Source organism: Sarcophilus harrisii, chromosome 4 (genome assembly GCF_902635505.1).
Source record: "Sarcophilus harrisii chromosome 4, mSarHar1.11, whole genome shotgun sequence".
In the NCBI taxonomy this organism is placed as follows: domain Eukaryota; kingdom Metazoa; phylum Chordata; class Mammalia; order Dasyuromorphia; family Dasyuridae; genus Sarcophilus; species Sarcophilus harrisii.
In genome coordinates, this window is record NC_045429.1 from 416,226,795 (window position 1) to 416,278,885 (window position 52,091).

Here is a 52,091-nt window from a genome sequence, read left to right on the forward strand (position 1 = left end):
TTTTAAGCTAAGGTATTTAAGCAGGACTCAGTTTGAAGCAAAGATCAGTGATTAAGGCTGGGGAAGAAATGAGGCAGAGAATGGGCTCTTTTACTTGGTCAAAATCTTTTCAGTATTGCTATTTACTTTTATTCTGACTCAATCAGGGTTCAAACAATAACCAAGTGGGGCTTGACCTGGAACTAGCCAGTGTAATTTGGGTTTAAGACATGGTCCTAACCCATAAACCCCAAGATATGTTGCAAGATTTCATTTAATCAAAATTTATACTCCTTTAGGCCGAACACTGGCAGGTAAAAGTATGATATCCCTATAAAGAGAGAAGGGAAGAGAATGAAGAGAGGAAACTGTGGTCATTTCTAGTTGGGTCCCCAGTTGGCCCAAGCTCCTCAGGTTTGTTTTTTGGTGTGTTAGTGTTTTGTTGGACACTATTGGAGTTAAGTGACTTGCCCAGGGTCACATAGCTAGGGAGTGTTAAATGTTTAAGTTCAGATTTAAACTCAGATCTTCCTGACTTCAGGGTTGGTGCTTTATCCACCTAGCTTGCCCATGAGGTTTTGTATAGCTCCAGAGTAAACCACAAAGGGATTTCAACTATAAGGAGGGACTACATTTCCAAGATTCATATTCATTTGAATTTATCCAATTTATGGCATGAATAAGACTTTATTAAAGGACAAATCAGACTTTGTTTATTAAAAAAATACTTTACAGGAAAAAAACCTCTATGCATTCCATTGTACTATTTTACAAAGAAATAGCTTAAACGATTTAACACGCTTAGACAGTCAGCTACAAAAAGAAATGCACTGTTAAAGGATTATTATTCACATAGATTTAGGTTTAGACTATTCATTAAAAACCTCTTTAAAACACTTTTTAATGTCAATAAACATACTAAGGCCGTACAATGCAAACAGTCCTCCAGGCAAATTATAATTTCATCTATATGCAAAGACCTCAGATAAATTAAAGCCACAGAAAAAAAAAAATCTTAGCTGCCGATCAAAATGGAGTTTTAGTCACAGAAAACACTATTACACGAAACTTTACAACATGTGATAGAAGTAGTACTAAAGTATTCCTTTAGAGAGAATTGAAAAGTGCTATATTAAGAGGAGGTATTCTCCTCAATTACATGCACAAGTGGATCCTAAAAAGTTTATGAACAATATGGAAGGCCATAATATTTATGGAGATACTTGCTCTTAAAGCAATGTAAATTTTAATCTGCAACATGAACTTTCAGAATAATAAAAGGTCCTGTTGGTACTGAAGAAAAACATTTAGCTTATGCCTTTCCTCTACCTACTATAGGACCGTTATGGCTGCAATCTGTGTTTATAAAAATAAAATTCAGCACAAATGTGAACTTGAAACTAGTGGTATGTGCCAGTGAAGGTTAAATTTTTTTTTAATTTTTTAAAAAAAATCCTTGTGGCATTATTAACAAAACAACTTATTGGAGACATGGACTAGATTTTTCTATAGGTGAGAATGCAAACAGACCTTTCAGTGGCCAAATGTGGAAGAAAATTTAAAGCCCACTGTTGTTATTGTCAAGAATGCATTCACCAAGTATGTGTTTGCAGAGTTTTGGGTCCTGTCCTAACACAAGGTAGCCTGTAAGTTATAAAACATTCTGTTTTAAAAGGAAAGAAAATCCAGAAGGATAGAAAAGGACTTAATAAGCAACATTTTCTCCAACCACTACTAAATTTGGATTGTAAACCTAACAATAGTGATTAAAATTCTTTACTAAAGTAAATATATATTCCCAAAGATAAAGTAGGGCTAGTTTTTCTTGTGTGCAATATTCTTTAGATGATATCACTCTGTTTCTAATTGTAGGAAGACCATTTTTTGATTAAGTAAAACAAATTCAGGGGCATTTGAACTGAGTTAAGTATTTAGATAAGCACCCTCAAATTCACAGTTAACTTAAAAATGGGTGTCTATTGGTTATTTGGGACACCTCCTTCCATACAAAACACTCTCTTCTCATACACCCATACATACACACCTACACCTCTGTAATGATAATCCATATAACTTCTACACTTGAATAATCACTAAATATCCTTTTTTAAAAAATTGTAAATAGTAATGGTCATGGAGAGATCATATACATGTAATCTTTCCCTTACATAGATTTACTCTTTAACTACATGAAGTTACACTTTAAAATATACTTGTGTTAAGTTGCACTTTCACTCCTAGCATATCACTTATGATTATAAAACTGGTGAGGAGGGGAAAGAGAAGGTTTAATGCATTTGTGGTGTTCTGTTTTGTTGTTTTAATGGATACCACAGAGCCAACCATCATACTGGTCAAAGGGTGCCTTAAAGTCAGTAGGGTTAAGAATATTAATTTATTAGGCCCTTTATAATAACAAGGACATTTCTGCCATCCCTCTGCTTCAAAAGAATTTTACATCTTATACCTATACTCTCTGCAAGAGATATAATCTCTAAAAGAGTTGGCACATTGGATTTATACAGAAGAGGAAGATCAGCTTAATTCTACTTAAAAGTTCAAAATTGCCATCACTATTTTACAAATCAAAGGACATGGAATTGCTCCATGCCTAAAACCACCAAAACCAAATAATTTAATTATTTAGAAAAGTTTCAATTGTTTATTTCACTAACCTAGGATACAACTTTGAAAGCAGTATGAAACTCAAGCTTGCCTGCTTTTATATTCATCAGTCTTAAAATCATGCTATTAAAATCTAATACTCACGTAGGACATTCAGGAGTTTCCAGATACATATTACAAGCTAATGGTTTTTCCCCCTTCCCATTCTACTGCAATTCTAAAATACAATGAATTTATTACTACATGATATAAAAGGCTTATACCTTTTTAAATGTTTATATTGGAGGTGAGGGTAAAATGTCTTAAACGATAAAAACGGAGTTTTGCTTTTGATTGTAAAGTCTTTGCAGATTTGCTGGTTCCTGAGTAAATATACACAGTGCTGGCTGTCAGGAGACAGTCTCCTTGTTTGTTAGCAATGACCAGCTTAGATGACAAATGGCATCTGCTGGATGGCAAGTAGGAGATGGGGGAGATGGGATCTTGGAAGACAAAAGTGAATGAAGAGGAATTGAAAAACAATATTCCTGTTAATAACCTTGCTCTTCATGATTTTTATAAATATCAAAACTGCACTGAAGCAAAATGTTGCCTGAGAAGAATTTTACTTTGTACAGCCTGGTAAAGCTCTATGAAATTCTTCTGGACAAAATTCAAAAAAAAAAAATTGATAAAAGCCAAAAAAACTCAGGGCAGATCTCTAAACTAGCCTTGATGAACTAGAATTTTTACCCTAGAATTTTTACCCAAGATTTAAAAACACCCCTGCATGAATCATATTACCTTTCATAAAAGGTTTCCACGCTAACACCTTATTTACACAGATTACTAAACATTCACCATCACTTCCAATTTGTAAATGGTTTAAATTGAAATGTTTCTCTATTTGTCTTCATTCTTTGTAACAAAGAATACATACATATACATATATATATATAAGGAATAATACAGATTCTAACCTAATCACTGCAGTATTTTCTGATGGTTACTTTTCTATCAGTTTAAACAGTGACCCCTATACTGTGCTAATATGCATATAACTACACAACAATATTGCACAAAGTAATATTTATATAACAGATTTAACCTATTTCAGAAACTTTTAGAGAAAATTCATAATTGATATTTCAAAAGATGCAGCTGAGTTTTCATGGTGACAGACATAATGAAGCTGCATCTTTTTTGCCTATGTTAACATAAGTTTTCCAAATCTCACCTATTCCAGAAAGGAAAAGAACCAAACTCCAAATTGCACCATAACCAAGTAAATATGCCAAGTCTGGTCTTTAGGTGGGGGAGACTCTTTCTTCTAATAAACAAAGGCCTATTGGCATTATTAAGAACTAAGAGAAAGTGAGATGCACATCACATTAACATTCGCAAATAACAAAATGTTGAGACTACGTAAACTAGATGAACTGTGCCCGTTTTAATAATAAAAATAAAAATAAAAGCATCCAGGCACTATTGCATCAGGCTACCTGAAAACTCTAGGGTGAAAAGTCTAGTGCAACTATTCCTAACTAGGAAATAGCAACACAACAACAGTGAATAAACTCAGGTATGCACCAGTTACAATTGTGAATTTAAGTGCATTAGTAATACTAGATTTTTATCATGAAGAGATTGAAGCCAGCTGACATCAAGCAGAGTCTTACCCAAAGTTGATGCTCAAAAATATGGCAGCCTCATCAGCAGAATGGAGAGCAGTTTCTAATTCTGAGACTACTGATGAGTTTAGGAAGCAAAGTATCCACACCAAAGGCGGAGGTGTTGGGCAGAGCATCCCAGTTATCATATCAACTCTACATTTTTAACTAGAACATCTTCTACAGTTGATCTTGAACTCTCGATTAATGAGCCAAAAATAATGACTAGGGATAACTTGTTTGTAGATTTACTGAAGTTCTCCTCTGGGCTTTCAAGAACAGATACAAAGAAGACCTTGTGATCATTCAAAGTGCTGTGCTTTCTCTTTCACTAAGAAATTGGAGAGTCACCTAAACATCCACAGAAGTCACTTGTTCTTTGTAGTTGGAACTTAAATGCCACACTTGCCAGGAAACAGGATGCAGGAACACCATCCTACAGCCAATGCCATCTTTACTGCAGAAATTGTACCTGTTCAATAAAGGACACAGGCACTAAGCTACAGATCTTACTTTATAAAAGGAGCAAATATGGCAAGAGACAAGATGAAACAAGGGAGTGATCAATTTACCAAATTAGAATCTGTAACTCCAGGGAGTTCCTATTTTGATTTGAAGAGCAACTGAACTGTTACCTCACACCTTAAACAGAAAGTAGCAGCAGACCCACTATTACATACTGTACTAACGGGATAAGATACAACTCTTAACTTTGCATAATCTGTGTAAAAAAGATATGCTTGACATTTTTGGAATGTCATTTCTCTTTATAGAATTATAGGCAAGATTTCTCCAATAAAACTTAACTTAAGCCAGTTATAAAACTATAACTTCACATCAAAATTTAAAAAAGTTAAAAAAATGTGTTTGAATATATACATATCACACAGGAGTGCTTGGATGATCCTGTGGATCATGTGGTTGGTCGGATTCCAGGCCGGGTTCCAGCTTTATAGTTGGAAGGAGCTGAGCCCCCTGATCTTGCTGTACAAGTCCCGATGGAGTTGAGAAAGATGAAGAGGCAGTTGTCAAAAGCTGCATCTCTGCACTTGTTCCTTCAGACTCAGTTTTTATACTCACACATTGAGAATTAGCTTCTGATTCTGATTTTCCAGTGATATCAAAATCTATGTTGGAATTACTTTCAGCATTCTGAGGGCCTTCCACAACAGGGTGGTACTGCTTAAGCCTTATGTGCCAGGCTAAACTGCATACCGCAGACACGGTTTTAAATTGATGGATGACATTCCTTGGGATGAAGTAGATATCATTATCACACAACTGGATTCTAGCATAACGAATGCCTTCTCGCCTCATTTGGTTTAGTTTAGCTTCATCCACCCACTGAACACACTAAACAAAGGAAAGAGAAGTTATAGTTTGGTGTTAATTTAAAAAAAAAAAAAAAAAACACATCTTTTAATACATTTTAAGGACTGTAAACTTAAGCCTCTTTGTAGGTAGATCAGGAGACCAAAGTGAAGAGGAGGGACTTATAAAACTCTTAATTAAGCCTAAACTTATACTTTTACCCGAAGGAGGGAATATCTTTTGAAAATCTCCAATATCAGGTCACACTGCCAACTTCATATAAGAAATAGACTTTACAGTACCTAATTGCACTTAGAAATACTCTCATTTAAGCCAGTGTTAGGAACCCTGTTGTAGAAGTGATGTTACCTAAAACAAACTAAAAAAGAGAGTGATGATTTTATGCAAAGGCCTAGATGTATTCAAATTGCAGTGAAATATTTGCTTTATTCCGGGAAGAATGCTCAGCTCTTTACATCTTTGACATAAGCCAAATGTGACTCTTCCTACCAACAATCAACAAATGACAATTCTTATTTTGCTTTTGTGTTTTCTGCCAAGGATAATGATTTTGGACTGGAAAGAATTAACAACAATAACAAAAGGTTAAGAGAAAGCTTACCACAAGTAAGCAAAAAGATAATATGGTTGAGTTATCAAATCCAACTAAGTGACATTTGAGACAACTACTGAATACCAGTAATGCTTCAAAAACTACAAAATAGAGGAGGATTCACTAGATTCAATAAGGAAAAATATTACCCCAAATTTTAAAGAAAAAAAGACTGAAATCTTTAACCAACAGGCCAACAAGCTTGACTTTGACTCATAGAAGAAATTTAAAATTCATTATGAAATAGAATCAGTGGAATCTAAAAAAAAAAAAGTGATCTAAAAATGCTAACAAACCAACAACAGTTCATGACACATTTAGCCTTATTTCTATTCTCAACAACATCCCCAGACTGCTAGATAAACAGAATGCTATAGCTACAAGATATATCTTGGTTTTTACGAGATACAAGCACGTACACACACGTGTACACACGTACACACACAGAGTATTGCATACAATTCTTGTGGAAAAGATAAAGAGATGTGGGCTAGACATTTAAATATTTGGAGAAATGCAACTAAAAGGAGATTCTCCACTGGTCTTCTCCGGGGATCTGTGTCTAGCTCTATCAATTTTAACATTTTCATCAATAACTTGGATAAAAGTATTAGATGGTTTACCAAACTTCAGATGACACAAAGCCAGGAGATCTAGTTATAATATTAGATGACAGAATCAGAATACAAAAGAAGCAGCTAGCATGTTAGGTCAAATATAGGAAGATGAAATTTAAGAGCTAAATGTAAAGGCATAATTATACTTGAGTTCAAAAAGTCAACTTCACAAGACAAGTAGGAAAGAAAAGGATATTAAAGAAAAAGATGGAAATTAATCTAAAAACAAAAGCTAGGGAGAGGGAGGGTATTGTGGACTGCAAATTCACTATGAATCACCCAATATGATATATCAGCCAAAATATCTAGTGCATTAAATGAACTGTCAGGCCTATTTTAGTCAGGATACACTTGAAATACTGTGTTCACTTTAAGAAGGGCTTTGAAAAGTGGAAGAACTGGAGGAAAGCAATCATGAGTGCTAAGAGCCTTGATATCATATGTATGAGAACTGAAGAAGCTAGAGATCCTAATAAGTCTGGAAGTCTAAATCTCTTAGGGCATAAATAGGAGATTATAGACAGATGTCTTCAAGTTACTTATAGGACAGGTCTAAGAATAGTGAATAGAATCTGCCAAATGACAGAGTTGGTTAGGTTCAATTCAAGAAAAAGTTTCAAAGAATCAGAACTATGTCAAAGTAGACTAAGCTTCCACAAAGGACATTACAAGACTTCAAAGACTGGTGCATCAGTTATTTATTAGCAAAGATTTAAGTCAGGCATGAGATGAACTCCAGCCTCCAGAGGTCCCTCTGAACTTAAGATTCTGTGATTAAACCATGTCAACATTCCGGTCATTCAAATACAACATAAAAAATGAAGTAAAGATGAGCTCTCCCCCGTTCTCTTGTTTCTGTTCAGTTTCTACTCTGATCCTTTTATGACACCCCACCCATCCCTTGTTATTCTGCCATGGTCTTTCAGTATAAGTAATTCCTTTTCACTGAAATGGCCTGACTTTACCATTCCTCAAAGAGTAGAAATTTATGTATTTGGAGCCAGTACATACAGATCCTCAACACACTTGACTTTCCTAGGTTTCCATCAACTATAGCCAGAGTTTTTATCATTTTTGATCTTTGTTTTTTTTTTTTTTTGGAGGGGGGGGGGGGAGACGGGACGGGATATATTTAATCACTATTTTTAGCTCTTTTCTCCTAGAGTATACCATATTCAGAGAGTTTATTTTCAATCATTCTTAACTAGTCTCTTTCCCTGTAAACCAGAAGAAATTACTTCTATGATTTTCCCTACTAGCTTTTAGAAATGGTTATTTCAATTAAAAAAAAAAAAAAATCAATCAATAAAAAAGCAAATTCAGTACCTGTGACACTGGAGGTTCATGAAGATCTAACTGAAGTCTCTGTACAACATCAGTAAAGTCCTCAGCATGAAAACAAATCACATCTTTGGTTATTCGAGGTTGGTTACTCCTAAAATGGACAAGTAAACATGGAGAAGTATGTCACAAAGAGAATTTGGCAAGTCATTTCAACTATAACTATGTCTCCAAAAGAACAAGTATTCATTTGCGTCCTTTAAAACTTAAAAAAGACAAGAAAAACATCTCAGGCTTTCGTGTGCCATAATCATTTCAATTCAACATGTACTCATCAAGAGGTTACAAACAAGACACTGTGCTCCAGGACTCAAGATAGAAAAGAAAACATGCCCAACCCCACCACCATCATCCTTAAGGGGCTTAATGGTGGGAACACTAAATCTCATTTAAGTCTTTGGGGGAAAAAAAATTCGTGGCAAAACAAAACATTGAAATAAGAAAAAACAAAAATGTATGCACAACAGAAATTGAGGTATCCTTCAGTAACTGTATACCAACCATTCTGAATTTGAGTTTCCCCCTTTTCTAGAGGGAATAACACAAACAACTGGAGCTGCACGCTATGACTTACCATTCACTAAACTGTACAGCTTTCAAAACCCCCACAGCAGCCGTACTCTGCCAGTCAAACCCCTGACCCACATGATCAGCATGGGCTCTCGTTCTATCTTCAAAGAGAACCTCTCTGGGCTCACTGGTCCGAGGCAGGTACTGGAGGTTTTTAATTTCATTCATTGATCTACAATTAATATGATCATGGAGCAACAGGGTTAGAGAAGAGAGAAACAACATTATATCGATAGCGACAACTCATATCTAATGTATTACTCTAACAAAGCACTTTCCTCATAGCAACCTTCTGAGGTTGGTATTATGGTATTCCCACTTTATTCCCATTTTACAGAGGAAGAAATTAAGACTCAGGGAGTTTGAGATTAAGGCTTGTCCACAATTATATTCAGTACGTATCTGAATGTTAATGCATATCAAATTCAAAATCCAGTGTTCATTTCACTGGACCATTTTCTGGACAGTGAAACCTTCTGCAATTCTAACAAGCAGCTTCTGACGACCATTAAAATATCTGTTAAAATAAATTTTAAAAAATTTATAGATGATTTTAGGGTTTGGCAGGGAGCTTTTCTTGAAATAACTTCAAAGGGTTGCTAGCATTAAATATTAGGTCTGCTTTTGCATATAGAAAATAGAGGTTCCAAGATACTAAGTAATTAGTCATGGTTATAAACCTAAAAGTAAATGACTTACTTAGTCACTCAGTCAGCATTTATTAAGCACCTACTATGAGTCAAGGCACTATGCTAGATGCTGGAGAGATAGAAGAAAAGGCAAAAGACAGACTTTGGTATAAAAGAGCTAAGAATCTGAAGTACTTATTGTATTTAAATATTCATAATTTTGACTCCCTCCAATCCTCATTCTTACTATCTCAGAATATTCCACTAGTTTCATGACTCCAAAGATCATACTCTCAGAGAGCATCTGGCACGCTACTTTTTTTTTTTTTTTTTAAAGAAAACATGCAAAGTAGGCGAAAAGCTATCTGGTACATTCACCAAAAAGAAAATTCAGGGGAAAAAAATTCACTCAAATCCTTTTATTTTTTCCATCATAACTATCAATTTAATCTTAAGTATATTTATATTTATGAAGTGATCTGGTTAATTCAAATGTTTCAGTTAATAAAGGCTATCTATCATATACAGAACAACCAGATTATCAAATGTGGATCAAGATCACATACTATTCTATTACAAGATTTGGTTTGTCACAAGCCATTCTGCATAAGTGATATAGTTAGGTCCTATCTCATAATACCATACTGCATAGGCTCACTTGGAAAAAGTAATAATAATAATCCTTAGAAACATAAACAGGAAAAAGCATAATTAAATTTATGCATTTTTGGAAGGGGAACAAAATGTTTACCGGCGTCTTTTGAAGGGTGACTTTGGCATATCTGCTGTAGGGATCATCTGTTCTCCAGGTCTCACCCACATTATGGGGCCATCATCACTCTGAGACCTACACTGGAGTCGGAGACTGGAGAGTGTGCCCCAGGGCAAAGTCATCTAAAAATAAGATAAGTCAATACAGAGATTTAAAATAAAAAAGATTTACAATTTAATAAAAAGCAAGGTCTTATAAGAAATAAATACCATGTCATTCAGTGGATCTAAGAAAATAATTTTAATTAAAAATTCAATGCCAATATCTTTTCAGTATATTTATAGAGGTCAATCATATAGATGTTTGTTTGGTTTTTTAAGTCAGTCAAATTGAATTGCCTTAGGGGTATGTGTGTGTGTGTGTGTATTTCAAATAGGTAATCTGAACTAAAAATTAACAATCTGGATTAACACTCACTTTCAGAAATGGTGATTCTTCTAACATATCAAGGAATTCTGGGAAATAATCACCAACTTCTTCATCTACTGCTCCAACAAGACTTATCTGCCGCATAGGACCTGCGCGGTAGGTTCCACAGCAGTATGTCCTGTTGACCTGAGATTAAGCAGAGGGAAAAAAATTAGGACTAAAGCACACTATTCTGCAATAGAAGGAGCAGGGTATCATTTCCAAATTTGCTATTTCTTCTACATGCTAAACAGTCACTTGTCAGCACCTTGGATAAAGGAAGGCAATAGTTATAAAAACATTTCTACCCAACTACCACAAGTGGCAAATTATATACACAAGTAAGGCCTAATTAAATCAATGTCCAATTAAACTAAGTCTATTTCTTTATTATTAACTAAGCCAGCACACTAAAGATTGGCTATATGCCACATATAAAGCTTGTGATATGTGACAAATCAAAAAATTTTAATATCTCAAACTAGTGTCAGTATTTCAAAATACTTCAGATTGCCACCCACCCAAAACAATCTTTGAAGTCGATATATAAAAAAGGCATTTTAACATACAAAGATAAAAGAGGGATTCATCTAATAATAAAATTAGCAGGGATAGTGTATGTATATATACATATATAGCTTATATACATAGCATATACATACTTCCTTAAGCAGTTTTCTTTACCATTCTTTTATATAGAAATAACTATTCTTTTTTCTTGTTGACCCGATCAAATAGTAAATACTTAAATATTTTCAACAAACTAGCTATACATCTGATCTTTTCCTACTTCAAACCAAATATTGTGGTCTCTACCGGAAGATGATCTCCACAAATAAGGTCCTTGTCTAGGATGGATCATCATTACAGATCTAAATCCTCTCTGTTCTTAAGTGCTGCCTAGAAAGGTGTTACCTCTGGCTACATGGTCTTTTCCATTTCTGTACTCCTAGAGTACTCAAGGGTTGGTGGGAATATGCATTTAATCTCCTTAATGAGCTAAGTTTTCTTGAAGTCTTATACTTTAGTCTCCTCCCGCTCAAATAATATATAGCACAGTGCTATAAAAAGGACTCAAACAAATTTTAAAAATTTATTTGGCATTACACTAACATTATTCTTTAACCTCATGGTTATCAAACTATTTTTAAAATTCAATGGAACTTTATAGTAAAGTATTTACAGCTTTAAAAAATATCCACTATACCAAATGAGTTTGATTTTTAAAGATATTTCTCAATTGAACAAAAGCCCAAAATTACTAACAAAACAATTTATTCAGTAGAGAGGGAAAAAGTTGTGATGGGTAATTTGTTCATTATCACTTATTATTTTATAAACACAAGATATCAGAAGAAAATGAGAAAGATCTTAAGTATACATTTGGTGGCCTCTTTAATGACAAAATTGAGGGAGGATGGGACAAGAATCATATAGAATAGGCAACCAGGCTTTAATCTACAAATTAATATTCAGATTAATGAGGTCACAGATCTATTTAAGATGTTTCACAATAACTTAAATTTTCTCCTTTATTTACATTAACCAGCTGTGCATGGGATTATTGTAGTTTATCACATTCTGATTTCAAGAATTTTGTTTTTAAATTTATAAATCTGCCAACATCTTTGCTATTATACCAAAACCACAAAAGATTTGGTTACTTAAATATTTGGTTAAACACATACTGTTTTATCAATATCACTAGAAATACACCTAAATTGGAGACTGCTACAGTTAGATTCATGGCTTTTGATCGTTTTTTTGTTTTCATAACTAGATTTGGTACGCTAAATTCAAAGATATTTGTTTCATCAGTTTTGGCTGGCTTCCTTTCTTTAATTATACCTAATGGACACTAATATAAAAATATTTTTAGTTTAAAAAGGTCCGGAAAAACATAATTAGTTATCAATTATTTTATATGGTTTATTATTACTTCTTTAAACTAGATAAAAATCATTTCAGTAGGTACACGTTACTGGGCACGATCAATAACAAATCCAGATCAATATGATGCCAACTTTTAGTTATACAATCTAATAATTTCTGAATAGGCACACCTTGCAAGAAACTGAAAAACAAAACAAAACAAAACAAAACCCAGAAAATTAGTGATCTTTTGTCATGTTTGTCTATCATCATTAATTACCCTGTTTTTTCTTTGAAACAAATTTGGACAGCTTCCTGATCCTTGGGGTTCTAAAATAGAACTTAAGTATTGTAGTCATTTTCTAGTTTCCCAAGGGTAGGGAGCAAGTCTTATGTGTCAGGCATAGAGGAATGTATGGGTTCAAAACTTCAGAGTTCTTAAGATTTTAAAAATGACTCAACTTGGCAGGTACAAAACAGGTCTGCAACTGTTATCACCTTCATAAAATAAGTTGGGCAGAAGTTTTTTTCATCCTAACAGCAGGATGCAAGAAAACAATAATTTCACTTGAGATCATTATCTATACTTTCTCTAATTTTAAAAAAGCTAAATATATAAGATCATGATATGTACAAAATGCTATTATAATGGGGATGGAGGAAATAGCTCCCAAACTTTACACTAAATCTGACACATTTAATGATATATACAATCATCATATAGTAATTTGGAATAGGAGTAGTATTTTTTTATATCCCTAAAGCAAATTTTTCATTTCTATTAAAATTAAATAATTCTTAAATTTTTACTATCTGCAACTTGCCTCAAGCCATACACTTCAATGATTAGATTCTCAAAGGTGATACAGAAATCAAACCCCAGCAGATTCTATGGTAATGAAAAGACTTCAAGTATGACCTTGGTGAAACTCTATTTGCTACATAAGGACCCATTTAGCTAAATAATTAAAAAAAAAAAAAAAAAGGCTCACAATCACTAAAGTGATCAAAAGCTCAGTTGGGTTACAGGAATCTATAAAACATACAAAATAGTATTGTATGAGTCGCCTCAGTCTACTTTGGTAGATCAGCGGCACAAGGGCAGAAAAGGGGATAGGTAACTATATATTACTTAGGTAATTACCTAGATAAAACAATTTATAATTTTAGGTCACCTAGAACATTAACTTACATATCAAGATAAAGAAACTGGAAGATAAAAGGAAGCTAAATGGAAAGAAGGACTATATATTCTCAATTAAGAGTTAACTAAAGGAACTGGAGAGGTATGCTTTATTTATTGTATCTTTGTATTACAAGTAACAATTTCATAGGACATTTAGTTATCACTTATTCAAGGATGGTAACTGAAGCTTATAAACAAAGATCTTGCTGCAAGAGGATGTATTGGAAAAATGGATAATCCCAAATATCACAAACGATTGCCTTTATTATAGTTACTGATGTGAAAGATGTAATAAGATATACAAGTATCTTCGAACCATTTGCTAACAGAAAAGGTCAAAAATCAACATAAAATTTGAAGAAAGGATGAAAATGAAATAGAATAACTATTAAGATCGCAAGACAGAGAGAGCAGCCAATGTCAACATTTATTTGTAACACATAAAGAGGAAGATGGCAAAATAAATTATTCACAGCATCACCTCAAAACAAGAAATAGTTAAGGCAAAAACATACTGAAAAGCTTAGCATGAGATTCAACTAAGTCTTATCATTCAAAGAATAGTCACAGCTGCAACTAGAGAGGCAAAAACCAAAACTGCATAATTATTCATCTGTTTTCCTCATCAATGACACTGGAGCCACAAACTTTTGGAACTTAAAAAAACAGCACCTAATGTGCTATATGTGAATGAAGAAATAGTACTTTAAAAGAGAAACTGGACCAGATAGATACAGAATGAGAGCTGTGCTAGTAGTGACGCTCTTTAAGGGATTCGACTATTACTTCACAAAATCATAGAGATGATATCAAAAAGACACAATAATAACAACAAAAAACCAGGGCACATCAACAATGAACTATGTCTACGTTCTTATCTCAATCGAAACTATATACCTTCTGTTCAAATAATTTGAAGGTATTGGGTCTAAGCCCAACTTCCACCTCCCACTCTCAAACAGAGCAAGAAATCAGCCAAAGAAAATAAAAGGAAGAGAAACCAAAAAGAACAGGAAAGAGGGGCCCACATTAACTACGTCTCATCACTCTTTCCCAACTGGGTACTCTAATATTCCCACTGCACAATCTATACAATGGAGACAGAACAAAAGGTTAGAAAAAGCACAACAGGTGTAATGGATCCCCACCAAGAGTCTCCCAATCTGTGTCACTATTTTTTAAACACTTGTCAATGATTCAACAAGTTTCCTCCATTTCTTAGCAAATGGAAGTTTGTTAGCCTAAAGTCAATGATTTGGGCAAGAGAGCAATATTATGAAAGGGAGCAAGTACAGATATTGCTCCAATAACAGCTATATATATTCGCGCACTCCTTATAAGGTCAAAATAAAATGGCTTGCATCCAACAATAACCATTTTATAATACTGAATATATTACCCTCAAAGAGGGGAAAATGATTTTTAAAAGAATCAATAATTTCCAAACATTTGTGCTAATCAGGATGCTTGCTACAAGTCACTCAAAAAAAAGGTCTAGCGGGTGAGAGGAAGAAAGAAATCACATGAACTTCTCTCATATTTACAACTGAGAAAGAAAAAAAATTTAAAACATCAAAGATGGCAAAAAAAAAAAAAAAAAGAAGCCAAGATGCCTGAGGCTCTACTCCTTTTCCCTCAAAAACAACTTGAAATCAAGCTTCTGAACAGATTCTGGAGCAACAGAATCTACAAAGAGACAGAATGAAACAATTTTCCAGCTCAACATAGCTTGGAAGGAGTTTAAGAAAGGTCATGCTCATTTAGGTGAAAGGGGAACACAATCCAGCACGGTGTCCAGGCAAGTCAGTGGGAGGATCATCGCCACAGCTCAGACCAGCAACTGGAAGCTCTCATACCTGTCTCAATAAGCCAGTAACATGGCAGACCAGTGGGGCATCCTTCAGTCCTAAGGCAAAAGGCAAAGTGCCAGCTCGGAAACCAGGCAACGGCCACCAGGACTAGTTTTGGCTAAACCAGTGCTGAGAGCATGTCAAACTAGCCCTCAAAACCAAAGCTCAAAGCTGCACAAGAAGCTTGGGGACAGTGTTCCCAAAACACTAATTCAGAAGATGGCAAAATGCATACATATGAAATCTCAAAGGAGGATATAAATTGGTCTGTAATCCAAAGAGTCTTCTTGGAGGAATTCAAAAAGGATTTTAAAAGTCAAAGAAAAGAGGTAGAAGAAAAATTGGAAAAAGTGAGGGTTATGCAAGAGACAGCCATCAGTTTAGAACAGAAAGGACAAAAATTGACTTTAGAAAACACCTTTAAAAGAAGAATTAGCCAAATGGAAAAGAAGATACAAATGCTAACTGAAGAAAATCATATTAGAATTGTGCAAATGAAAGCTAATGACTCTATAAGGCATTAAGATTCAATCAAACAAAATAATAAGAAGGAAAAAATAAAAAGAAAATGTAAAATACCTCAATGGAAAAACAATTTACCTGGAAAATAGATCCAGGAAAGATAACTTAACAAATATTGGACTTCCTGAACGACATGATCAAAAAGAGCCTGGACGGCATCTTCCAAGAAATCATCAATGAAAACTGTCCTGATCACAACATAACATTCTCACTTGTTGTTTGCTTGCATTTTGTTTTCTTACTCATTTTCTTTCCTTTTAGATCTGATTTTTCTTGTGCAGCAAGATAACTGTATAAATATGTTAACACATATTGGATTTAATATATTTTAACATGTATAACATAGTGGATTGCTTGCCATCTAGGGAAGCGAGTCGAGGAAAGGAGGGGAAAGTTTGGAAAACAAGGCGATGCAAGGTCAATGTTGAAAAATTACCTTGTCCATATGTTTTGAAAATAAAGAATTCTTTCTAATCAAAAGAAAAACTGCCTTGATATCCTACAACCAGTGAGCAAAATAGTCATTGAAAGAATCCATCAATCACCTCTTGAAAGAGATCCCGCAAAGAAAACTCCAAGAAATATTGTACTTAAATTTCAGAATTATATGGTCAAAGAGAAAATACTGCAAGCTGTCAGAAACAATTCAAGTATCTAGGAGCCACTGTTGGGATTGTCCAGGATTTAGCAGCTTCCACTTTAAAAATCAGAGGGTCTGGAATATGATATTCTGGAAGGCAAAGGAACTTGGAGTGCAACCAAGAATCAACTACTTAGGAAAACTGAGCACAATCTTTCAAGAGAAGAGATGGATTTCAATCATTTCTGATGAAAAGACTATAATATCTAAAAAGAAAATCTGATTTTCAAATACAAAACTCAAGAGAAGCATAAAAAAGTGAACAGGAAAGAAAAAAAATCAAAATAAAAAGTACAATAAAATTATCAGGAGACTGGGACAGTGGGTAAAGGGGCTAAAAATACTGCTCTATTAGAAAAGTAGGGAAAATGGTGATTTGGGTCTGAGTCAGGAGAAAAAGGGTCCCCTTCTCTATCCTACTCCCACTCAAGTGCGAAGGCAATCCCTTACTTATGTTTCCAAAAATTTTAAAACTTGAAATTCTTAATAACAGGAAAAAAAAAACAAAAAACAGAAAAAGTTCAGCAAAACCCCAAACATTGACTAGAAGTAAACATGCTGCCTTCTCTTCAGCAATAGAAAAGAAACATTTTCTCAAGTCTTCAGGTCCAGCCTTCTTAACCTGACGTCACCTTTTGGTCTTTCCAAATTATGATGTGGTTTTTGCACATACTGTTTCTTATTCTATTTGCCCCACCTACATTTGTCCCTTAACATTGTAGTAACATCTCATTATATTCTTGTCCCATGAGCATTTGGACTTGCTGCATAGGATTTGATGTCTTGGACCTCCTTGGTATGTGCTTAACCCTGGATCTCTGAGTCAAACAGGTAAGGACATTTTGATTATGTTTTTAAGCATAATGCCCAACTGTTGATGAATTCACTGTTCTATCAATAGCACATTATAGTATACTTTTACATGCTGATAAGTAGTGGATAAGAGCTAAAACTAGAGAGGTTTTGATGGATAATTCTTATAATATTTATTTAGGGTGATCATTGATGTAGAAATTATTGATTTGCCATATCTGATCATTAATGCCCTAGGAAATGCCGCTTAGTCTTATACACATGTAATTTCCAAGACATTGCAAAGGTGGAATTACTTGTTAAGAGTATGTAGAGGCAGACAGGTGGCACAGTACACAAAGCTTAGGACCTGTGTTCAGATCTAGTATCAGACACACTAGGTATGTGATCTTGACAAATCACTTCACCTGTTCAAGTTCTCCCAACTGTAAAATGAATATAATAGCACCCATCTCCCCAAACTGTTGTGATCAATGAGATATTATATTTAAAGTTCTTAGCACAGTGCCTAGCACATACACAGCCAAATACTTAAATACTTATCCCTGTTCTTCCTAGTAACAAGCAGTAATTCTGGTCATTTTATTTTGTGACAGCAACAGCCATGCATATGTATCTCTAATAACACTGGGCTGACTCAAGATCAGCTGACCAGATGAAACCAGATTTAGTTGGTTTACTTACACATGCGCGCGCGCACACACACACACACCCACACCATATCACGACACCAAAGTATTAAGTTACTAGCTAAAAATGTACATTGATTATGTGAATAAAAGAACTTTTCCTTAATATACTAAACAATAGAATTAGCATTATTTGTCATAAGCCACAGTAAGCTTTTCCAAAAAAAGATCAGGGACAAAACCAGAATGTCTATTGTCTGCTAATATTTAATATAATATTAGAAATACATTAAGAAAGGACATTGATGAAATAAACAGAGGCAATAATACCAACTCACCTCTACATACAGGCAATACAATCATATTCCTTAAGAACTCCAGGAAATGAATGAAAAAAATTGATAAAACTAATAGTTTCATTATATATTGTGGGATACAGAAATCAGTCTTTAGCTAGGAGCACTCAATTTATTGATTGATTGATTGAATAGGAAAAACAAAGAGGAAGAACAGAATGTCTATTTACAACTACAGAATGGGTTAATTACCTAATATTGAGAGAGGGGACAAAGGTAAAATGAGTATGATATAGTCCACGGGGAAATAATGAAGGAACAGTAACTTCCATAATCACTCTCAACAGGAAGAAGGGCTACAGAAAAATGGGAGGTGTGACAGAAAGGAAGGATTGAAACAGGAGGAATGAAAGGGGGAGATTTCAATCCTGTAGAAGATCTTACTTCAAAGCACACACATGAGAGGAGAGTCACAGTATATGTGCAATGGAAAGGAGGGGAGAGGTTTCATAATGGTTTACTCAGGAGAAAACTACCCTCTCTACATCTTGTGCCCACAGAGAATGTGGCAGGGAGTAAACAGTAGAAAAAAAAACTGTAAAGTTTAGAAGAGGCTAGGTTGTATGTAAAGAACTTTAAATTTCATAGAATTTTATAATTGATCCTGGCAGTGAAAAGGAGCATCTAGGGTTAACTGAGAGGAAGAAAGGTGAAATGTTCAGATCTGAAGATTCCAACTCTACTGCAAAGAGCACAATTCCATTCGGCTGGCCACATTGTTGTACGCTGGCCAAAAAGATTTTATAGTCTCACAAGATGATCAGAAAATTGTTACAAGGATACTCTCAAGGTTTGTCTTGAGAACTTTAGAATGGACTGCATGATGTGGGGGACCCTGCCGTGCCCTCATCATAGAAGCAACTGCGCTCTGTGAGCAAAGCAGAATGGAATGAGCTCCGAAGAAATGTGAGATGTACAAAATTAAAGAAGCCCCCCCCCCCCCAAATGTTCATAGGGACTAGTTGTGTCTGACCTGGGGCAAAGTGTTACGAGTTCATCTTGTCCAATATGCCCCAGTTGGACTCACACTAACTTGACTCTGACATGATGTCATTTTGGTCCTCTTCCAAAATGGAAACACCAACCAATGATAGGAGATGAACTGGAGAAGAGAGAGAATTGAAGCAGGAAGACAAACTAGAAAGTTGGTCTTTTGATTTCTTACCTTAAGTATTACTGCTGACTGACACAACAGTTGACTTCAAATATTTAAATAGAACTACAACAAAAAGGACAGAAATATCTGGAAGCTTGACCAGATAGGAAAGCACATTCCAACATGAAGGGCTACTGTGGAGTTCTGGGTCACAAGACCAACAAGATATAGTATTAGTCAATTTTTGCAATCTGTACAACTACTCAAATCTCTCCAAAAAAAAGAATTATATGCAAACAATTTCAACTGTTTTCATAGTCCAAAACATCAATAATCCTAATAAAGTCAAAGACGAATGAATAGCAGAGAAGTTAATTCCTAACCCCAAATGTGCTCATTCTATAGCATCCAATATCAGAACTAATCATGGTTACTAAAAGCTACTTACGGACTTGTAAGCAAATTCCACTCTCTCCACTTCTTCCCGATGCCAAAGAAAGTCAAAAGGCAAAACTTCGTTCTAGCTAGAACTGCCTCATTTTGTTTTTGATAGTGCTCAGAGGGAATTAAATAAAGTAGAACTCCAGAGTAAACATTCACTAGGCTTGCTTAACGCAAAGGGCTCAGAATCGTTTTCTAGGGTTAATTCTGTCCCCCAAAAGGTCTCTTGGGGGCAAAGACTGAGATCAGTGAAACATGAGGTTGGCAAGAAGCTGAGATAACTGAAGTTCAGTCCTCAAGAAAACGACAATCAAAGGGGAAGGGGTCAAAAAAGTGAGCAACAGGGGAATAAAACGGTAAAGGATTGGTCTTAGGGGAAGATAGTCATACTTTTGTCATACCCACAGCAGGGAGCCAGTGACTAACCACAGTTCCTTGTTTTTGCTATAGCGACCGCCTACCTCAAGTTAACACCCACAGGTTATCATTGTTCTAGAGAACAAGAGACTTCTTCAGAAGGCTCAAGGTCTTCTTTAAGAAGATTCTGACCTATAATATAGACATACAAATCTCTACCATAAAACCATATGGCACACTTTGCTATGTAAATACTAGATACTAGTTTGGATTGCCCTCTAGCATTTCTAATATTTCTCTTTGGAATATCTGTTCTTTATTTCTAAGAAATAATTCATTTTCCTTAATAAGCCCAAGAGTATACCTTTCCCCCTACCTTTCTGCTTATTTTTTTCTTCCACTAGAGTCTTCAGCTTAGTAGTAGCATACAAAATTGTCAGCTACCCAGGAACAGCACAATCCCTCCGGCCAGTGGAATAGTTCTCTCTCCCAAATTACTCTCCTGTGCCTGCCTAGTCACCAGAAGTTACTGAATAAACAGTTTTGACTCCTTTTCATACTGAAGGTTACCCATTAGAAAAACATTAACTATTAGCACTTTCCTTGCTAATGCTTGATACAAATACAGTACTTTCCCTGTAGTGGATTTGGTGAAAAGACTCCTATCTGTGTGATAACTTCTTTGTGGAAGTTATCAACTGTCCTGGTCTTGATTTCCTTCTCTGTAAAGTAAGGGGACTTTTGAGGTCCCCTTTTTTTCTCTACATTCTACAATGAATTAGGAAACATCAGAAAGAAACAATAGCTATAATCTTGGTAGGCTGACTATTTTATGATGTTGATATACTGATTTGTAATTCTCTTTACAAGTCTCTTCCTTTTTTCTCCTCATATTTGTCAAAAACTGATGTCCAAAACCTAAATGTTACATATTTCTGGCATGGAAAAATTTTGTCTCTGTGTGTGGAATACTAATTTTGTATATTTATATAAACAAGAACAACATATGTGACCCTTTAGGAAGTTTACCTTATAAAGTCACCAACTTCTGAATAAAGAGTGAGTTAAGAATAGCTCCAGCAGTAACAGCACAATAGGCCTCTAATAAAAAAAAAAGTTTAGTCAGAAATGTAAACAAAATATTAGGAGAATAATTCTATGGGGAAAGCTTTTAATTTTAAACACACACACACACACACACACACAATTCCCAAAGAAAAGGCTCTGTTCTAGGAGGTAAGCTGTTTAAGTGCAAGACTACAGGCTTGTAGCATTGCAGCTAAAGGATAGGAAACCTTGTAATTATAAATGAGCTATAGAAACAACCGTCCACAAGGTAGTCTGAAAAGTAGTTTAAATTAAGTCTGTTACAAGTTGAGGCAATATGCTACTTATGTTTATATTTCCTTCTCTTTTCTTGTTCTGTATTGATAAAGTGAACTACTTCAGATTTTTTCCCCTTTAAATCAATACTGATATTGTAATTCCTCAATTTTCTTTATAGCTAGCAGTCCTAAAGTCCAACCTAAAACACTCTTAGCTGAGCCTGTGACTCACTCATATACCTGTTTGCTTTTCATATTTCAATTTTTCTCTTGAAACTAGTCATTCATTTCTAGTACAACACAGCAGAGGCCTAGCAAATAGTAAGAGCTTAATATGTGACTTAATATATGACAATTGCAGAAAGAATTTATGCCTAGCTTTTAGCCCTTTGCTTCTATCCAAAGTATGAGATCTTTAATTTCTGGTTTTTACTTCTCTTTTAATTTGCATTTTGTGACAACATAGCAATTGTTAAGTATATTTCCTCTAGATATTCAGTGATGTTATTTTATAACTTGTTTTCCTAGTTATGCTCATTTTCTGTCATTTTTATGAGTCTTCAAAATTGTCCACTTTTATAATATTAATATTATAATATAGTTTTTCCTGTGCATACCCTTTGATCCAACAGTGTTACTACTGGGTTTATATCCCAAAGAGATCATAAAGAAGGGAAAGGGACCTGTTTGTGCACGAATGTTTGTGGCAGCCCTCTTTGTAGTGGCCAGAAACTGGAAACTGAGTGGATGCCCATCAACTGGAGAATGGCTGAATAATTTGTGATATATGAATAATATGGAATATTACTGTTCGGTAAGAAATGACCAACAGAATGATTTCAGAAAGGCCTGGAGAGACTTAACACAAACTGATGCTGAGTGAAATGAGCAGGGCCAGGAGATCATTATGTACTTCAACAACAATACTATATGATGGTCAATTCTGATGGACCTGGCCATCTTCAGCAATGAGACGAACCAAATCAGTTCCAATGAAGCAGTAATGAACTGAACCAGCTACGCCCAACGAAAGAACTCTAAGAGATGACTAAGAACTATTACATTGAATTCCCAATCCCTGTATTTTTGCCTGCCGCCATTTTGGATTTCCTTCACAGACTAATTGTACAATATTTCAGAGTTTGATTCTTTTTGTACAGCAAAATAACGGTTTGGTCATGTATACTTATTTTGTATTTAATTTATACTTTAATATATTTAACATCTACTGGTCATCCTGCCATCTAGAGGAGGGGGTAGGGGGAAGGAAGGGAAAAATTGGAACAAAAGGTTTGGCAATTGTCAATGCTGTAAAATTACCCATGAGTATAACTTGTAAATAAAAAGCTATTAAAAATAAATAAATAAATAATGTTGTTTGTCTAGTTTTCTTAATTCACTCTATCAGTTCATCCAACCTTTTCTTCATTTCTTACAGCATAGTAGTGTCCTATAATAGTCAGTTTTCTGCCACTATAAAAGAACTGCTTTAAATATTTTTTGTGCATATGAGATCTTTCCCTCATTCTTCAGTCTTCAGATTACAGGACTAGCAGGGTATAACTAGATCAAAGGGCATGCACTCTTTAGTAACTTTCTGTACACAACTCCAAATTGTTTTCCAGAATGGTTAGACCATTCACAATTTTGCCTCATCACTGTGCCTAGTTTTTTTTCTCACAGCCCCTCTACCACCTGTCATTTTCTTTTGGTTATCTTTGCTATTCTAAGGGATTTGAGATAGAACCTCAAAATAACTTTAATTTGCATTTCTGTAATTATTAAAGATTTAGAGCAATTTTTCATTTGACTACAGATGTAGATCTCTTCACTTGAGAACTCTGCCTGTTGGTATCCTTTAAGTCATTTACCATTTGGGGAAGGATTCTTATTCTTATAAATTTCTATCAGTTTCTTAGCATATCTTAGAAATTGAAACCTCTTATTAGAGACACTTTTTGGAGACTAGCTGCTTTTCCCTCAATCTTAGCTTTAGTAGATTTGTTTCTATTAAAACTTTTTAATTTTTTATAACCAATATGATTAATTTTATCTTCTGGGATCCTTCTGAGATATCTCTTAGTCAGACATGGACTTTTTCCTAACCATAGCTTTGATAGATAAATTAGGTAATGGAGCCATCTTTTAAATGGTTAATAGCTTGTTATTCTCTTTAAAACTGCTTGTTCATATCTTTTGCTTACTTATTAATAGGATAAATGATTCTTGATAAGATTCATATTTTCATAAATATTCTCCTTGGGAAAGGAGCTGGTAGTTAAGGAGAGACTAAAAATGAAACAATAAAAATGGTCAGAACTCCCAGAAGAGACAAGAGCAGATGGGATCAAGGGCATATTTACCTAGATTGGCTTTGGCAAGAAAGATCCAGAACAAAGCAGGAGAGAATCAAAAGGGAAATACTGAGAGAATCAAAAGGGAAATACTGAGGTGTGGAGTAAATGGAGAATTAACTAATCTTGGATGGTCTTGACCTTTCTTAGTAAAGCAGATAGAAAACAGAACTAGTTAATTAAATGGTTTTGAGTGAGAAAAGAAGAAAAGGTTGGATGTTGTGATCAGAGACTTCAGAGCTCAGAATCCCTGAGGCAACAGAAATATGGGTAATGGTAAAATCCAGGTGAGAGTACTTTTCTGGGGGATGAGGTGAAGCTATAGGCAGTTTTGAAGTTTACCAAAAGTAAGAGGATATCAACATGTATATTAAAGATCTATATGAGAGCTGGTTTGATAAGGAAGGCTGAGTGCCCAATAGTTCACTATCTGAGAAAGGAAGTCTGGAGGACAGTAAATAACTACATTGAAGATAAAGATGAAGTAAACTTCAAAAACTGCTGCTGGGTGGAGGTGGGGAAAGGATCTGGAAATGGCAGTGAGAAAGAACGAATGGGTTTCCTTCTTGCCTTGGCTCATTTTATCAGGGACATGCAAATCTGGGCAGTTTGACAGAGTGAACAGGGAGACAGTCTTTCATGTTACTAAATATACTGTCTTTCCAGTTTGGTAGAACCTGCTAGAAGTTATATTCCCCTGGTGACTGCCTGTCTTGGAGAAAGCAGAGTCAACTCTACCACTAGGTGAAGCACTATAGTATGATTTTTATAAAGATACTAAAAATATAGGTTAAATATGAATAGTGCATAGCCACTAAACTATCATACTTATCATGTAGCTTTCTTTTTAAACATTAGACCTCTTGTTCCCAGTTCAAGAACACTTAGGATAAATTGTATGTTTTCCTTGCAATGGGACAAATTCCACTAAATGAAGTAAATAAAAACTACTTACGGCAATGTGACTTGTGTACTGAATTTCATATAACTACCATTATATGAAATCATACCAATTATTTCTTTCTTATTTTTTACCAATTATTTCTAGAATTATAAAAGGGAGCCTTAATTCTCATTTTTATTTAAATTCTCTATGGAACACATAGTAGGAGCTGCAATTCAGAATGTAATTTGAAATTTTTATTCACAGTGGTAGGAAGGACCTTTTTTTTCCTTTGGGAATGGGGGAGGTTTAGGAAATGAGGGTACTTTTCTTATCACCAAAGGGGAGAAAGGAAAAAAAAGCTCTGCATACTCATAGCAAAATGTGCACAGAAGAATCCACAGGAGATTGTGAATCTCCACTTGATACTTTAAAGTTGCCCTACATAACTGCACTCCCTTCTGAACTTCTTTTCTGTGCATTTTTAAAATGTTACAACGGCCTTCCTTTATTTGCCATGACTAATTACATCTTGTGACCCATCAAGCAGAGAGAAAGAGGAAAAAATTCTTTACCAAAATTAACAAATGCATATAGTAAAACAAAATAAATCCTAACAGTGATCATGCTCCCAAATTTTTGTCACTGCACCTTGTACCTAGTAATTCTGTTAAAAGGTGATTCCATCATAGGTCCAGAGTTGTTATGCAAGTCAAAGTTGTTTCTCTTGGTTCTTATATCTACACCCTGTCATACTATTCAATATTTTCTCAAAAATCTCTATTCTGTCATTTCTTGGGATACAATTACATTCCATTACATTAATTTACCACAATTTGTACAACTATTCTCTAATTGTCTACGAAGCAAAGGTACTTGAGATACCCCTTGAATTCCAATTCGTTGCTTTGTTTTTATATCTTTTATGTCTGAGGCAACTGGGACTAAATGATCACACAGCTAGCTAATGTTAAGTGCCTGAGGCTGGATTTGAACTCAAGTCTTCCTGATTTCAGGAATGATGCTCTATTTATTGCACCATCTAACTGTTCCTTTTCCTCTATTTTTAATCTACTCTGCATCATCAGAAAGTTTGTGACTTTTTTCTTTCTGGTATTATATTTCCTCTTAATCCTGCTTTAATGTATTCCTTCCCTTTCTTTACCAAAAAAAAAAAAATATATATATATATATTAGTTTAATGTCTCTTCACATAAGATTCTATGTGTTTGTGTGTTCAACTCTCCTTTGTCTTTCTCAGATGAGTCCCCTCCTCTCATCACTTTCTCCAGGTTTGTACATACTTCTTACCACTATTTGATACGTTTAAATTTGCAAAGCACTTCACAAACATCTCATTTAAAAAAAGACTGCTCCTTTTCCACCTTCCCTTTTGTTTTCATTCTTCAAGCCCCTCCTTATAATAAAACCAATCCATCCCTAGGACCCCTCCTTTTCAAACTTTTGTCCCTCAGAATCCTTTGAAGGGAGAGGGGAGTCCAACACGGGATGTAGCCAAAGTCTTTAATGCTAGAAAATTAAAGGTTCAATTTGATGCTCATGGTTGTGGAGGGACTCCCATTAATGTTAGAATCATCAAATGTAAATCATCAAATCACTCCGTCCAGGTTTTCAAATAAATTTAACTTTCTAGATGCTTGTTATTTTTATTTTAAAGTTCCTACAGGAAATCCGGGTTACACAAACAATAAAATGAAGGAACAAAAATGTTTTCTGATCCCCTTAACCTCTCAAACTGCTCCCAAATTATGTGCCAAAAATAAACCAACTTCAACAGTCTCCATGGTCTAAAGTATGCAAAAGAAGTTTTTTAAAAATCTGCAAAACCTTATGAACTTATTGACCTGAAGCTTACTAAGCACTCCATCTCCTTCAACCACAGTTAGAATGCACTAGCAGACCCAAAGACCTAACATATTCTTAAAACCCGTTCCCCTACACCAGCAGTCACCCTTCTCCCCCCCTTTTGCAATCCACCATGGAGACTTCAGACTCATGTTGCTGGGACCACATTTCTTCAAAGGAAAAAAATCTCTTGGGACCCAGCTCTGCATCCCAGAACTGGAGCCTGAGCTAACAACCCAGTATCAGAAGAACCAGAACAGAAAACACTTGGCACCTGTGCTACACTTTTTAGAATTGAAAACTAAGGAGCAGAAGGAATTGAATAGAATACCCTGCATGGAAAGGAACTGAGCAGCACGCAGCACTCCACTAAGCCTGCATCCAAGTAAAGTTAGTTCTGACCATCCAAAAGTCACTAGGGGCAGAAATGGAAGCTGGTAAATCATGAATTGTTCAACATGGGAAGAGGCACTTCAATCCCCAAGAAAACCATCATCAGGAGATACAGAATCAGAAAGTGAACAGGAAAAAATGAAGTAAAGGGGCAAAAAGTGCTAAAAATATTAAAGATCTCAGAAAGTAGAAAACACAAAAGTTTTGAAAATAAGAAGACAACAGAAAAAAATATGGTCTCCATATCTATTAAACAAGTTTAGACATCTACAGATAAATATTGTAAAACAAAGAAAAATGATCCAACACTTGATAAAAATATGGGGAAGAAATTTAAACACCATAATGAAGGAAATAATAGGCAAGAACAGACTGGAATTTTTTGAACACAGTAAAAGGAATGCCAACTGAAAGAATTTTGAGATCATCACCAGAAAAAATACTCAAGACTACAAACTCAATAGTCTTATACTGTGGTTAAATTTAACAACTCCACCTAGAAACAAGTTCCACAAGCTATTAGGAGAAAAACTTTCAAATATAGAAGAAAGGAAACTCAAATAATACAAGACTATTCTCAAGTTACCAGAAAACACAAAAAGAAATGGAACAATGTGTTTTGAAAAGCAATGGAGCTCAGGATGACCTACTTTGCAAATATGAGCTTTACCATATGTGAAACACATTTTCAATAATAATTTCTTGAAACACTAAAGAGTTCTATTCAAAAAAAAAAAAAAAAAAAGCAAAACACTTAGATAATGTTTCATGAACACTACAAATAACAAATCCAAGACGACTGAATAAATGCGGCAACCAAGAACCTTAAAAGTAAGAGGTAACAACGAGGAAATCAATAAAAAGCTTCTAAATGCAAATGTAAAGGGAGGCAAAAGTGAAGGCAGAAATCTAGTGGAGCTAACCATGAAGCTGTGGGTAAGCCATGGGGCATTCTGGGGGTGGGGGAGAGAGGAGCCCGGTGATGCCCTACCTTTCAAGTGAATCTTTTGTTTTGTTTTGGTGGGAGGGTACATGAAAAAAGTAGAAGGTAGCTGAAGAAAGGAGTATGTGATGTGCTAGAATCAAACTGAGGGCTAGAAATGAGGGGAAGGTGACCGCTCTGGTTTCAGAAAGAGAAGAGCCTGCAAGGAAGCAAATCAGATGCCAAGGACTGAAAAAAGGCCTTGCCTTGGTGGGTGGAGAGGATTCCACTGATGAATGCCCCTGTGGGTGAAGAGATTGGGATCTTGCACAGGGTGTAGCCCGGGGGAACATCTGCAAAGTCTATTCATCTACACTATGAGCTGAAAATCTTAAGGATAACTGGAACCAGGGGAAGTGGAAGAGCATGAATCCAGGGAGAATGAGGAAAATGGCCAATTTACATAATCAGGAATGCCATATCACATGGCAGTGTCCTGTCTGATACAAGAAATAACTGGCATTGTCCTGGGAATGAGAAACTATAGAAAAGGAAAATCCAAGGGGCAACTCTACAAGGTAGTGGCAGAAACTGTTTAGAAGAAAAGCCTAGAATGGATACCTTATTAGCTTTGATTGCATGAAGACTATACAGAGAAATGAGAGACTTATGAATCATGAATCAGAGAACACAGGTCTAGACAAAGAAAGGATATAGTTACAAAAGAGACTGTTTTTGAAAAGAAGTGCCAAAAAAATTAAAATTTAAAAAGTAATGAATAATATGAGGTAAAAGGAAGAAGGGGAAATCTATTTTACTGAGGAAAAAAAAAGTTGGGGGGGAGAAGAGAGAAAAATCATATAACCAGTTAAAAGCAGGAGAGAGAAAGGAACTAATAAAACCCTAAAGGGAAAGAGGTTACACAAGGAAAGATTAAGAGTGAGGGGAAGAGAGCCAGTGGGAACAGGATTTCTTAGGAAAGATTTAAGGCAAAAAATATAATATTCTGTTTACAGCAAAAGATGGGAGAGAGATGGGAATCATAAAGGGGAAAAAACAGACATAGATGGATAGAGATGAATATAAATCTAATACTCAACTTTAAATGTGAATGGATTAAACAATCCAATAAAACTAAAAAAAAAAAAAAATGGCAGATTGGTTAAGAAAACACTCTTACCATCTGTTACAAAAAACAAATTTTATAAACAAAGGCATATGCAAAATATAATTAACATTTACTATTATACATCAAGTGAATTTTTAAAAAGCAGGAGTTACGATCAGAATGTTTCTTTGCACCACATGGAAACAAAAATTGACCATGTATTATGGCACAAAGATATTGCAAACAAATATTTTAAAAAGTAGATATAATTTAATATATCCTTTATAGACTAATGCAATGCAAATAATAATTGGTTCTGAGGACATAACCTAAAACTACAGACCAAAATGGAAACTTAACAATGAAATCCTAAGTCATGAGTGGGTCAAAGGACAAATCAGGAAAATAATAACTATATAAAAGAAAATAAGGATAAATTATGCCAAAATTTCTGGAATTCAGTTAAAGCAATACTAATTGGAAAAATCATACACTTATACAAATACATATTAACAAAATAGAATAAGAAGATTCATGAACTAAACATAAACTTTAAAAATTTATAAAGTCAACAAATAAGCAAACCTCAAATATATGCAAAGGAGGAGATATTTAAAAACTACAGGAAATAAATTAAATATAAAACCCCAAAGAAAGGGTTAACAAAACTAAAAGGTAGTTTTCCGAAATGATCAATAAAATTGATGTCCTTAATTAATCTGACTAAAAAGAAAGCAGAAAATAAGTAGCAAATAGAAAAATTAATAAAACAGTAAATGAACAAGGTGAAATCACAACAAAACCAGAAGAGTAAGAATAATCAGACTATATTAGGCACAATTATATGCTAACAAAATTAAGATACAAAAGAAATAGAGGAATATCTTCTAAAATACAAACTACCAAAACTATCAGAAGACCAGACAAAGATCTTTGGCCAAGTTCAGAAAAGGAAACAGATCTATATATAAAAATAATTACCAAAGCAAAAAACTCCTGGTATCAAAGGGTTCACAGAATATCATCACTTTTAAAGAAAAGTTAATATTCACACTTCACAAATTACTCTGAAAAATTGAAAAAGAATTTTAACAGAATCCTGTAGTACAAATTAGTACAAACATAGTACTAATATCTAAACCAGGTAAAGATAAAACACAGAAAAACAAAAACAAAACACATACACCCCCCCCCCAAAAGTATAGGATACTACCATTAATGACCAGTAACACTTGAAAATTTTAAACAAAACCCTATCAAATAAACTAGTGACCTATCTAAGAAATCATTCATTATTACCAAGAGGGATTTATAACAGGGACGCAAGGATGACTAAACATCATAAAACAATATAACTAATCATATTAAAAACCAAGGTATCCAAAAACCCTATCAACTCAAGAGATGAAGAAAAAGCCTTTGACAAAATATATTACTCTTTTGCCAAAAATTCTACAGTAAAAGACACAGAATAGCATTAAACAACAACAAACTGTGTAAAACTAAAAGCAAATATCAATGGAGGTATACTAGACCATTTTCTAAATAAACATATAGAGCAAGTCTCCCAACTATTATTTGATATAATTCTGGAAATGCTGCAACAACAGTAAGACAAAAAAGAAATTAAAGGTATAAACAGAAGGAAAGAAAAGGGGAAAACCCTATCCTTTTTGCTGAATATATGACAATGGTTTAGAAAATCAGAGAATCTGCAAAGATCCTATTTGAGACAATAGCTTCAACTAAACTATCAAGGATCAACAGCATTTCTATGTACTAAAAACAAAATAAGAGAAATACTAATGCAAAGGGAATCTTATCCTAAAGAATTACAAAATACATAAAATTTCCAGGAACTAAATCTCCCAAAGCACATAAAAGATTTATATAAATTTTAATTACAAAATGTTCCTTAAAGAAATAAAGAACGGGGCAGTTAAGTGGCACAGTGGATAGAGCACCAGCTCTCAGGAGGACTTGAGTTCAAATTTGATCTCAGACACTTAAACACTTCCTAGCTGTGTGACCCTGGGCAAATCACTTAACCCTAATTGCATCAGAAAAAAAAAAAGAAAAGAAAAGAAATAAAGAACAACTTAAATAGCTGGTGGAATAGTCAGTGCTCATAGGTAGGTGTACAAATATAATAAAAACAACAATACTATCCAAGTTAATTTACACTTTTAATGTTATACCAATCAAATTGTGATGGGGATACTTTATATAACTTGATAATATAACAAAATTCATTTGGAAAAAAACAAAATATCTATAATACCAAGGGATATGATGAAAAGAAGAAACAAGGGGAGAATAGTATTTCCTGTACTAAAAAATAAAGAAATAGATCAAAGGAACAAATTCGACATGGGAGAATCAGAAATAACAGGAGTAAATAACTCAAAGCTTAATAAAAAAAATCATCTAGGGGAAAAAAACTCCTTGTTTGATTAAAGCTGTTGGGAAAATGGAAAATAGTCAGCAGAAATTAGGTAGAGATCTCTCACAAGTATGGGTAGAAGATGTATTCTTAACCAATCAAAAGATAGTTAATTACAAAAGATAAAATAAGTGACTGATTACCTGAAAACTACAAAGCTTCCTTACAAACAAAATTGTTTGTCCTTTGTTCTCAAAGAGGACCCTGACACAAAGAGATGATACTAAGGTATGCCAGTGAATTGGATTGTAAGGAAGGGTGGTGGAAAGACATCAGTCTCACTTTCTCCTCCAATGGCATCTGGGATAGATCAGGAATACTGGAAATAGTTCTGGATGCAGAAGACCCATGGCCTTTTTTAAGCTAAGGTGTTTAAGCAGGACTCAGTTTGATGGAGGCAACACCCAATCAGTGATTAAGGTTGGGGAAGAAATATATGAGGCAGAGAATGGGCTCTTTTACCTTGTCAAAAATTTTTTTTAATCAATCTGGGAGGGTAAGATCCTCAGGGTTACTGGCCAAAACAGAAAATTGCTATTTACATTCAGGGCACAAGGGCGTGGGACTTATGAGTCAGTCAATAAAAGCCATCAGTAATGAAAATCTATATTACTTAGGGCAGAACATCTGCAAGTAAAGGAAGGGGGAGGGGAAGAGAAAATTGGAGAAAATTAAAGGGGAAAAAAGAAAGATGCCTAACTGGTCAGTTGGGTCCTCAATGAGGCAACTCCTACTTAAAGAGGTTGTTGTTTGTCCTTTGTTCTCAAAGAAAACCATGACATTAGGGAGAAGACGCCAAGCCATGCAAATAAATTGGATCTAAATGAGAAAAGGCTATGGAAAATCATTAGCTTACTTTCTCCTCTGGAGCCATTTGGGTCCAGTGGCAAGATACAGTAATGATCAAGGCTGGCCTCAAAGAAGAGATAAAGAAAATGTACCAATTTCTTAACAGAGGTTGAATACTCTGGATGTGAAATGCTGTATATACTATCTGTCCTAGATGATGATAATGCATTGATTAGTTTTGCCAAACTGACTTTTCTTCTTTTTGTCTGAAAGACCTTTGGATGTATAATTAAAAAGTGCTAGGTCTGTACTTGTAGGAGCTTAAGCAAGTTATCATTTTTCATGGCCCCCCCCCCAACTTTTCTCATTCATAAGGCAATTAAGTAATGATCTAAGATAGTATTAGTTATATCCCTTCCTAAACATGCTCTTCCTCCAAACTTCCTTCTTTTCTCCTTGTCAATAAAGTCCACAATTCCAGATTAACTCTAACTCTTTCCTCTTCCTCAATGCTCCTATCCACTCCCTACCTTATCAATTAACAAGTCTATCTTTACTCACAAGGTCACTGTTCTAGTTCAGAGCTCCAGCACTTTCCTCCTGGGCTATTTCAATAATTAGTGATCTTCCCTTTTGATCTCTCCCCTCTCCAACATATCATATAAATAGTTGCCAAAGATTTTAAAGCACAGATCTGGCCACATCACTCTTCAAAATGTTTTAAGGACTCACCATTACATTTAAATGCAAAGTATATAGCATAGTATTTAAAATGCTTCATTAAAGGGAAAGTTTATTGTTGTTTTTAAAACAGAGTAAACATGTTTATCCTATATTGGCTTATTTGTTGTCTAGGGGAGATGGGAGGAAGGAAGAGGAAGGGAGAAAAATTTAGAACACCAAGATTTTGTAAGGGTGAATGCTGAAAATTATCTTTGCATGTATCTTGAAAAATAAAAAGCTATTATAAAAAATAAAACAGAACAAAGAGAAGGAATTAAAATTTTCAATTCTGAAAAAACAAGAAAAAATAAATTGATACAACTATCTACTACAGACACAAGTAAAACCTGACATCTAAAATATATAATAAACCGTGAAAAAGAAATTACAAACTTGTAGCCCCAAGTAGATAAATTCTGTTTTCAAAAGAGACCAAGTTTAAATTGCTTTAATCATAACCTTATATCTTTCCCTTAATCTTACAGGCCTTAATCCTGTACTTCAGTAGTACAATGATCCTACACTTCTCCATTTTTGGTTCTCTCTCAAACTATCATTACTTTATTGGGGAGAGTAATAATCTCCTTGCCCTATTTTTTAAACCACCTGGTCAATCAGTTCATCTCCACATGGATTTCTACAATTGAAATTCTTGCCTTTCTAAATCCCAATGTTCCAATTTCCCACCACTTATCACTTTCAACCCCTACTTATGAATGGAACAAGGTGGGGGTGAAGCAAACAAAAATTAATTAACAGGTTGACTAGATACACTATAAATATAAGTTACATCTCAACAGGGATACCTCATTATCAGGACAAATCCTTTTTATACTTTCCTAAGATATTTACTTTCCCACTCAATGAATCTTTTTTCATCCCTCCAAAAAGCCTTCTATGGCATCTTCTATTCTCTTTCAGCTGGGGATAGCTCATGTTTTCTCTTAAAGGATACTTATTAAGAGCTCCCCCCTTTCACCTTCCTCATCTCACATAATTCCGACATCTCTCCTGTCCTTTATGAAGAGGATAGCTCTCTTCTTGCCAAAGTAAATCACTTTACATACATACACTGATGTTACCATTTCATCTTCTTCAATATATTGCCCACTCTATCATCACCTTTCTAACTGCCAATCTCTCCCTATCTACTCACTCCTGTTGTCTACACTCACCTGTCTCCCCCATCCTTAAAAACCCTTCCTTGATCCCACCATCCCAACATGGTATCAGGTTATAGAAGTCTATCTCTTAAAACTCCTTGAAACTCCTTGAAAAAAATCTTCACTTCCCATTCATTCTAAACTGTCTGCAAGGTGGCTCCTATATTCATTACTCAACTCAAACTGCTTTCTTCAAAGTGACAAATGACCTTTTAACTGCTAAATTTAACAGTCTTTTCTCAATTCTCAGTTCTCTTGACTTCCAAGCAGTCTCTGGAACTGCTGATCTCCCCTCTTCTTGATTCTGTCTCCCAGGTTTTTATGCATTGCTCTCTCTGGCTCTCCTAACTGACTGGCTGTTCTCTTTTCGGTCATCTTGGTCAGATTTTCAAACAGTTTACCCCAAACCAACCAGGGTGTCCTCCAAAGCACTCTCCTGGCCTTCTTGTCTTCTTATTCTATAATATCTTATTTGATGATCTCTTTAGCTCCTATGAATTCAGCAATCACTTCTAGGCAGATTATTCACAGCTCTTTATATTCAGTCTTCTCTTCGAGTTCCAGTTTCACAATTACCAACTGCCTTTTGGATATTTCAAATTAGATGTCTCACAGGTACTACAAACTAAACTCAACACGTCTAAAACAGAGCTATTTTCCCCTCCCAAACTTACCCCTCTCCTCAATTATACTATTACTGTCAAGGGCACCTTATTCCTGCAGTAACCTAAGCTCAGAACCTATCATCTTTGACTCCTTCATAATCACTCTCCATACCAACCTCATGCGCGTATGCTTTTTCTCCCCTTCCACACTAAAACTACCCTTGTATATAGACCCTTGACCACTTCATGTCAGGGCTACTACAAAAGCCTTCTGACTGGTCTTCCTGCAATGTCTTTCCTCATTCAAATTCATTCTCCACCCAACTGTCAAAGAAAGCTTCCTAAATGCTCAGGTTTGTATGTCACTGTCACACCATGCTCCCCCACTAAACTCCAAGTTCCCCATTATCCTCAGAATTAAACATAAAATTCTCTATTTGATATTCAAAGCCTTTTACCACCTGGCCTTTTCCAAACTTCTTACATTTCTTTCCCCATTCTCCTCCACTTACTCCATGATCCAGCTAGGTTGGACCACATGTCTCTTACATTTACTTTCTTAGTCATTTCTTAATGTGCTTTTTCCGCTAGCTTACCTCCTTCTCTGTAAAGTTCCTACATCTGCACCCGCCCTCCTAACTTCCCTCAAGAAGATTCAGTTCAAAGACTACCTTCTGCAGGACACCTGTTCTTCCTCCTCCAGTGCCTTTCCTTTGAGATCACTTTTGTTTCTGTCTTATATGTGTCTTATATGTACAGGTGTTTGCATATTGTCTTCCCTGTTGGAATACAAATCTCCTGAAAGCAGGGATATTTTTTTTTTTTTTTGCCTTTGTATCTCCAATGCTTAGCATAATACTTGGAACATTAATAAATGCTTACTGACTCAATAATAATCAGATAGAAATCTTTAAAAATGTGATACCAGTTCAACTAAATTGCCACATGTGATGAAAAGCAAAAAGAACCTCAATAACAGTATATAGTAAAATTTGCTAAAATAATCATTCCTGTTGAGCCAATAATTCTATTATTGAAAATATATCCTGAATGTGTTTTTTAAAAAGTTTTGCTCAAAGATTTTCACAGCAGCATTAAACATAATTTTAAAAATGTTAATAAACATGCTAAAACATTCAACAAAAGGAAAATGATTAAATATACTGCAGTACATTAATGTAATGGAATATCCTAATGCAATAAAGACCAACAAATAAAAGGAATGTTTTTATGCAATAATGCAAAGTGAAAAAAAAAATCCAAAGTACAAACTAATAATAACCATAAAAGAAAAAAAAGCAATGAGAATAAGAATTGGTATCATAGAGATAGCTGACAAGTCATAAAAACCTGGATAAAAAGCTTCATCCCTGACAGAACACCTAGATGATTAGTATGATAAGATGAGTGTATGTAGCAGAACAGCTGCAAATCTGCATTAATAAGAGGGATTTCCCCCATCGGACCTGTGTTCTCCAAGGTGGGGAGGGCCATGTATGATCCTACGGAGCCTTTATCAACCAGAGTGAGTAGAATGATTACATCCTATATTCCTAGGAATGGCCAAATGTGAAGTTTGTCTCCTAGACAACTATCTGACCCACTTCACCAAGTACAGCTCAACTTTACCATACATCTTTCTCGGTCATCTTGGTACAAGCTCTAAAGTGTCCCCCACCTGCACTAAACAGTCATTCAGGTGTTGTAACCTAAACTACACCCCCCCCCCCCAATCTGGGTAATTACCCACATCATGTGCCACTAGCAGAATTTCTGCCACCCCACACGTTCCATCTACCCACTCTCCCTCCAAATTCCCCTGTCCTAGATCATCCAGAACTTCTGATATGACAACGTTGAGATCTCCCCTCCAAATTCCTTATTTCTTTTGAGAGTACCACTTTCCCTACTTCGTCATGTTTGCAACCTCAAGCTCTTACTCTCCTTTCTTACATGTTCTATTAGCTGCCAAATCTTGTCATTCTCTCCCCTCCATCTCTGTATCTAAACCTTACTTCCAAAGCATTTTATTTCAGGGACCACATGATGTCTTGCCTTGACTGTTGGAATAATCTCTAACTTGATCTCTTTTGCTCAAGTCTCTTCTACCATAAACCATCTTTGACAGCCCTTACACTTCCCCAAACTTAAAGTGCTATAGCTCCCTACAGAGCCTAGAATTAAACAAATACTTCTCTTTGTAATTTAAACTCCCTGGAAACCTGAATCTGACCTGCCTTTTCAGAAAGAAACAAGAATCCCCTTCTAGTACTCTACAATCCACTAAATTAGCCTTCTTGTCCTTCACCCTCATACAAAACCAAAACTAAAATATCCAAACCTCAATAGAAAATCAGGAAATAGTAATATCCATTAAGCAGAACTGCATAAAGAGAAAAAAATTAATAATGAAAACCTTCAGCCATGTTGTAATAAAAAGTAATTTACTTTTGCTTGGTTTTTTCACTGTTTATTATTTACATAAGAACACTGCTAAAACGCTGTGTTTACTCATTTTTATATGATTTGATTACCATTTGTGACTTGATTTTCTGTATGTAAAAAAGTCACCTGTCTAGCTTTATTGTTCAAACTGTTTACAAGATCTGCCTTATCCTATTAGGTACATACAGGAATTTTTCTAAATTATGAAGCATATTCAATCACAATGCTTATGAGGCAAGATTTTTGTACTGTTAATAGAATTTAAGAAATGAATATTGTTTATAATTTAATTTTTTGTTTTGTATATATGATCAGTGTGTACATACTAATAATATAATAGTATAATAGTAATGCATTTAATCTTAAAATATACACAAAACTTTTTGTTAAGCTGCATATATAATAAAATTAAACTGATGAAATTAGAGTTTGTGCATTTACCTACTATACATAAAACTATCACAATCAGAGGGAGCTTAAGAGTTAAGAAATCACCTATGGCAGAAAGTATTTTATCTCCTGATCAAATTGGAACATATGGTAGATAGCCATTGGCAACAATTACTTAGAATGCAGCTCAGTTGCAAAACATTACAGAGGAGCATAAATGAAAATTAAGAGGGTATCATACCTTACAAATATGCAGGCAGAGGAGAAAAAAGAAAGTCAGAAAGTCCACCCTAAGATTCAACTAAACCAGGTCATATCTGATAATTTATACATACAACTAGAAAAATAACTAAGAAAAGTTAAAAGTAAAAGATCTACTAGGAGTTCAATGGTCTATTTTTATCAATGACGATAAAATTACCACTTTTCAACTTTACCACCTTAATCAAATATGTTTGAAGCAAAAACGACATCAAAGATAAAAATTTAGAATTAAGAGCATAGTTATATCTGACGATCAAATACACAGTGGGAGAAGCAGGAGAGGTAAAAAAATGTTTTAATTTTAAATTACCTTGTTATTACTCCACCCACATTTCCTATTTATTTCTCCTGCTAGCCTCTCCCGAAAGCCATCTCTTATAATAAAGTAACAATATAAAAGTTTTACAAAACTCACTTATCAAAAAACTCTGCTATTATATGAATTTGTTTCACTTCTCTAAAAAACTAAGTGTTTTCTCACAAAAGAAGAAGCAGTTTGGGGGCAGCAAAGTGGGGGCAGCAAAGTTGGTGCAGTGGATAGAGCTCCAGTCCTGAAGTCAGGAAAACTTAATGTTTGACCCTGCAAGTCACTTAATCCCAATTGCCTCAGAGGGAGGAAGGGAAGGAGGGAGGGAAGGAGGGAGGGAAGGAGGGAGGGAAGAAAGGAGGGAAGGAAGGAAGGAAGGAAGGAAGGAAGGAAGGAAGGGAAGGAAGGGAAGGAAGGAAGGAAGGGAAGGAAGGGAAGGAAGGAAGGAAGGGAAGGAAGGGAAGGAAGGAAGGAAGGAAGGAAGGAAGGAAGGAAGGAAGGAAGGAAGGAAGGAAGGAAGGGAAGGAAGGAAGGAAGGAAGGAAGGAAGGAAGGAAGGAAGGAAGGAAGGAAGGAAGGAAGGAAGGAAGGAAGGAAGGAAGGAAGGAAGGAAGGAAGGAAGGAAGGAAGGAAGGAAGGAAGGAAGGAAGGAAGGAAGGGAAGGAAAGAAGGAAGGAAGGAAGGAAGGAAGGAAGGAAGGAAGGGAAGGAAGGAAGGAAGGAAGGGAAGGAAAGAAGGAAGGAAGGAAGGAAAGAAGGAAGGAAGGAAGGAAGGGAAGGAGCAGTTTTAAAAATATTCAGGATCAGATTTAAAGACCTCAAAAAGTGAAAAATTGCAAAAGAATGGAAGAAATCATGGATGGCTATAACTGACTCAAAAAAAGGTGACAAAAAGTCATTGGTAAATACTAAACTAGATGTATACACCATCACCTTCATGTAAATGGTAAAGTTAGGGCTCTTCTCAAAGTTTTTCCTACATACATTAATATCATACAAGATGCCTTGACAGTTATGGCTTTAGAGACAATCTATCCATAAAAATCTTCTGATCACCAATATTAGGCCAGTAATATAATCACAAATACCTATACTTAAAAAAGACATTTGTCACTGTTCTGGAATGTGTCCTAAATACATTAAAAATTGGGTGTGATATCCTATGGATTGTGAGATTTTCTAGAGAATCCATTAGTTGATGGCATTATACCAATTGCAACAAGTCCCAGTAGAAATTAAGTAGAATGAAAAGTCTATTACCCCAAGCTAGAAGAGTTGGACAAGCAGTTCACTGAGTGAAGTCTATCAGTACCTACGTCTTGGACAAGCAGCATACACCAATGACCTGATGTAGAATTTAACATTGTCCAATATTTTCTATTATCCCAAATTCTCCACATCACATCATCCACATCTCCCCAACCATCCAATAGTGTTTATTGATGAGTTGCCTCCAAAATTAGTCACATCCTTACAAAACATTAATTTAAACCAAAAAATTAAACTGTTTTGGCCAGGGAGTATTCACTCTGCACAACATGGCAAGCTCTGAAAAGGAGGCTTAAGGCCCTATTTGTAGTCATAAGCTATAGGAAGAGACAACTGCTTTAGAACAGAGAGTACGGTTAAACTGGCTATGGCGTCCTCTGGGATAGGGAAGGAGTTTTGGGGTTTTTTTTAAATGTCTCCTGAAATATCAACTTATCTGTAGGGGTTATAAAGGCTCAGCGCCCATCCCACCACCTTTTATTCTTCAAGTGGCCAGAATAAGGTCAAGATTCCTACAACCTCCCTCCTCCCTTGCCTTTTTTTTTCAAGATCATATCTTCCTATAATGTCCTACTACAGAAAATAATAATCCAACCAGTAACACTGCAGCCTAGAGCTATGCCCTTATATGTAATGCAATAACAACCAAATGCAGAAAATACTAATTATCTAAAGCATTCACTTAGCACCTCTCTCTTTTACAAGTAGCCACATTGAGGCAGACATGTTCAAACTAAATAAAGAACTTGTGCTTAAAGTCCACAAAGTGATTTCCTCTTTGCCAGTACACCTTACTCACTTTCTACCCCTAAGACACAAAAAAGATACTGATTCTGCCCAGTCAAAAAAACAAACCAAAAAACCACAGTATTGATAAATCAATAAAGATGCAATCTGGAAACCCAGAAGGAAATATGAATACTAAATTCTCAGAGGTCACAAAGCTCTCAACAACATTAGAACAAAAAAGTAAAGTTTTTACTATGGAATTGCAAGAAAGCACAGAATTAAGAAATTCCAGAATGAGTCAAAACAGAAATGAAATCCATAAAAAAGGAAATTGGGAAAAAACAAAAGCCAGAATGTTTCATAATTGTTTTTTGTTTTGAGTCAAAATATTTATCTCTTAAAGCATAAATAAAACTCAATTAGCAAATTAGGGGGGAAAAAACATTATCAAGGTGGAGAATTTCTCCAAAGAAGCCAATGAAATTAACAGATTTAGAATACAGAAATACTTAAGTGGAAGATCAAAGTGGAAAATAAAAGTAAAGGTAAAAGAATACAAGCTCTCTATTCAAAGTCACTGACCTCAAAAATAGGATGTACAAAGACAACTTAAGGATAATAGAGCTATCTGAAAAAAACAACAAATCAAAAAACTTGAATGTTATGATAAAGGAAATGGTACGAAAAAATTACCCAGAATTTTTAAATATAAAAAACAAATAATTATATGAATCCACTTCTCACCTAAAGAAAAATAAAACAAACTGCTTCAAAAATTGCAGATGACCCAAAGACCAATTAAAGGATAATGTGGTAAGTAAACTAGAGTAAACTCTAGTTTATTACAAATAATTACTTATGTGCAAAGAAGTAGAATGGGAAAATATTTATCAAGCACCTTTTGTACCCAGTACTAAGGAAACAAATTGAACAGCAGCCCCTGCTCTGAAAGGGCTCATATTGCCAATAAGGAAGACAACATACAAATCATCAAAGATATGTATGACCAGAAAAGTCATTCATATAGCAAGATCAAAGAATAACAGGTAAGTCTCAATGTCATGCTGATCCACAAAATAAATCAACCTGGTTAAACTACGTAAGCATCAGAAACTAATAAAAACTAACAAAGATATAAACCCGTATCAAATCCTGGTCCCCAAAAAGCAAAACCAAAAACCACTAGTCTTGAGCTAAAATATATTTGCTGCTATCCCATTCTTACCACACCCAAGCCATTTTCCAAGTATAAATCTGAAAACAAGTGCCTAGGACCAAGTCGCTTTCATCTCTACCCCATACACTCCTGAAAAATGAAAATTCTCAGTATTAAAATAAGTTAGCAGAACCACTACAAATTATCTTTTAAACATCAGCATCCTATGTGCCCCAACATTCTCATAAGGGGAACAGTGAATAAACTATATCAAGCCTGGCAATAATCTTACCTATTCTCCCAGAAATAATCATTCTTAAACTCAAGGTAAGTTGTTGGTACAGTCATATAAATTTCAGCTCCATTTTAAAAATTGGAGGACAAAAATCAGCAGGGAATTTTAAGAGTCATTTGCTTATATTTTTAGCCTGTGTGCTGTCAGCCTGGATATAAGTATGTCCAATACAGAAGAACCTGGAAGTAAAAGTCACCCTTATAAAACCAGGACCCTTATTTTTCCAACCTTCTGGCATTTCTTAGAGCTACTTGCTGGCCTCTCCATCCAAACAGAAAGTTTGCTGCATTTTTCTAAAAAAAAAAGTGTTATATCATGTTAAATATGCTCTCAGCAACACCTTTTCTTGTTAATTAGGGACTTATGGCAGATGGGCTAATCTAGGAGTACTGATTTCCAGTCTCATCAATATTTATAAAAACTGGCTTCCTTAACCTTTATAGGGCAAAACGCCTAAAAAATAAAAAAATAAAAATAAAAATAAAACCCAAAATCTACTACAAAAGTCAGCACTTCGGTACCTGATTGTGGTAACAAGGCCAAAATCCAAGACGAAGCCCTTTATTGCACATCGTGTTCCAACGTCTTGGGCCGCCCCATCTTGCGACCTCTCCAGATTGGCTGCTCCTGCTCTCTCTACTGCAGAGAGAACTTCAATTAGAGAAATTCTGAAGCTTATGAATCTAAACTGGATACTCCCCTCATTGGAGGCAAGGACAATTAAAAAAAAAAAAAAAAATCACTGGAAATATTTAAGTTAGAAGAGGTTTCAAATAGACCTAAGTGGCTTGTAAGCATCATATTAATGGCAGCTGAGAGTCTTATGTACTACAGTCTAAATGACCCCTAAAAAAAAGTCCCCAAGGCCAATATCGGCAGCAAGGTGTTAAATAACCTGAAAAAACAGGCTACACATATATCATAATATCAGATTCCTATGGGGGAGTTTTTCTCCATAACAACTTGTGCAAGATTTACATTATCTAAAAGCATACCAATTCCTATTCCCTATGAGAAAAGGTAGGAGAGGGAGAAAAAAGGGGAAGATAATGCTGATTTTCCATTATGTTTAAAAAATTTAAAAAATCAGTTTAAAAAAAATTCAGTTTGATTAAAAGCCACTGGTTGTGAAAGGGAGAGAGGTTCCCTGCTGACTTAAGCCTAGCTGCCCAAGCAAGGCTTCAGAGTAGTTTAGATCACAAGTGTTTACAGGCAGAAGGAGCGGAGGCTATGGCGGTCTTCCTAGTGACACTTCCAAGTCACACAAATGGGGTGTATTTCTGGGATAGACTGCCAACAAGTTACTGGAAGAAATGAGACAAGGACCAGTTCAAGCCTGGCAAATAAAAAGGCCAAGACCCTTACATGTTTCATCATAAAGTACAAGTTATTAACTAGTTTAATACCTTGGAACTACCAGACCTAATCACACCTGCTACACAATAAACCAACATGTTCCTGATTTGTGAAAGGAGAGATAGGATTTCTTTCAATCTGATTCTTCCACATCTAGCACTGATATATTTATATGCAGAATTTCCAGTTTAAATTTGTTAGATTAAGCTCAAACACTTATTCCCACCCCCATCATATAAGGAGAATATCTACTCTAATAATTAAGATTTTTCAGGAAGAGGAACAAACAAACCTGAAATTTTAAACTATATTCAGTGACATTAAACTTGGTCAAAGTATTACTACACGCTGCTCAATAGCATTTTGAGGGTTATACTGTTGAAGTAAATAAATTGTGGCTGAATAATTCATTATAACCTTTACCTTACCTGAGTATGAAAGTTTGAAATGGTTGTTGTTTCAATATCTTTCTTGCCCAGAATTTCCATTTTCACTGGAGTGTTGGGAAAATTAAAAGCAAAATAGTCCAGGAAGTCAGGCAGATAAGCAGCTGCCCCATGCACTATTGCTAATGCATAGTAAGCTGCATTTTTTTCATTTTCACTGAATGTCAGAGTAAGGAACTCTTCAGAAAATCTCTCCATCTCCATTGGAGACAAAAATGAGAGTTCATCCATGTAGGCATGAAGAACTAGAGCACCACCATTGGACTGATGCTCCTCGTGAATAAAGTTACTAAATTTAGTGCCTGTTTTTAAGAAGTTGCTACGAATAGAATGCTCCTGGTGAGTCATAAATGGTGTTTGGACTCCCTGGGGTACCCGGTATTCTTGCATGCCCAAATTCAGTCGGCACAACTGCTCATCTTTTAGATACCTGAAGGATTCCTTGTTAACTCCTGTACTGTTATTCACCTGTCCTTGGGTCAGAATCTCCTTGTTAATTCGGGTCAGGCCAGCACAGACAGTCTGTACTTCTTTGTTGTACATTTTAAGACGTCTCCCACGCATATCTTCTCGATGTTTCTTTTTCTTTTTCTTCTTTATTTTCTTCATGACAAAGTCATCAGCCCTCTGGGTTTTGCCATTTTCGTCTGGTGTTTCTGGCCATAATAATTAAAAGGAAGTCAGTTATTAGGTTTTTAATGACATCATACATACTTTTTTTAAAAAGAAGCATTTTCCCCCTCTAAGTAAAGGAATTCCATTATCATGCTGATTCAGGTCAGATTAGGTGAGCCGTTTTTTCCTTTTTAAAATATATCAGTGTTAGGAAACAGACTTAATGTAGTAATACTCAAATGTGAAGAATAAGTAAAAACATACCTTTATATTCTAGGAAAAAGGGTCCATGTGACCAACATAATGAAAATTAGTAGTTTACATATGTATTCTAGAACCCTGAGTCTGTTTATAAAATTTAAGCAAAGGCTAAACTAAATGAGTATATTGATATCAGTCTAAAGTTTACTAGAATAAAATACCTTAAGACCAATCATTTCTTAAATCATTTATTAACAAGTTAGAAACAGGATCCTACAGCTGATTCTATAAAGTATCAGATGTGGTCCTTACCAAAAAAAAAAAAAAAATTACCAAGAAATGTGGAAGTTTAATTATATGTCTGTCCTTACATACACAACCACACATACCTTACTTCATAACAAAACACAAAAACTATCAGTTGAATGTATTCTTAAACCTGGGGTTTACTTTGAAATAACACTTAAGGAGGGAATATACATGCAATAAATTATGATCCTGATCTCAATGTAACTCTCTGTAAATATGCAAAAAATAGATTAGAATAATAAACTTTTAAAAACCTGAAACCCATTAAATTAAAGTATAAACCAAATATTTTGAAGACTGATAAATTATTATTTCCAATTAACAATTGTCTCTAAATGCCTGTGAATAATACTGAATACCTGTTATCACATAACTAAAATATAACTCAGTCTCCAGCAGTATTTAGAAAGTTAAAATATTAATAAATCCTTTTTTATTCTTTATTTTTTATATGGCTTTTTATTTTTCAAAATGAATAAATCTTTAAGAACTAGGAACTACAACTTTTAGTATTTTAGGAAATGAAGTTAATTACATTCAATTTAGGTGCAAAATTAAGCACATTTACAAGATGTGCTTTCAAGCCAGAAATTAATTTAACTTTTTCCTAGATACCTAAATAATCTTTAGCAGTATTTCCAAGCAACCAAGTGTTAATGCTATTCTGTAAGTAAGTTACATAAGTTAGATTACTAATTTTAAACACAATATCAATATTTTAGCAATTTAATAGTAGGAACACACACACACACACACACACACACACACACACACACACACACACGTTTTGCTGAAAGGATCCTATTATTTTAAGATTTCAGGCAGACTTATTTGGTATGCAGAAAATGAATTGTGACCTAAATCTGCCACTGAAATTAACACTAAGAGAGCACTGCCTTGATTGTAACACATTTTCTATATTACTACCACTTGAGGGCTGGTGTTCCTAAAATGTCAAAGCCTTAGTGGGCCTGACTATAAAACTCATTTGTATTCCCTATTTTCTTAATTTTGTTGTTCTTCTAGGGGGATTTTCTGACAAAATAGCTGTGTCTCTAAATCACTGAAAGGTCACCATAGGTTCTAAAGACTTAAGTACTTCTGAACTTTGATTTTTTTAAACTCACACTTGACAATTAGAAAATCGCACAAAAGACATACTGTCTATATTATCTATATTCCACACAAACTTTCCAACTATTCTTAGATTTTTATTCTTCTGCTAAATGGTATCAATTTCAAATGCTATTACAACGAAAAATGTAGCTATCTTTTGGAGTCATAGGTAGAACGGCAATTTTAAAATGTTGGGTCATGGAAACATAAAAAAAAAAAAAATCTCCTTTTTAAATTTAGAAATACTGAAAAATAATATTTTCCTCAAAAAAGAAGACTTTTGAGATAGATTGGTGATAAGTCAAAGACAAAAGCAAAAAGGCTTTCCTTAGGGGAACAGATTAAAGGTAGTACCAAAAATCTTATTGAAGAATCAACAGATCCATCAACATTTATTAAGGTCCCATTATATGCCAAATACTAGTAATTTGATTATTGATCCCTCTAAAGTCAATACTCTCTTTATAATTAACCTAAAGGCATGGGTGGGCTAGTGCCCACCTTTCTCTCTCGAAAAATGTGTGGGTCAATGGCTAAAGTGCTAGATCTGAAATCAGGGAGACCAGTTCAAATCCAGCTTTGGATACATACTGTATGAATTTGGGCAATGCACTTAACTTCTGTCTGCTTCAGTTTCCTCAACTGTAAAATGGAGATAAATAACACCTACCTACAGGAAATAAAATATTGTAAATATACAAATAATAGCTATTATTAAGATATCAATGGGAAAGGGGAGAGTGAGAAGGGGAAGGAGGATTGGGGGGAGAAGGGTGCAAAAGGAATGAAATGATGACTTGGTTGATTGATTCGTTAACCTAGGCTGTATTTTAAGATAGCTTTCTTTATTCAAGATTACTATAAAAATACCTGAAATTACCTGAGGCACAAATCATATCAGATGGCACAGAGATGATGCTATTACTTTAGACATCTCTGCAAACTAGAAATTTCTTATATATTACATTAAATTCTTTGGCAGACTAGAAATGAGTTCACTGACAAAAGTTAATACTTGCTAGATAGGCTGTGTTCAAGTACAACATTCCAAAAGTTTCAAGATGAACAGGAAGAATATGCAGCAACTCAAACATGAAAAAGATGACCAAATACTTGAAAATTAAATTGATGACTGATCTAACATATTACCTTCTAATACCAGAGTTGTATAAGATAAATTCTAAAATATCTTTATGTCTCCTAGTATAGCAAATTTCTACCTCCTAGTTTCTTCCCTGGTTGCACTACTTCAGGGTTTCTGACTGACTTCATCATGCCCTGGGGCCTAATAACTTCTTTTCCCTCTTGCCACAACTATCATTTTTTAACTCTCCTTTGCCCATAGCTTCCCCATTAGATAGTAAGCTACTTGAGGGCAGGGATAGCATTTCTATTTCTTCTATTTATTTCCTCTGCACTTAGTAGTTTTTGACATGTTGTAGGTACTTAATAAATGTTTACTTTTTATAGACTACCAGTACAACTAAATTAATCATACATTTTGCTTTATTGAAAAGTTTCACCACCATATTTAAGTTACCTTCAACCTATACTTTTATTTTTATACCTGAATCAAAGCTTAATACTTAGAAGATTATGAAGTTCTCAAAATAAAAATTATTTTCAATTTTTAAAGCCATTTCATTTAGATAATATCTATTCATTAAAAAACATTTTTCCTTTATGACATTTTAAAAAATTGATTACCAATTGTTATTTTTTAAATCACCTTCATTTTTGAATATATCCCTCTCACCCCTTCCCTACCTTGGGTTCCTCGATTATATCAAAGACAATGTTAGGTAGAATGGGGGAAGACTGTTCCATAAAACCACACATACCATGTCTGACAATATATACAATACATGAAGTATTTTACCACCACAGTCCTTTGCTTCTGCAAAGAAGTGCAGAAGGTACATCCTCTGAACTATTCTCTGAGGTCAATTTTAGAGACTTATTTTTTTGGAAGAAATTCTAGTCTAGTCCCAAAAGTTGTTTTCATGACCCAACCTCCCTAAAAGGGGAAGAAAATGTTCTTTGGAGACCGGTTTATTATTTTCAGGTCACCAGGACAATGATTCTCAAACTTTCTGGAAATAACTATGCTTATTGACTTTATTTTACAATATAGTTTTGTTCAAATAAAATAAATTTTAGCACCTATTTTTCAAAATTAAAGGGAATTAAAATTTAGCATGGGCTCTTCCCATTCATGAAATGCATGCCCTCCTTACCTTCACCTTATACATACAATCTCTCCTCTTCCTTTATAAAGCAGCTCAGACGTTGCCTCCTGCATGAAGCTTTTCCAAATCTCAACTGTTACTTGCCCTTCCCTCCCATAAATATATTTGTGTATGTCTATATTTTTAAGAGTATGTGTGTAGAGAAAATATATAAACTTTATATTTATTTTGTATACACATCCTTGTTGTCTCCCTATTAGAATAATATTTTCAAACGAGGACTGTCATTCTTTGTACTTGTATTCCCAACATTTAGCACCATATCTGGTACACAGGAGATTCACTAATAAGTACATGTTTTTATCAAATCCACTGCCTCATGGTACCATTTAGTTCAATGACAGAGAATTCAAGAATTCTAAAAGGGGAAGAGTAGTCTTTATGGATTCAAAGTGGCTAAAGTTGAATATACTTCTCCAGTGGCAACATTAATTCATTTCTTTAACAGAAGGAGAACTGAGTCCACTATAGTACTTCAGTCAACTCTAGATCCCCCAGGGAGCAGATTTTTGAGTCCCTGCAATTAGTTATGTCACTCATTTTCCCTATCACACTTTGGGATGGGTAGACAAGGGGGAAAAAAGGCTGAAAAGATCGATCACCCAGTGATTCTAGTGGTTACGGGGACTGTATAATTCAATTCTCAGTATGATTCTCATACAGAGGAGATTTGTAGCTATGACTTCATTTGTTTAAGGAATTCCCAGATGAGGAAAACTCCCTCTAATGCAGGTCAGAATCTTACATGCAACAGTGTCTTCAAGAGATGACTTCCCTGGGTCACATGGTCTGAAATATACTTTATATGTAGTATCTGACCTCAGGGCATGGTCCTGAGGCTAGTCCTCCAGGTCATAATTCTGTCATTCCCTTCAAACACAGCACCATCATCACAACCACAAATAATTAAGAGATGATTCTATGTTTAAGTCTACTAGAAATATCTGCAGATCAGAAGAATTTTCCAATATTTTATCTGGCTCTGAGATATCTGCATAGTCTGGGCAATTGGTCAAAGATGGAAGAACATTAGAAAGAAAGCCTGACTCAACAAGGAATGCATGAGTATTCTTGTCATTTAACGACATTGATATCAGAGAGGGAAAAAAAGGATTTTCTATGTGTTCTCTTTAAAAAATTCTGTAAGCAATATCAAATTCCCCAATTTATCTAACCAGCAACATGGAAAACATCATTCTACCTATCAATTTTGGAAATTGTTGAGGGTGGGGTCAAGAGTTAGGGAACTATTTCTGTGGTGAATTACTATTACTTAGTTGTCATTTTCTGAAAAGTTGGGTTGTCAAGCAATCCAGTTCAACAAAAAAGTTTAAATGCAAAAAATTTCCATGTAGTTTTTGACATGTTTATTTTTTAACAAATTCAGTGGATAATTATCACTTTCTCAAAAAGTTTTATCATCTCTCTATTAAATTTCCAGTCTACAAAGATCATTTTACCAAGTAGTTAAGACAAAATTATTGAGAGTAACTCCATGGTTTGGGGGTAAGATATGGCCCTGTTGAATAGCAACTATTAAAAAATTCACCTAGAGTCCAGATTTTAATCCCTATCACTTGCCAGTTAACAAATTATAAATTCTCAAAGATTGGTAATCAGAGCAATGGATGGGGCCAAGAAATATATATTATACTAGACTCAGAAGTGTTCTGGGTCCCAACTACTACTCTAAGAATATGGGAAGGGTAATGACTGAAAGTAACCTCACCACCAATTAGTCACTGGTTGCTGGGATTTGGACACTGGTAAAACATAAAGGGATAAAAGGAGACATTTAAAAAGTACACAGCCAGGTAGCAAATAACACTTGGAGACAAAACAAAAGAGATATGAAAGGAACTACTTACACGGCAAACAAAGAATGAGAATTCTAGAAACCTGGTCTGAAAGATTCATTCGCTAAGTATTTTAAGAATCTTACAGCCTGGCACTGGGGCAGATTTTAAAAGAAGTATCTTATCACCTTGAGGGCATCTCTATCACCTGAAACATATTCCAGAAAATAGGGGCACCAAAAAGTCAGTACTCCAACAGTCAAAACTCAAAAAATCAGCAAGGCAAGGCATTCAATGCTGGCTAAGTTTTGGGGAAAGGCTTACAGCAGTGAATTAAAAAAAAAAAAAAAAGATGTGAGGTTTGATCCCAGCAGCTGTAAATTTCTGTGCCTTCTGTACTTTCAATGTCTTTGTGTACATACACAAGAAAGAGAAATCGACTTATAAGAAAAAATAACCGAAAAATCCATCTTTAGCAATTAGTATATTCTCAAAAAAGCTGATAATTCCGCTTAAAAACAATACATGAGGATCAAGAATGTTATTTTTCCACTGGGGGAAAAAGCCTATTGAGGAAATAATAAAAACGATTACTTTCAATTCCACGGAAAAAATGCAATGAAGTGGCTCGAAATCGTCTGCTGTAGAATGTGCCAGGGGACAGGAGCACACAGAGGTGTTCTCCCACGAACAAGTGCAGCATTTCCGATGACTTATTTTAAACAACTCTGGAGCCAAAAGCCCTCCTACCAATTAATAACAGACTAAGTACACGCGAGTCTACAAGAGGAGGGGCAGGAAGGGGGGCAGGAGCTCCCCGAGACTCGAAGACCCCAAACTCGGGGGGAGGGTCTGGAGGGACAACTTGGCCAACTTTGGAGCGCGGTTCGGGGACCAGCCCGTCCAAGTTTCCGAGAACTCCTCCTGCCTAGCACACCGGAAAGGGTCTCGGCTGGGTCTCCGCTGGTCACCTCCGTGCCGCGGGCCTTTGGGGGACACCCGGGGAGACAGAACAAAGCGTGAGCCCGGGCCCGGAGGCCCGCCGAGGCTCAGCGCGCGAGGGCCGGAGCGGGGGGAGACGGGAGGGGCACCCCAACGAGCCCGGCCTTGGGGGTGGGGGAGCGTCTGGCGTTCGAAGAGCTCCATCGGAGCCTCGGGCCGAGGGCGCTGGACAGCAGCTCGGCCTCGGGGCCTGGTCTAGGCCGGGGCGCTTCGAAGTCCCCGGGGCGGGCGGCGGGGCCTACGGCGCCGAGGACAAGAGCCCGTTCCCGGGCAGGGGGAGGGGCCGCCCAACTCACCTCTCTTGGGAGCCTTGGCCGGAGACAGCCCGCCGCTCTGGTCGCCGTTCTCCCGCTTGCCCTTGTGCTTGGGGCCGGCGACGCCCGACGAACCCGGATCGCTGCCGTGGTGATGGTGGTGCCGGTGCCTCTCGCGCTCCTTGTGGCCCTTGTGCTTGGGCCCAACCGCGCTCACCGTCAGTGGGGAGAAGGTGAAGAGCGCCGAGGCCGCCAGCGGGGCGGCCAGAGGGGGCCCCGCGGGGGCCAACGAGGGCGGCGGCGGCGGCGGCGGCAGCAGAAGTGGCTCCGAGGGGCCCGGGACGGTGGAGGCTGCAGCGGGAGCTGGCGGCGGCCCCGGTTGTTGGCGGCTGCGACGCCGCCGGTAAGGGGGAGCGGGAGGGGGTTCCTGGCTCGGCCGCCCCCGCTTTTCTCGGGGCCCCCCACTGCTCGCCCGGCGCTGCCTCTTAGTCCCTCGGGGCGAGGCCCCGGCCCGGGGCTTTTCCTTCCCCCCTTTGTCCGGCTCCTCGGGCGCCGCCACCGCCCGCACTACGCGCACCGCTCCGACCTGCGCAGCCATTTCACCCACACACACATTTAAATGGCCCGACCGCCCCCCCGTCCTCTCATCGCGCAGGCGTCGTTCGCGCGGGGCCTGCTGGACTTTGAAGTTCCTCCCGCACCCGCCTCCTCCCAGCTTTCCTTCGACACAGACAGTGCTAGACGGAAGGGGCAGTTCCCATTCTATCTCAGTAGGGTGCCCGAGACAAGTTTCCATTGTAAAGCCTTCGGGACTGCGCGTTGCCCCCTGGGAGTGGTAGTTTTGCTGGGTAGTCTTCCCGCCCCCGCCCCTCCCCCCCGCCCCCTGAACCGCGCAGCGTATGGAGGACGAAAGGGAAGCGTGCGCCGAGTCACGCATCGTCCCCGCTCACGTTTCACATCCGCTGGATGTCGAAGGGTTGCGGCCAACGGTTGTAACGGCTTCCCTCCGTCCCGCGTACACGCCAACTCCTACCCGCGCCTTTC

At 36.0% G+C, this 52,091-nt stretch overlaps 1 protein-coding gene across 1 annotated transcript; it reads right to left on the minus strand.

Annotated features, from left to right (window-relative positions):
- Positions 1-665: 665 nt before the first annotated feature.
- Positions 666-51,878, minus strand: RSBN1 (round spermatid basic protein 1). The gene is made up of 7 exons (XM_003769795.4): positions 51,090-51,878; positions 43,488-44,161; positions 10,524-10,661; positions 10,086-10,228; positions 8,710-8,877; positions 8,121-8,229; positions 666-5,606 (listed from the first exon to the last, which is right to left on the minus strand). Exons 1-7 carry the CDS (start codon positions 51,841-51,843, stop codon positions 5,136-5,138), a joined length of 2,457 nt encoding a protein of 818 aa, XP_003769843.4. The 5' UTR covers positions 51,844-51,878; the 3' UTR covers positions 666-5,135.
- Positions 51,879-52,091: the final 213 nt, after the last annotated feature.

Excerpts from the sequence above, each read along its gene's own strand:
- RSBN1 (XM_003769795.4), bottom strand. The coding sequence starts at position 51,843 with ATGGAAACTTGTCTCGGGCACCCTACTGAGATAGAATGGGAACTGCCC. Across the intron at positions 10,662-43,487 it reads TTTCAAACTTTCATACTCAG|GTCAACAGGACATACTGCTG; the intron begins GTAAGGTAAAGG and ends GCTTAATCTCAG. Across the intron at positions 5,607-8,120 it reads ATGAACCTCCAGTGTCACAG|TGTGTTCAGTGGGTGGATGA; the intron begins GTACTGAATTTG and ends TCCTTTGTTTAG.